The 71,151-nt window shown below is 45.5% G+C and overlaps 2 protein-coding genes across 2 annotated transcripts; both read left to right on the forward strand.

Moving 5' to 3' along the window:
• The first annotated feature begins 11,727 nt into the window (after nt 1-11,727).
• Nucleotides 11,728-30,616, forward strand: SLC35F6 (solute carrier family 35 member F6). The gene is made up of 6 exons (XM_063078590.1): nt 11,728-11,876; nt 20,161-20,233; nt 20,993-21,164; nt 21,761-21,973; nt 22,662-22,772; nt 24,259-30,616. Exons 1-6 carry the CDS (start codon nt 11,800-11,802, stop codon nt 24,726-24,728), a joined length of 1,116 nt encoding a protein of 371 aa, XP_062934660.1. The 5' UTR covers nt 11,728-11,799; the 3' UTR covers nt 24,729-30,616.
• Nucleotides 30,617-46,979: 16,363 nt separating this feature from the next.
• Nucleotides 46,980-58,499, forward strand: CENPA (centromere protein A). The gene is made up of 4 exons (XM_063077750.1): nt 46,980-47,366; nt 57,370-57,453; nt 57,972-58,049; nt 58,365-58,499. The coding sequence occupies exons 1-4, from the start codon at nt 46,980-46,982 to the stop codon at nt 58,497-58,499; spliced, it is 684 nt and encodes a 227-aa protein (XP_062933820.1).
• Nucleotides 58,500-71,151: the final 12,652 nt, after the last annotated feature.

Genomic DNA, 71,151 nt, shown 5'->3' on the forward strand with positions numbered 1-71,151 from the left:
CTCTCCTGAGCTCATGAGGACCGGGCCGAACGGCAGGAACCACACAAACCTTAATGTCACACTCCCTTAGTATTTCCCTTGTGGGCTGGCTTTTCCCTTCAGACGAGGCTGGTGCAAAATGACCCCTCAGGCCCTCAGTCCAGCCAGGTAGCTCTGCATTCCTGGATGAGTCCAACGTTGCCCTATGGGGACCCCACATTCTCCTCTGCTGGTAGGATCTGGGCCCCAGGGACAGACCTGGACAGGACCAACTCCTGCCTGCAGGCTAGGGCTGGCTGATCTTTGCAGAAAGAGATGAAGGTCAGGGTGAAGATGTGCAGGCTGAGTGCCAGCTGAGGTGAGGGGCTCCAAGGCTGGTGAGCGTGTGGACATGGAGCAGGGCTGGCCCTGAACGGAGCCTTGAGGGAATGGTTGGATCTAGCAACTGGCATTTCCGAGGCAAGAACTTAAGCAAAGGCCAGATGGGAATGTTCTCAGGGGGATCCAGAACAATGGGCCCCTGGCTCTCCTTGGCCTCACATTTGCACAGTAGACCCAGCCCACTAATCATAGTTCCAGTGGCCCCAGAGGTCCCAGTAGCCCCAGCAGCCCTGCCTCCAAGGCAGGGAGGAGGAGCAGAGACCTGCAGGAGTGTGCAGAGGCTGGGGAGGTGTAGTTACCACCTGTTCACATGGATCCCCCACCACTCAACAGCTAAGGAAGCCAGGAAGGCCCAGGTCCCACCCCCCGGGCACCAGCTCCTGTGGGGTCACCCCTGGCTGTGAGTGGTGGTGGGCATATGAGAGGTTCCCAGGACGCTGGGGCCAGATTTCTGCCAGGGCCACGCTGCTGTCAGGCTGTCCCCACTTCAAGCATCAAAAATGAACATTGGCAGTCTTCCCTCTCACTCCACCCTGCCCTGGGTGCTAAGATGGACCTCATAATGCACCATACCCGTCACCACACTTTACAGTGACTCTTTCATCCACTCCCTGGACCTGTGAAGCAGTCAGGGCAGTCAAAATTGTGCCCTCCCAACAAATGAGGTCTCCACACTTCAGATAGATCAGTGGGCTTGTCTGAAGTCCCACAGCTAAAACCCTTAGGAAGAGGAACTTGGGCTTCCTAGCCAGCCTCAAAAAGGGCCCAAAGAAGCACGAGGAATAGATCTTCAAGGGAAATTTACAGAGAGCTCACAGCAGGCCCAAGCTATCCCAGCCTCAGAAGGTCTGCCATTGCTGAAAGACCTGACAGGGACCATCTCATCCCGCCTGTCCATCTGCGCATGAGGAGACAAGGCTGAAAGCTGAAACACGTGTCCAAATCATGCAAGAAAAGTGAGAGCCAAGCTAGAGCCAAAAGGCCGCTCTGCTTTTGACAGTTGGGAAGAGGACTTCTCCCCTTCCCTCCTGCTGGTTCATGGTCAGAACTCCTACCCCCAAATGTAGACAAAGCCCCGTGTCAGCAAGGACGCCCTGAGAGACGTCAGGAAGTCAGCTGTGGGCCCCAGGTAACTTCTGCAGCAGGGCCGTGAAGGATGCGTGCCTCTCACCTTTCCCTGCCTCACTCAGCACAGGCAGAACTGATCACTGAACAAGACTTGGCCAGAGTTAGAAGGAAGCCCCAAGGCATCTCAGCCTGCCTCATGTCACTCATCAGGAAGCTGGGACCTGATAAGGACCAAGGAGGCCACCTTGAGAGTCTGTACTTTGAGCTGCTCTGAGCTAAGAATCAGGGAGAGGCCTGAACAGCCTGGCCAAGGGGGTCCTTAGCAGGGGGAGGGATGTGTATGGGCACTGCTATAAGGCGTTAGCCCACCCCATCCCCTGTTCTCACAGCATGAGAGACACTCTGAAGCCTGCCCCCCAGGGGGCCCATGGACCCAAATTAGAATGACCTAATACAGGGAAGAGAATCGATACTGAAATGGGACAGACCCCAATATTCCCTCTAGCTATCCCTTTAACCCCAGCCAGAGCAGGCCTCGGCTGGGGGGCAGGGGCACAGGGAACAGCTAAAGAAAATTCTGCTTGACCAGATAGGACGGGCTAAATTCCTAGAAGTACCAGAAAAGGTTGCATAGAGTTAGTTAAATATATACTTCCTTAGGCTAAGATGTTTGTTCCTTGACAGGTGGCTTAAGACAATATCTATGACTCCAATCTCGAGCGTCTGTCAGTGCACCATCAACCATAAACCTGCTTTGAAGTTTGTACACCTTCAGACTCAGAGGAGCCAAGGAGGACCTTAATCAGGATGCCAGAATAGTTGTGCAGTCTTCACCATAAACCAATCGGATTCCCACAGGACTCCCGGGATGCCCACTCATGATTTTGCTCTATAAATGCTTGTGATTTTGGCGCAGCTTTATAATACCAAAGTCATGGGTTCAGATCTCCATACTGGCCAGCTGCCAAAAAAAAAAAAAAAAAATGCTGTGATTGCAAACTATCTGGGAGTTTGAGGTCTTTAAACTCCTTTAGCTGCCTCCATCTCCTTTGACTGGCTATTCAAATAAGCGCTGTTCTCTATCCCTGCAAACTGTGATTTGAGCAACTGTCTAGTCATTTGGTGTGGCAGACAACGGCCCCCCTTTTGGTTCAGTAGCACTACCACTGTTGAGTGCCTATCAGGTGTCAGGCACTGTGCGAGGCAGGAATCCCTCCCCTATCTTACAGATGAGGGCCAAGACTCAAGGGGCTTGAGTGACCTGCCTAGGGACACTCAGGTGGGAAGGAATGGAGCACAGACTGAAAATGCAGTGCTCCCCACTCCACCTCCCTCCCCTCAAACCTAGGCTGCACGTTGCTATTTGCTTTGGGATGGAATTGCCCCATTTCATCTGCTTAGCACCCGAGATGGGGCCCCTATGGTCCCTCAGCTGGCTGTCTCCAACCCATGCTCTGGGATCATTCAGGGCTGTCCCCCAGCCCACACTGTGGGCCCCTCATACAGGATTCCCCACTCAGATAGTGCTGAGGCAGCAAGAACTGGTTCTCCCCCAGTGGCCTGCCAGGGCCAACTCACCAGACCCACCCCTCCAGAATCACTGGGTAATGGGCATTGGAAAGCCGCATTTTAACAGGAATGTTCTGGAATGTTCTATTTTGGAGAAATAAAGGCTAGGATCTGCTGCTCTCAAAAAAGGCTTTGGGTCAGTTTTCAAGAAAGGAAAACCAATTTCCACTCCACTAGGACCAAAGCAAGCTAGTACGGCCTCCTGGTGGAATTGAAAAGGAGTTCCTTCTGGAGGTACGACCTCATGTAGTGAACACACAACCACTCTGTGTGGGGGGCAAAAAGAGGGTAACCCTCCCTCCCAGCACATAGCTCCGGGACAGCTCAGTTGGGAAAGTAGGGATGCATTGCAGAAGCTTGGGCGATCCTCCTCCCACATGGTCACTTTCCATCTCCCCCCAATGCATTTACCCTGCGTGTCCCCCTCCCTGCTAAAGCCAATCTCTGCTGTAGAGAAAAGGTCATTTTGCCCAGAGTGGCTAAAAATTACACATTAACAGCCCCAGTGATTTCCAGCAGTTTCAAATACTAGCTTTGACCAAAAACTTCTTTAAAAGGCCATTCTTCCTTCTTATTCCATAGCGTTTACATTTTATAACATTTGCTTTTAAGCAAAGATATGCAGTACTTTCCTCACACATCCCCATAAAAAGGAAAATCTGGGAAACATCTACGTTAGATGGCTAGGGAATCCGTTCCTTCTACAAAACACTGTGGGATACTGCTATCTCAGACCAGGGAACTCCTTCCTCCGAGAAGCCCTCTGTCCTTTCTCCCATGTGGGCCCTGGTTATCAAGCCCCAGGAGAAGGCGTCTTCTGTAGAGGCAGTTTCCCAGTTACTCATAAGCATGACAACCACATTTACTGAGCTCACTAATATTTCAAGGACAAAGACTACATGCAATATTATATTTGACAGGTTAAACCTATACAGTAGCTATGACTATTATACCCATTTTACAGATGGGTAACAGAGGCTCAGGGAGGCCAACAGACCGGCCCACCCCTGATTCCACAGCCCATGCCCTTCCGGCTCTCTGCCCCAGCCAAGGAAGGCATCCCTGTGCTGATGGGGGTCTGAAATTTCCACCAGGCCTGGGGTCCCACCAGCCTCTTAAGCCAGACCACCCTGCCATACTGGTTGAGGGCAATTGACTGTGTATTTCACTGTCTGACCGTTGGAGAAGCTGAGCCTTAGGCACCTCTTTTCATCATTCTGCATCTTCCTGAATCGCTCACTCTACAATGCCCAACATATCACGACTATTGAGGGTTTGCTTTTTGATGTTAAAACTCCTTTAGGTAACCCACAATCATTTTTAAAACCTGGATGGGCCCTTGCAGCATTTCTCCTTTAGCATCAGGGTCAGCTCGCCATCTAGTGGCTGTCTAGTGAACCTCACATTGGCCAAACTGCGGGAGTAGAGCCTGGGATCTGGGAGGCCCTTCGGAGTCAGGTAATCCAGCTGTGGTTCAGAGAGGGGAAGTGACCAGACCAAAAGCACACAGCAAATTATAGGACAGTCTCCAGGACCATAACCTAGCTCTTGGGCAGCAAGACCACTTCCCAAACTCCCCTGGTGTCTGGGGAAGCTGCATATCTGGAACCAGTTCTCAATTCTGGTAGTTGTGAAGTGAAGGTAGGGTCCCACTCACAGGGTGCATATCTTGCTGGTTCTACATCCTTCACTCTGTTCATCATTTTGAATAGGTAAATCTACACAAGGTATATAATCCAAAAGGCATAAGAAGGGCATGCAGTGAAAGGAAAGCCCCTCTCACTCAGCCTTCCGCCACCCAGTTCCCGGCCACACAGGCACACATGGTTCTCAGTTCCTACATCTCCAGGAGATTTTCTATGTATATACAAATATATACACAGATTTTAACTTTCACACAAATAGTAGCACATCACACACAAGGCTCTTAACATCACATCTTGGAGATCATTATACATCAGCACATAAACAGTATCCTCATTCCTTTGAAAAGCAACACTGTATTCCTTGTGTGGCAGTATATGTGGGTGCTATAATCAACCTAACCCTTCCCCTTTTGATTGGCATTTAGGTGGTTGCCAATCCACTGCTATAACATGTGTGGGAAAATTTATTAGAGTAAATTCCTGGAAGTGGAATTGCTGGGATTATCAGTTAGGATTGATTTTGGTCTCATATACCAGAAAACCCAACATAGTAAGAGATTAAATATGTAAGGCCTCATCACCTCACATAAAACAAGTCTAGAGGCAGAAGGTCCAGGGGTATGTGGCAGCTCCATGCTGGGGCACAAGGTGTGCACGTGTAATTTTCATAGATGTTCCCAACTTGTTCTCTTCAGAGGATGTGCTATCTCGATTTCCACCATCACCATATAGTGTCTCTCTGCAGCCTAACCAACATCATTTATCATACTTGGTTTAAAATTTCCCAATTGAACAGGTGAAAATGGTATGCATTGTAGTTTTAATTTCAATTTCTCTTATTACAAGCAACGTCGAGCATCTTTTCATGGGCCTAAAAGGCACTTCCTTTTTTGTGAATTGTCTGGTTGCAGTCATCACTCGTTTTCTTTTGTGTTTATCATTTTGTTTGTATTGAATTTTTGTTAACAGCTTTATTCGGATACAATTCACATACCATAAAATTCACCCATGTAAAGTGTACAATTCAGGGTTTTAGTGTATGCACAGGGTTGTGCAACCATCACCACAATCTAATTTTAGGACATTTCATCTCCTTCTGAAAAGAAACCTAGTACCCATTAGCAGTCACTCCACACCCACCATCTACCTCCACCCGCCCAGGCCTAAGCAACCACTAATCTGTTTTCTGTCTCCATAGTTTTGCTTATTCTTGACATTTCATTTAAATACATATGTGGTCCTTTGGGGCTGGCATTTTCACTTAGCATAATGGTTTCTAGGTTCATTCATGTTATAGCAGTACTTCATTCCTTCTTATTGTTGAATAATATTTCTTTGTATGGATATACCATGTTTTGTTTATCCATTCATCAGCTGATGGACATTTGGGTTGTTTCCTCTTTGGGGATATTATGAATAATACTGCTATAAATATTCATGTATACATTTTTGAGCGAGTGTGCATGTTTTTATTTCTCTTGGGTAGATACCTCCTAATGGAATTTCTGGGTCTTATGGTAACTCCATGTTTTGCCTTTTGAGGAACTGGCAAACTGTTTTCCACAGTAACTGCATCATTTTACATTATAACCAGCAGTGTACAAGGGTTCCAATTTCTCTATATCCTTTCCAATATGTGTTATTTTCCTTTTAAAAAAAAATTATAGCCATTCTAGTAGATGTGAAGTGGTATATCACTGTGGTTTTGATTTGCATTTCCAGTAACTAAGCATGGTTGAGAACCTTTCCATCTGCTTGCTAGTAAATTGTGTATCTTCTTTGGAGAAATGTCTGTTAATTTTTAAGACCTCTTTATATGTCAAGTATATTAGCCTGTTATCTGTGACGAGTTGCAAATAGTTTTTACCGATTGTAATACACCTTTGATTCTATTTATGCTTTTTCACCATGCAAGGTTTTGTATCATACTCAGGAAGGCCTTTTCTACTCCAGAACTATTACAACTTTTTTTTTTTTTTAGACAGCTGGCCAGTACAGGGATCCAAACCCTTGACCTTGGTGTTATAACACTGCACTCTAACCAACTGAGCTAACCAGCCAGCCTACAACTTTTAAAAATGGCTCTTCCATGGTTTCTTCTAGTAATTTTACGGTTTAATTTTTTCTTCCAGTCAAATCTTTTATCCAACTGGGATATATTTTGGTTTAAGGTGAGAGGTAGTAATCCAAATTTATTTTCCCACATATCTTCCAAGTTGTCCAAATATCATTTAAATAATCACCACTGATTTGAAACGTCACATTTGTATTTACTAAATTTCTGCATCTATTTGGCTGCATTTCTGGACTTCTTATTCTTTTCCAGTTACTCGTTTATCCGTCCGTGCCTCAGAATCTCCTACAGATGCCCAGTCCCAGCCTACTGGAGTTCATTAACTCCCTCATTGTTGTCAGAAGTGTGTTTAACACAGGAGCCTGGAAGTCCCAGGGTGGGGCCCCCAGCCAAGGGGGCTGGTGTCAATTTAGAGACTTAGAGTCAGAGGAAAGAAAAGATCATGAGTTTAGTTAACAGCATATTTGAAGATAAATATTTGCCTGAGATACAGCAAATCAATTCAGCCACTGCAGTGGTTCACCCTCTCTGGGCCAGGGCCCTGAGCTGGGGCCAGGCCAGCGGGGTTCCCAGACTGAGCAAATGACATACAAGACGCCCAGAAAAATTTGAATTTCAGATAGATAGTGAACCATTTTTTACTATAAGGATATCCCAAGCAATATTAGGGGCATACTTATTCTATGAAGTATTCTTGCTTACCTGAAATCAAATTTAACTGGGGATGAGTCTTTCATCTGGGTCTGACTCAATCCTGCTCCCAGAGGACCAAGCCAAACGCTAGCTTCCAGGATCCAATAACCTCCCCAAGGCTAGTGATCAGCACTGATTGGGGGTAGAAGGAGCGTGGGTAGAGACAAAAGAAGATAAGAAAGAAAAGGAAAGAAAGAAGGTTTGAGAATGACTTTATGAGGGCCCAAAGCTGGAAGGAGCAGGTGACTGCTAATCTAATCATCTCCAGTCACCATAGAAACCAGCTGCACAGTCGGCTGATCAAGCTGATGAGCAAAATGATCTATGGCCTCTCTGCTGGTGTAGATGGTCCACATTGCCTCTCCCCAGGACCTACTGTCAGGCCCATTCCCGTTGTCTCAGTTTCTCCCCTAGGAGACAGCGGGACCTCCCCCAGCCCTCCTCCTCCCAAGGCCCTGCTCCTCTCGCCAGCCACAGCCTTAGATGGCTACCCTTCAATGCCCACCCTGCTGGGAGACCCCCAGTGCCTGCCCCTGAGGAGGTCCCATTCTAGCCGGGAATAGACTACACAGGAGGGAGATGGCCCAAGGATATACAGCAAAACCTTGTTTAAAAAAACTAGGTCTGACCTGGCCTGTCCACCCACGTATCACTGTCCTTCTGAGGGTAAAGTAACTCTCTCCTAATCCAGAATGTGATTAAATTGATTGGGAAAACATTCAATCTTTCAGACAAGCCACAGGCTGGCAGTAAGCTTTGAATACAAATGCATGGTTTGCAGTGGGCATTTTCTTTGAATCTGCAGTTTAGAGGCTCTTTGAAGGTAGCATGCAAATTTGTTCAAAATGACCCCAAATTTGGGAGAAAAGGCCAGAAGACTGAATCAAGCTCTTATGCAAATCGTGAGAGGGGCTTTTTAACACACGGCTTGAGATCTGTCTCTGTGGGTCTTGCTGGATGGGCTCTGATCTCAGGGCAGCTGTAGGCAGCTTTACTAACTCTCCCCCAGGGGCCTTGGATTGCACTTCCACATCTGTCCTCTCTATACAACAAGCTATAAATGTCGGTCCCATTTTCCAGATAGCAAAGTGGGGTTCTGAGTGATTAAGCGACCAAACATTGTCACTTTGCTCTAAGTGCTCCCTTCCCCTCACCCTTAGGGAAGGGACAACTTGTACAGATATCACTCCATGGCTGAAAATTCTGCACTCTTAGAGGTACACAAAGAAATTCCTATCTCCTTTCACTGCTGCATCCACACTTGAGGATTCTGTTGCAAGGCCACCCCTAACACTCAGTAAATTTCCTTCCTTTGTTGAAAATTTGCTCAATTTGCTCTCTTTTGTAATTTGGATCTTCTCATAAGCTTTTGTCTTTAATTAGGATGGTCAAGTCTGAGCAATTGGGAGACAATTGCTCCTCTGATGCCAAGATGACTATGCAAAGAAGGCTGGCCCACCTTTGACTTTCTAAAGGCTCAGAAAGGGAGGGAGGGAGACCCTGCCCCACCTCACCTTCTCCATTGTCTCCCCTGTCCCCAGCCACCAAAGTTCTCACTGGCTTCCCTGGGCAGTGTATTTAAGGATACCAGATGTTCTCAGGAATTTAGGAGGGTGGAGATCCAGGCCAAGTATTAAGTATTAAAAGCATTTGTGCTGGTTCACAGACATGTTATTTAATTCAGGAAATCAAGACTTCCAAAATTATGAGGCAAATTTGGATCCAACATACAAAGTGAGCTCTATCCCTGAATTTCATCAAATAATAATCTGACGGATTTTGTAAAGCCTATGTACAAACATACCCACCCTGATTCCTCTCTATTTTTCTCAGATTCCCATCGCCTGAGGCCCTGATGACTTAGCTCCGGGCTCACTGCTACCTGTGGGTACTAATGTCCATCCTAGTTTTCACCTGTAAAGCCCATTCTAGCCAGGTGGCAGAGACCTGGAGCCTCACTGTAGGCCACTCCCTGGCTTGAGGGCTGGTCAGCCACCCCCATGGTTCCATGTGATTATCTCTGCCCAGGATGACACCCCCGCCCCCCTTTTCCACCTGGAGCAATCCTGCTCCTCCTTCAAGTCCCTGCTCAAATCTAATCTCCACTGAATTCCAGTTTCACGAGGATGCTGTAAAAACCAAGGCACAGAGGTCAAGCTCCAGGCACAGGCCTGACACAGACTGGGCACCTGATCCAAGACAGCTCTGATTATCACTGTCATCCCCTTGCTCACTGCCCCCTTGAGGAATCTATCCCTTCGCCAGACTCCCACTGCCTCTTATACATTCTCACATCACTTGCATAGTTAAGCTCACCCCTCTCCTCTGTTGAATCCCAAACTCCTTCGGGGCAATGACCTTGTCTTGCTTCTCTTCGGGCCCTATACCTGGCTCTGGGCCTTACACTTAATGGGCTCCATGTGTATTTGCCAATAAATTCTCCTGTCTCCTGGGCTCCAGAGAAAGCAGTTTGATGAATGGTCAGAACACTGTGATAAATTAAAATTCACTTTATGATGTGGCTATAGAGACAGACAGAGACTGTACTGTCTAGTGACATCATGTCGGGCTGGTGACACCAATGATCATTAGTAATGTTTACTTTAGGATAGTGCCCTTGGCTTGGACACATGTGGAGAAAATAATCTAGAGCCCCAGGGTATGAATCACGGTGGCCTGTAGCAACTGCCTCCCATAGGGACGGTGCTATCAGCTGGTGTGGCCTGTCCCAGTCTGTCCTTTCAGACAGAGCTGGATTTCATTCATCCTACAGGCCCCAGAGTTTCAGTAAATATTTTTGAATAAATGAATTTCTTTCTTTCTTTTTTTGTTAAAGAAGATGACCGGCAGCCGGTAAGGGGATCTTAACCCTTGACTTGGTGTTGTCAGCACCAGGCTCTCCCAAGTGAACCACGGGCCGGCCCTGAATGAATTTCTTTGAAATCACATGAAACTAGAGGTGTTGTTAGAGACAAGAAGCTCAGAAGAAACTTCTTCTGGGTCTTCCATCTCCCTCTGACTGAAGAGAGCAAGCTCCAGCGGCAGAAAGTTCTGTGTGTCCCAGACACACTCCCCACTCACTCTCTCCTCTGGGCCATCACACAGCCATTCCCTTCTCCAGGAAAGTTCTTCGCCTGTTTATCTGGTGACCTCCTGCATTTTGTCCAGGACCCACTAGACACCTCCATTAGGGCTTCCTGCAATAGAGGAGTCTTGTGCATCCCCTTGAGAGTTTTTCTGAGTCTACACTGGCCATTTTCACAACTTCAAGACAGTCTTAGGAAAAGCAGGAGGAGTTGGCAGACAGGCCTATCTCTGCACCTCCAGCAACAAGAGCTGCAGCAACAGGAAACTGAGCCTGCTGGGGCTGAAGTTCCCCAGAGGGTCTGACAGGGCATGGGATGCAGGCTAGACCGCTGGGAGGAGGAAGGCTGACAGCTGGCGGCTGAGAACCAGGAATAGTATTTTAATTTTTTATTTTTATTTATTTATTTTTTTTAAAAGATGACCGGTAAGGGGATCTTAACCCTTGACTTGGTGTTGTCAGCACCACGCTCAGCCAGTGAGCGAACCGGCCATCCTTATATGGGATCCGAACCCGGGGCCTTGGTGTTATCAGCACCGCACTCTACCGAGTGAGCCACGGGCCGGCCCGGGAATAGTATTTTAAAAGCCAGAAATCACCTACAAACAAACCTAGGGACAGTCTTTCTCCCTGGACGTCTCCCTGGACGCCTCTGAGCAGCATCTAGAGAGTGCACGAAGGAGCGGTGGGGCAGGCTCGGTGCAGAGGCTGTGCAGAAGGCACGGATTTACGGAGGCTGAAGAATCTGAGCGCAAACCTCCACCACTCACTAGCATGATCTTAAGCAAATCACTCGGCTTCTCTCAATTTAGTGTCCTCAGCTATCAAATGGTCTCCAGGCAGCTGGAACTAGATTCCTTCGCCACTTTACTGGAAGCCGTGAGCAATTCAGCAGACTGGGATCCCTAGGGACACCTCCCAGGCCTGCTGAGTTCCCTGGGGACCCCGTAGAGATTCCCACGCTGGACGTTTCCACTTTGCAGCTTGCCTCTGACATCGTTCAGCTCAACCTCCCCAACAGGTCTACAAAACGCTCTAACATCCATGATGTGTCCTGTGATCAGTTCCTTTGACAAAGGGAGAGACCTGGACCGTGATCTGCCGCAGTCACTCTGTGGGTACCAGCGCGCCCTCCCGCCCGGGCACACAGTGTGGCCCGGCGCGCTCCCGGGGGCGGGGCCAGCAGGCGCGGGGCGGGGCCGGCGCGGGACACGTGACGCCCGGCCCGGAAGCGCTCGAGCCGGAGACCCCCGGGTGACCCGGTTGGGAGCTGCTGGCTGGAGTGCGCCCCCGCGTCCGCCGCCATGGCCTGGACCAGGTACCAGCTGTTCCTGGCCGGGCTCATGCTCGTCACCGGCTCCATCAACACGCTCTCAGCAAAGTGAGTCTGGGCCCGGCCCGGCGGGGGCTCTCTGGGCCTGTGGGCACTGGCGACCCCGGCGCACTTTCCCCGCCCTCCGCCTTCTCGGCTCAGCCTTCCTGGCGTCACCGGCTCTCCCAGGTGCTCCGGTCCGTTGCCGCTGTTTATGGCCTACCCAAGGGGTGCGAGGCCCGGGGACATGCCGGGGGAGCCGCGCCCCGGGGTAGGGGATCCAGCGCGGCTTTAATTCGCTGTCACTTTCCGTTTCTGCGCCCCAGTTTCCTCATCTTTAAATGGGAAGGTTGAACCAATTCCTCTCCGCGGCCCTTCCAGTGCTGGCGTCCGAGCCTGAGCCTCGCTCCCCAGGAGCTGGGGGCCTGTCGCACACAGCTACAGTAGTGGCCGTCCAGGCCAAGTGACCCGTGAGCGTGAAGAGGGTGCCCCATGAGCCCCCAGCCTCCTCCTGGTGGAGGAGGGGTTAGAGCTGCACCTTGAAGCTTAGGTGGGATTTCTGTGCGTGGCGGAGACTTTGAGGCAGGGAGCCGAAAGGCCAGCTCGAAGTCCATTGTAACCCGGACCAAATGCTCAGGCTGAGTTTTATCCCATAATCAGGAGGGGCTTTTGAGCTGTGGAGTTGACATGTTGAAAGTGATGTAATTAACCTGGTGGTGAACGTGAAGAGTCATTTGGTGCAGGAAAAATCACTCCAAGGCTGCTGCAAAGCAGGGGAGGGGAACTAGGAGGTGGCAGTGAGGAGGGAAAGGAAAGGACAGGTGGGAGAGACACAAGGCCCTGACCCTCAGAATCAGGAGACAAGGTTCATTTCAGGGTATCTTCCTGGGAAAAGAGAAGTGTCATTAGCCCAGACAGGAAGGCAGGTAGACAGTTCAGCTCTGATGCATGGGAGTGAGACAGTGAGGACAGTCCCCAGGAGGTTGTGGACTGAGGCCCCAGGGCAGTCATGAGGCTGGAGGACCAGGCATAGCCTCCTCTCTCATGGGCAGGGAGGCAGTCCCTTCGCTTGGCAACTCTTTGCCTCTTTCTCAGCCCCACCTCAGCACAGGGCCTTCCCGCCCCCTCTATTCACCATCTAAGAGCCCCTGCGCCCAGGTCCTGGCCTTTCTCTGAACTGATACCAAGGTGCACATGAAGAACAGTGGACAGTGGCCTTTTCCCTGGCAGACCGCACTTCCACCTGGGCCATGCCAGGCTTCAGAGCAAGGGAGAGTCGGTATGAGACTCCCAACAGAAGCTTTCCCACCCTCTGGGCAGTGTTCCAGGTCGCTGGGTTTTCTGTTGGGCTCCATACTTGGAGAAACTGACTAGCAGGCCTTTTGAGGGGAGCAGCCGTTTATTCATTTTTGAGGCATATGTATCTAGCACATTCCATCATGATGTGTGAGATGCTTCAGAAGAGAGAGAGGTCTGGGAGAGTATTCAGTTCACTTCATCAGGTATGTGTTAGGTACCTATAGTGTGTGAGGGAAGGAAATAGAAGTGACCAAGAGGAAGTCACTTTGAGGTGCTTAGAATCTGAACTGTTGGAGACAGATGTGTACACACATGGCAGTCACAATGTCCTCCCTTCCCCTAAGGGAGGGCACAGTTCATCAAGTGGCAGGGGGGGGCGGGGCGGGGGGGCGCCTGTCTGGTTCGCCTCTGGCCAGTTGTGTCTTGAGGAAAGCTGCTGGTCTCCTGGGCCCTGCTGCCTCCTGGAGGTCACTCCTTGTGCTGAGCCCTTAGCTATAAAGAAGCCCCAACCTGAGGGTTCCCAACTCAGTTAGGATCCAAACACAGCAGAACAAGTTTTCTGTCCATCCATCACACTAGACAAGGAAGGCCTCGGTCAAGTGCTTAGAGAGTGGCTGTAAATCTGCCGGTGTTGCTGTCCCCAACAAGAGTCCAGATTGCCATTTACTGCCCGGGTAACCTGTGCTGACTCAGCTCCTTCCTTAAAATGCTCCAAATAGGCCAGGTAGGAAGCCAAGAAATTTTAGTGCCAAGAGGCCTTGCCTTTGGAGGCCGCCTGAGAGTCAGGAAGGAGGCACCTAAGTGGGAGACCCAACCTTTTCTTCTGTTCCCTGCCCTATAACCTGGTGTCGGGCCTCTCAGAATCCTCTCACTCTGAGATAAGCTCCAGAATTGAACCCTAATCAGCGTTCTAAGGCCACACCACGAGAAGGATACTACTAGAGAGAGAGAATGTGGGGAACTAGCTATGGACACCCTGATGTGAATTATCAATTTGGAATCACATTTCTGACCTGTAGTTTCCAGCAGGTACAGACAGGCAAACTTGTGATTACAACCAGCATAACCAGCTAATACACAGAGAGCACCCACCTACCAAACGCCAGTCCCTTCTCCAGCTGCCTTTGATGTGTGAACTCAGTGGATTCTCATATCCACCCTATGAGGTAGATAAACTCATTATTCCTGTGTAAGGAAAATGAGGTATGGAAAGGTTGAATACTTACCCAAATTCAACTTAGCTGCTAAGTGGCAGAGTTTATAATTGAGCCAAAGTGGTCTGACTCTAGAATCATGCTCTTAACCACCAGTGGGGGTGAGGCTGGAGCTTCTCCAGTTATTTTGGGGGCATTGGAGTTTTTAGAAACATAGAAATCAAGTCTAATCCCACAATTTACAGGTGATACCCTAAGAGAAGTTTCTTTTTGTGACTCAACAGGCTGTTGTCAGAAACGGGACTAGAACCCAGGCCTCAGGACTTTAGTCCAGTCCTGTTTTACAGCTGTAGTACCCCAGCATCCCTGCTCCTTGGGGTTTCCTTTCACATCTCCCCAGACAGGACAGGCAAGGCTGTGTCCATGGAAGTTATACTCCTATAAATGGCGTCTGCCCTCCCAGCCCTCAGGGTGCCCCCCCTCAGGGGCTGGTCAGCAAGCCTCTGCACCAGCCCAGGAGACCCTGCTGTCATCCTGCTTGTCTTCCCTCGAGCTGGAGGCCACATAAAGTTCAGATTGAGAGCCTCTGGTAGCCTCTTGCAGCTTCTCAGCTGGCAAAAGGCGTGTGATGTTTCCTCTGGCAAAAGGCAGTGGGTGAGGAAGTGCATGTGAGCACTTGCTGCTTGCGTGCTGGGACCCCAGGATGGCTCTCCTCTCTGCCCACTCAGCAAGTTTTGGAAAGCTGCAGGGAGACGAGCGGTCCTGGATGGCGTGGGGGCAGAGATCACATGCCCATGGGAAGAAAAGCCACCAGTCTGGCCCTTTGGTCTTGGCAGAGGGCCTCTCCCTGTGAAGTGCCTGCTTCTCCTTTCTGTGGCTGCTTCTCTGCCTCTCACCAGCACCTTCTGCTGATTGTCTCCCTGAGACCAAACCACTTCTGTCTACCTGAACCAGTGCCATCCGGAGAGTCCCATTCTCCTGAGTTTGCCCCTAAAGAGCCAGGGTCAAGTAGAGGCTCACTAAGTAAGGCTCAGCTTCCCTCCTAAGCTCCCGCAGGCTGTAGGGCCCACCTAGTCAGGGAGAGGATTCAAGCCTGACTTCATTTTGTTCCTAGGCCAGGGATCCTGCGAGGAAAGTGTCAGGAAACCTGGGACCACTGGGCGTCTATTAGAAGCTCTCACATCTTTTCTGTGCCAGCTCCAACTTTTGCCCTTGGCAGCTGCCCCCACCCTTGGGTTTCATCAACTGGTAGGGGGATAAGTGCTTCAAAGGCATTCCTGGACCAACTTGAGGAAGTCCTAATTCAGGAGGGCAGTGTGGTTGAGTGGAAAGAGCATGAGGCTTGGAAGCTGTGGGAATAGATGAGTCACTGTGCCTGTCTGAGCCTCAGTTTCCTCATCTGTAAAGTGGACATGATAATGCCTGCCCTACTTCTTCCCAGACACTATAGGATCTACTGAGGAAGGTTTTCTAATCCATAGAGGTGAGAGATCTCATCATCATTTATCACCTCAGAAGCTAGGGCCACCTGCTGTGACACCCAGAGAGTGGAGAAGCCCTGGCCTGTCTGTAGATCCTACGGCAGGAGAAAGAAGCTGACTCACTGGGCTTGACAAGCTGGTGACATGAGAGGAAATGGCCGAGATTCTGTGGGAATGGACACACAGCTAATCAGCCTGAGCCAGCCACATCAACCGCTTCCTCAGTCTCTGCCTGCCACCCCCAGTCCACACAGGGTGCACATAATTCCCGAATGCTGAGCTTTGAGTTTGGCAGGGCAGTGCAGGGAGTGACTCACCTCCCAGTGGGGGGTGGGGGGTGGGAAGAGGGGGCGCACGCCCCAGCCTGCCTGCCTGCCTGCCTCTGCCAGCAGAGGGCGCTTCCTCATGGGCCCTCAGCCTGTCCCTGCTAGGGTCCACAGGCCTCCTGCCCTGGAGGTCAGGCCTTTCCCCCAGAATAGTGTCCACAGAGAATGGAGACCCATCTGCAGGACTGATCCTCCCCTCACCCCAACCAGGGGAGGGGGAAGAATCTGGAATAAGGTCTTAGGAGAAATTCAAAGTGTTGGGGAAGGGGCATAGACCTGGATGTCGAGATTCCCAGATACTGGCCCTGTCTCAGCACCTGAGCAGCCCTGTGTCCCACAAGCTCTCTCTGGGCCCTTGGTTCCTCATCTGTCAAAAAAGGAGTTTCGTGAGATGATGGCTGACTTCCTTCTATTTTGGCATTTTGTGGTTCTGTGCAACTGCAGGGGCAGTAGCCCAAGGTCCCCCAGCCGCCTCTGCCAGCAGGGCAGGTTCCAGAGAATGGATGCACTTCCAGAAGCTTTCAGGCTGGAGCAGAGCTGGGGCCAACACAAGGGGAAAGGATTCCTGCTCAGTGAGGGGAAGAAGGAGAAGGGGCAGAAAATGATTTTTGTTGAATACCTGCCACGTGCCAGGTCTTATGTATCTAATATCATGTATTACTTTTGACAGTTCGTCAGTGTTGGCATGATTATCCCTATAACTTGATCGGCCTGTGTGACTCAAATGTCTGAGCTTGCTCTGTGTTCTGCTGCCTCTTCTGTGTGTAAGTTCAGGCAGCCTGAGTTTGGCTCTAGGTCTCTCCGTCCTTAACTGTTGCTAACTGTATGAGCCTGAACAGCTGTCTCCACCCAGAGCCTTGGAGACCCCATCTGTAAAAAGAGAATCCTTATCATGAGGCTGAAATGCCACAGCCCACGTGAAGTGCTTGGCACAAAGTCAGTACTCAGTGAGTTGTGAATTTAAAAAAAAAAAAACATATTTGTAAAGCATTGACAAACAGCAGAGAGCTGTTCCACCTTAGGGTCGTTGCTATCATCCCCAGATAAGCTGGGGCTGGATTTTGGCTCTTGGGTTAACAGCAGTTAAGGACGGGCAGACCTGGGATGCTTCTGATCCTGCACAATAAGCCAAGACCAGTTTCCAGGCCAGGATGAGAAACCTGACTTCGTGCCCCAAGGTGCCTGCAGCCCTGAGCCTCCCTGGCCTGAAGAGACAGAGCTGGGCAGGGCAGCCTGTGCTGCTGACACCCAATCCCCTGGGCTGCAAGCCTTCCCCAGGCTCTGAGATACAAAGAGGTTCCATTTTCCCAGCAGGAACACTGCCAGCTGGACCTGTCCAGGCACCCAACAGACCTACCGGGTAGAGAAAGTAAAGACAACCCCTGAGGAGGGGAGGAAGCTTAGCACAGCCCTACCGCCACCTCCCCACAAAGTTCCCCAACCCTGGGAAGGACAGGCCCCAGAGGAGTTTCCCCTTTGGCCCAGCTTGTTCCACTGGCATGGGGTACTGCAGACCTGGGTGGGCTGTAGGTTTCCTGGAGACTGCAGTACCTTGCCTATGTACTAGATGGGATCTGGAGGTGTCATTCATTCAGCAAAAATGTTTGAGCTTCTGTATAGTGATGTTCCAGGATCAGGGCCTGAGCGGTGTGGAAGGAGCTGGATGCTGAGCTGACTCTCAGATGACAGTAAATGTGGAACCAGAATGTGAGTTGTCTTTACTATAAGCTGCGGGCAGTAGCCCAGAGTGAGTTCTGGGTGGTGGCAGCACTACTAGGTCTGGGGGTACTTCTTGAGCCTGCCAGTCTGTGGTTTGGGTGTGACACCAGGATAAGGAAGTGGCTTCCATACCTGCCACCCACCTCCAAAAATAGTCCTTGCCCTGCCCCCCAAGAGGAACCCTGGCTTCAGCCCTGGTAATTCCCATCTCTGACCTGCTCACTGGCTCCGGGGCAGTTGGCTCTGGGCCCATGGTGAAGCCTGACCTCTTCACTCTTCCTTCCTTCTCCTGTTTTGCTGAGTTGCTTCATTGAGGCCTTCCCGGAGGGCTGTTTCTGTAAGAGGCCTGGGTTCGAGAGCAGGTCTGCCTGAGTGAGCCAGAAAGTTGGTCGGTGGCACACCCACAGCCCATGTCCTGTCCTGCATGGGGATCCAAGAGCCAGAACCTGCAGCAGATCAGGCAGAAAGGAGACCCCAGAGAGCAGGCAGTTTCTTTTCTATAGTGGGGACTTTCCTTGTGCCATTGGCATTGGGACTGGTTACTGTGTGTTCCCCTGACCCGTGCAGGGCCCCAGGTTTCTCTGTGCCTCCTAACCAGTCATCAGAACTTCTGCCCTCCCATCAACTCTCCTTTGACTTCACCATTCCCTAGAACTACATGCCCTCCTAATGGCCCATCTTTCTTCACATCTCCAGGAATGGGGGTTCCCCCACTGGGAGACAGGTTTGCCATAGTCCTGTTTTCTTCACTTTCTCTGTGGTGTGTTCATATCTCTGAGTAGACATGGTCACTCCCTCAGAGGTGTGTGCTACCCTCACGGTTGGCCAGGAGCTGGTCCTCCCCACTGCCCATGTCCAAGCATCACGCCCTTGCCTGGGCTGTGGTAAAGAGCTCCCTGTTTCCTCCCCAAACTCAGGGGCACAGAAAGCCAAGGTTGGACAGGATCTTTGTGTCAAACCCAGACCATAAATGCAGCACCACCAGTGGCCCATGCTCGGTGACACTGTGGGGAAGTCATAGGAACCTTTTGAGACTCCTTTGGGAGCTGAGGCTTTTTACAGTTGAGCCAGTAGTCTAGGGCTATGTGCCACAATGTGGCCGCTCTGGAAATACATTTCAAGGAAAGACATTTAACAGAAACAAGTCCTGAGTCTTCCACTTTGGAGACATCCACTGCCTATGTGTGGGGTACTACTGTGGGAGCGGGTCAGTGGCCCACAGGAAACAGTTCTGGGTCCACATGGACTTGGGTCAGCATGTGATGTGGCTGGTGCAGTTGGAGGTGTGCCAACTAACCCAGGATGTCCAACATGAGGGAAGCGTCGCATCTTGCCAATATGAGTCTGGGCCAAATCACGTGCTCTTGGCTCTGGGCCTGGGCCCACCAGAGTGCTTCCAGGAGGCAGCAACCAAGGGAATGAAAGGTCAAGAAGGGCTGGGGCTGTTTAGCCAGGAGAAGAAAAGATTCAGAAGAAGGTCAGAAAGTCTCCAAAAATCTGAAGGGCTTTCAGATGAAAGATTACACTAGAATCCAGAGACATAAGTAAGCCCAGCAAAAGTGAAATTCAGGAGAAGGAGCTTTTGTGCACAAATGGCAGCCAATTCCTTGTGACTGGTGGTAGCTGCCCAGAGCACTATGCCGCAAAGGATTCTGGGCCTCTGGGCTCAGTGGGGCGGCATGCATCAGCAGTTAGTGCCATCTGCCAGGTGCCAACTGGGAGGTCACTCCACCAGTGCGATGTACGTGCCACCTGCTTTAGAGTCAGCATTAGAAAGATCTTCCAAACCATTCAGGTTGTATGAGGATGATCAGGTGATACTTTCCCAGGTTCTAAGTACCCCTGTAGACCACAGGCTCTTAATATTTTTTGTGCCATGGATCCCCTTGACAATCTAGTGTGGCCTATGAACCCCTTCTTAGGGTAGTGCTTTAAAATGTGCAAGTAAAAGACCAAGGATTGCAAAAGAAACCAATTAGATTGAAGTAAAGTTCTCAGATATTAAAAAAGCAAATGTGTAATGTAGTAATATATATATGCCTCAGTACATTAAATTGTAAGTGGGCCTAATTATTGTAATTTTGATGAGTGACGAGTATAAATGATGTATGCAGTGACTGATGTGGTGATGAGAATATCTGTGATTTCTATGTGTTACAAAGGCACAGTACTGCAATCCCATAATTTGAGGAAATGCCAGGTGAAAACCCCTTGCTGTGGAAACTGGCCTCTTTGAGAGTGAGCCCCACTCTGGGGCCGTGTCACCCAACCCTGGGCCTCCTGTCACGGAGGAGTGAGCCTCTCCGTGAGTACCAAGGCGGGGTAGAAAGCCCTGCCATGCTGCCAGGTCTGACCTTGCCTCTCTCTGCTGCAGGTGGGCGGACAACTTCACGGCCAAGGGCTGTGGAGGGAGCAAGGAGCACAGCTTCCAGCATCCCTTCCTCCAGGTATCTGGCCCTGTCCCTCCCTACCTCCTGTCTCCCAGGCTCCAAAACAGGTGCACCCATGAAGCTGGGCTATTTTCCTGACCTAGGAGGAGCCATCACCTGCTCCCAGAAGAGCCATCTGCTTCTGTCTGTCCCTCCCCAGAATAGAAGCCAGGATCTTCCTCCTCAAAAACGAAGTCAGGGTTTGGAGGGGGCAGAGGATACAGTCCTCTGCGAGAGGCCTGCATAAGTCCTGGCGAGCAGTCATGTCCTTACCATGTCCAAGTCAGGACAGGTGGAAAACATCAACCCCAGTGGCAAAAGTCTGCTCTCCATCCACTGGGAGCCCAGACCCCAACTGGAACAGGGCAGAAACCATAAATAGAAGACACTCTGTTGCTAGACTGGGAATTGGAAGACTGACTAAAACATTAGCCTCTGCCAGCAGCTTGCTCTGTTGCCTTACATAAGTCTTGGACCCTCTCTGGGCTTAGTTATTCCACCTGCAACTTGGCTAAGGGTTTGTCTGGATCAGCGGTTTTCAGACAGGGCTCTACACAGCCTTGGGGTTTCCACTGAGATGTTTTGGGGGCTTTGGGGCTAACCTAGGAGGCAGTCTCTGGCCTGCACCAGCAGTTCTACTTTTGTCTGTTTTGCAGATTGGCTTCTATCTAAGGTCTTATTTGAAGAGAGGTTTGTTAAAAAACAAACAAAAAATTGTTAAAAGTAATCCTCTAGGTCCCTTCCAGCTCTAAAGGCCTTGGGTTTTTGTCCCTGCAGGCTGTGGGCATGTTCCTGGGAGAGTTCTCCTGCCTGGCTGCCTTCTACCTCCTCCGGTGCAGAGCCACAGGGCAGTCAGACTCCAACATGGACCCCCAGCAGCCCTTCAACCCACTTCTTTTCCTGCCCCCAGCCCTCTGTGACATGACAGGGACAAGCCTTATGTATGTGGGTGAGTAGTCAGGTGTATTAGTCTGTTTTCTGTTGCTGACAACAGAGTACCTGAAACTGGGTAATTTAAGAAAATGAAACTTATTTCTTACAGTTTTGGAGCCTGGGAAGTCCAGGGTCCAGGGAACATATCTGGTGAGGGCTTCCTTGGTGGGAACTCTACAGAGTCCTGTGGCAACACAGTATATCACATAATGAGGGCTGGGCAAAAGGATTAATGTATTCATGAGGACAGAGTCCTCACGATCCAATCACCTCCCAAAGGCCCCACCTTTTAAATGCCATAGTTGGATTTCCCTCCCTCTTAACTCTGCTACGATGGGGTTCAAGCTCCAGCATGAGCTTGGGGGGACATTCATACCACAGCAGCAGGCCAGGATGAGAAGGGCTCAGTGAAGGCTATGGCCTGAGGGGGCCACTGGGGAAACAGCCACCACCACCCTTACCCTGCCACTCTCCCATAGGCTTCACACACACGCGCAAGCAAGATTTATTGTGCACTTGCTATGTGCTTGGCATGTCCCTAGCTGTGAGGACCCCTCAGTGACACACAAAGCCTTCTCACTTAGATGCTAACATGTGTCTCTTCTTTCCTAGCCCTGAACATGACCAGTGCGTCCAGTTTCCAGATGCTGCGGGGTGCAGTGATCATATTCACAGGCCTGTTCTCAGTGGCCTTCCTGGGCCGGAGGTTGGTGCTGAGCCAGTGGCTGGGCATCCTGGCTACCATTGCAGGGCTGGTAGTAGTGGGCCTGGCCGACCTCCTGAGCAAGCACGATGATCAGCACAAGCTCAGCGAAGTGATCACAGGTGCAGCTGGGGGTGGGGACCCAGGCTGCCTTCTCCTGTCCTGTCCTCCTGGGAGCCTAGCCCAGAATCATTCCACAGACTTGTGCCAGCTCTGCCGTATGCCAAGCCCCGGCGAGGGCATGCACCTGCTCTCAAGGAGACAGAGTGTAGGGAAGACCGGAGAGGGATGTGGCTGCCCCAAAGAAGAGAGTGGCAAGCAGTGTGAGAAAGGAAGTCAGAGGAGAGGCTGTCCTGGCCTGTGTGATGTATACTGTACATACATAAAACTGCTGGATTTGAGAGAGGAAAGGAACAAATGCTTATTGAGCACTTACCAAGTGCCCACCATCTTGGTAACTCTCACAGTCATCGAAGCCCAATTTACAATGGAGTGACCACCCTGGGTCACTCAGAGCCAGGATTAGATAGCCAGAAATGTCTGTCTTAAAGCCTGTTGCTTCTTAAAAGACCAGCTTACCCTGTGGTGCAGCTGTCAGGCTCACACAGGCCTCTGGACTTTCTGTATCCTTAGCCCTGCCCTGCTGGCCTGCCACTGAAGGGCCAGGGGATCAGGCACAGACAGTCGAGATTGTGCCTTATGAACCATATGAGGCCCTGCAAAGGTTAGGGGTTGGCGTGTTGTTCTGTACCATCCACCCCCCAGCCCCAGTGTAGCCCTGGCCTCACCTTGACCCCTCCTTTCCTACAGGGGACCTTTTGATCATCATGGCCCAGATCATCGTTGCCATCCAAATGGTGTTAGAAGAGAAGTTCGTCTACAAACACAATGTGCATCCACTACGGGCAGTTGGCACTGAAGGTGTGTAGGCCCTGGGACCTGGGAGGAGGGGGCTGGAGAGGAGGGGATGTGCTGGAGGATAGCATGTGAGGTGAACTGCACAAGTGGAGCATAGGGCAGGGTGCCAGGGACCACTGGGAGGGGTGAGCTCCTGCCCGCACACCCTTTTCTTCAGCAGGTATGTGTTGACAAATCTTCTGACATCTGCTGTGCCAGGAGTGGGGGGAGGGGCGGGGAGACAAAAATGAATGAGAAGCCCCACTATCAAGGAGGTGACTAGCAGGAAGAAAAGGCCGGACAGTGTATTTGAGCTTCGACCACCTGTGCCTAAGTGGTGTCTCATTCGCCAAGCACATCTGAGTTTCTCAGGGTAGGGAAGGTGGTATTCGAGCTGAAGATGTCAGCAGGTGAGAGTGGGGAGGAGGGACCACCAGACAGAGCAAAGGCATGGGGAGATGGACATGAATTTAGAAACCAGTGAGGAATAATTTGAGTACAATATCGTGTTGATGTTGGGGAAATAATCGGGAATTAAGTAGGTCAGGGTTATATCATCATGGAGAACCTTGACATTAGGCAAATAGATTTAGACTTTAAATGACAGGGAGGAACCTCTGAAGGTTTTTGAGCAGGGAAGTAACTTTCAAAATCATGCTTTAAAAGTACAAGATTAATAAACTGTGTATACCTGTACATATCAGAAGCAAAGCTCCACGTGCAGCCAAAAAAAAAAAAAAAAGTACAAGATTAGCAAGAGGGGTTAGAGCTGTGCTACCAAAGAGTGGCCTGTGGACTAGTGCCTGTCAGGGAGCTGTTTGTTCCTGGCCCGCAGTGAGAGCTAAGGAGCTTATGGCAGAATGTATATCAACGAAGTGCTGGTAACACCACAGTCCAGGGTTCAATCCCTGTACCAGCCAGCCGCCAAAATCAAAAAGAATCTAAATCAACTAAATCGGCTACATCACGAAGCACACTGTTTTGCTCGTTTTCACTTTCCAGCCAGACTTTGTGAATGAAGCAGCGCATTGCCTTACATGCTGGTGCAAGCTCCTTGTTGCAGACCAACAGCTCACTGAGTTAGAGAACTGTGTTTGTCCAGACCTGTGAAAGCAATATAATGAGTTGCAGCCAGCAGTTCTATTTTAAGTGAATAGAATTTTTAAATGTCAGAACCCTGTATGTAATAAGGGCAGCTATTTGTATGTGTGTGCACATGCCTCTGCACACGTATACTGGGTCATGATACAAAATGTATTTCTCATTCTCGGTCCAGTCAAAATACTGGGGTAAGGAGAAGGGGCAGCTAAGGCCCATGTAATAGGCCGTGAGTTCCTGATGAGAGGTGGAGGGACAGGTTCCAGGAGAGGGCCATGGGAACTGAAGGAAGGAGCTGGTGTGAGGGTAGCCAGGAAGGGGTGGCCCAGGGAGCAGAGGTAGCAGTGCTGGGGGCCGTGCTGGGAGTGTGGGGGCAGGTGGAGGACATGACGTGCCTCCTCCACACCCCCAGGCCTCTTTGGCTTCGTGATCCTCTCCCTTCTGCTGGTGCCCATGTACTACATCCCTGCCGGCTCCTTCAGTGGGAATCCTCGAGGGACACTGGAGGACGCGCTGGACGCCTTCTGCCAGGTGGGCTGGCAGCCGCTTATCGCCCTGGCGCTGCTGGGCAACATCAGCAGCATCGCCTTCTTCAACTTTGCGGGCATCAGCGTCACCAAGGAACTGAGCGCCACTACCCGCATGGTGCTGGACAGCTTGCGTACCGTAGTCATCTGGGCACTGAGCCTGGCGCTGGGCTGGGAGGCCTTCCACCCACTGCAGATCCTGGGCTTCCTCGTCCTCCTGATGGGTACCGCCCTGTACAACGGGCTGCACCGCCCACTGCTGACCTGCCTGTCCAGGCGACAGTCCCCAGGAGAGGAGGGCGAACGCCAGGGACTGCTGAGTGGCTCCCGGACTCCCATCAACGATACCAGCTGAGCCTCCCTTGGGGCCTCTGCTGCCACCCGGGTGCTCCTTCTCCACCCCTGGGCTGAGCCCACACAGGCTGGTGGGTCTTGAGTGCCCTGTCCTCTCCCTACAGACTCCCAGGGCAGCTGCTGCCACAGAAGATGACATGACACCCAAGTCCTCTTTCCTCACCACCACCTGCAGGGTGGTGTTGCCCAGCCCCCACAGGCCTGAGTGTAGTGTAGTGACCCAACCCTCTGATCCCCTCCTGCAACACTAGAGCTAAATCATGAAGTTGAATTGCAGAAATTTACAACCCTAGCATTTCTGAATCATAAACTAGATCATCACAATAGATTATCTGGCTTATGAGTCATATGCTAGATTTGGTTCTCCAAAGAAGGGAAGCAGTGAGCAAGTTCAAACCAGAACTAATCACTGTATTTTCTAAAACTTGTAAGATATTCCCTGACCCTGTCTGGAAACCTGGGTTTCAGCCCAGACTCTGCCATACACTCAATGTATGCTCCCCAGCACATTACCTAGTCACTCTGGGCCTTGATGCAGTGCTCTGGAAAGTAGGTGTCGCTGCCATGGCCTTTGGTGCCTTCTGGCCCCAGCATCCTGTGGTCCTGTGATTTTTGACCAACCCGAGGAAAGAGGAATAGCCCATTTATTGGAAATGCCCCTCCTCCCCATGCCTGTTTGTAGTGCCTTGGTCACACCCCCCCCAAGGCCTCCCTGCCTGGGAGAGATTCCAAGGGGAATTCTAGGCAGTCCTTGATAATTGCTTTATGAACTCTTTACCTTCTATTTTAAAGATGAGGAAACTGAGGCCCAGAGGGCCTCAGTTTTATAAATTGTTTGTCGAGAGGGGTCTCCAGCTGTCAGCTCTGGCCAAGGACATGGGGGAGCCCCAGGCCACGCAGCTACCTGATTCTGCAGCACAAGATGTTGCCTGGGGGTAGTCTAGAATGTTGGGATGGAAAAGCTCTAATGTACCAAAAGCACAGAAATTGCCTAGTCCTCATTCATTGTTCAAATGGAGAAGCTAAAGCCCAGAGAGGAGCTTCCCCAGGGTCACACAGCCAGTTACAGGCAAAGCTGGATTTTCTAGTTCTCAGTCCTCACCCATCCCATTCTGCCACAGACAGTGTAGCGAAGTTCAGGACTGCTCACCTGCTATGGGCTGCCCCACCTGTGTGCTAAACTGTGCAAACCGTCTAAGAGGGCATTAGGAAAGCATTTGACCCTTATTTGAGTGCTGCCTTGGGGGACTGTTGATTTTGGTGTTTGAAGGGTTGGGGGGAATTATAATGGGAGTTAGGTGGTGAGGGGTGGCAGAGCATGGGAAGGGGGATGCCCCATCAGACCTGCCACCAACTCAGGCCAATCACTTTACCTCTGGGAGCTTTGGGTCTTCACATCTCTACAATGGGAAAACCAGCCTCCGTCTCACAGAGTAGGCGTGAGAATTATATAACATGATAGATATGAAGGTGCTTGTAAACTGCCTATGCACTGTGGAGTGTCTGTAAGGCTGTGCTGTCTACCAGGGGTAGGACTGCAGTCCCAGCTAAGGCACGGCTCAAAGCATCAGTTTTGCTCAAAGGAGGAGAAATGAAATGTGTTGTTAAAACACAGCACCATGGAGTAAAATGTACAGTTCACGTTGATTATGTAACTGAACTGGGGTTCATTTGCCCACTGTGCAGTAAACGCTGAGACACGGGTTTTGCAGAAGAGAAAAGCTTTATTGCCAGCTGCCAACTATGGAGACAGAAGAAATCTTTCTCAAATCTGCCTCCCCAGTGGCAAGTGAAGGGATATTTATGGGAGATTGGTGAGGGGTGGTGTAGGGCGTGGGGGATGATTAGAAGTTTTGAGGAAGTCCTTTATCATCCGCACAGGCCCAAGCAAGCTCCGTGCCTGCCTCTTCACCAGTCACATATGCAGAAAAGGTGGTGGTAGCATGATCATGGGAGGAGTTTTTGGTCCTCTGATGTCAGAAGTTCACCTACTCCTCACTGGTGCAGGCACAGTCTCCAGGTGAGGGGGGTAGAGCTGGTTACAGCCAGTTTTGTCTGCTCCAAATGGAGGTCTCTTCACTTCCTGAGAAAACAACCTTAAGACTGAGTCATGCTTAAGTTGGGGGAGGTTAACTCTTCGGGGGTTGGTTTCAATTATAAATCAAAACAGGATACCTGGAGAAACTTCTGTGTTGACAGTAGATATCCTCCCAGGCCCCTTGAGATGGGTGTTCTTTGGAGAGTATTGGAGAGGCCTTTGCTGTGTAGTCTTGGTCATGTCTGAGGTAGGGAAGGATTTCCACTTTCTTTCTGAGTCTGCAGGGTTGTGGGAGATGTCTTAGCTGTGGCCTCCCATTCTAAGTAAGGGAGCCCTGATGGGTGGAAGTTTGGCCTACATGATATTAGAACTGACATAACAGACTTCTAAAGTACAGTCTAATTTAAACAGTCTGCATTTTAGTGAACTGATCAGTGCCTGCCCCACCGAGAGCAAGCCTGGGGGATCCCCGGGGCTGAGTTAGTCCTCAGGCACCTGTCCTGCCGGGAATTTGCCCTCAAGGTAGAGATTTAGGGCTTTGCCAAGTGGTCCTTCTTACTTTCATTTTGTCCTAAGGTCTCTGTGTAGTTTAACAAGCAAACAGCACCCAATGAGGCCAGAGCTCTGACCACTGATGAGGACCATAGGAGGAGTGGGGCCAATAGCCACCTAGTGTTCTCAGCTCTGCCGCTACCTTGACTGGGTGACCTTGGACAAGTCACGTTACCTCTCAGGACCTTGGCTGCCTATAAAAGGGAGAGATTCTTCCCATTGCTATATGTGTTCACCTCTCTGACCTGCTTGTAGATTGTTATTCTTTTGTTATTGCCTTGGTTAAGTGCCTCTCTGGCGGTTTGTTGACTGCATCCTTTCAAAACCCGAGGTCAGCAGGGTGTTCCCTGTGTAGCCGTACAAGTTTGTAAATCGCCCTTCTCCATTAAGAACATATGTCAAAAAAAATTTTGTTAAGGGATTGCTATCCAGCAACTGATATGCTCCAATACATACAATTGAATAAAACAGAATAGTAAGGAAATAATTCCAGTGCGGCATGATATGCAATAAGAGTCCTGTGTGTGAGTTACAGGGAGGCAGCACAGGAGAGAGCTGACTGCACAGAGGCATCAGAGAAAGCTACACTTGAGCTGGGTATTGAAGGATTAGCAGGAGTCTTCCAGACTGGGAAAGAGGAAGAAACAGTTTATAAAAACCACAGAAGCATGTGAATGTGTAACAAGGTGATGTGTTCTAAACTGCGGGTTGGTAGACTGCTATGACTGGCAATAAGCCTGCAACCCAGAAAGTGGCAAGAGGCAAAGCCAGGGAGATGGGCAAGAGCCAGGTGGTGCCGTACCTCATAGACCTTGCCAGGGTATTAGAACTTTATCCTGTAGACAGTAGAGTGCATGGAGAGTTTTAGGCAAGGGAGTGACATGGTCCAAACTATTTAGAAAGCCCCCAATTGTTATGTGAAGACAGGTCTGGTTAGCATGAGGAGGTACTAAAGGCAGAGACCCGTTAAACAACCTTTGATTAGGGTCTGAACTAGAGACATGATGGAGAGAATGAATATAAGAGCCTTTCAAGGAGTAGACTCTTGCCTTTTAGAACCTTTAGCTGTGGGATCTTCTAATGTGTCAGTCTCCACCAAAGATTGGATGTTTTGGACAAGAATGCTCACCCGCCCCTCTGTTGCCAGTGGGCCCAGTGAGTTTCCCCAAGCTCAGCTTCAGCTTTTGCCTTGGTTAAGTGCCTCTCTGGCTTTTTGTTGACTACACCCAGATTCTGCCTTAGACAGGACCGTAGGCCCAGTTCCATTCGTCTGCCTGTTGTTGAGAGGTAGTCATTTCCCTCCCAAGCTAAGCAGAGACTGCCACCAGAATTCTAGAACCTAGGGGGATGTCACCACAGGCATCACAAAAACACCCAAAAGTCATCAGTACAGTGTTAGTCTACTTTTATTTATAATATAAATGTCAAGAGAGGAAAGAGCCACAGAAATCAAGATACAGGGTATTGTACTGGGGTGCTGATCCCCAATCCAAGGTAGAGACTTGGGTTAGACCATTTGAATTCTGTGGCAGCTTGACACAGAGGAAAAAGTTCTTGCTGTGTATCCAGAGCCCTGGATCTGGCTGAACTGGTGGTTTAAGTCCCTCCCCGTCCCAGGTACAGTCTCCTCATCCCATGGATAAAGGAGATGGACCAGATATCTTTGCAGAGGTCTCCAGGAATCTGTGGTCTGTCTTTACTAATGGTCTAGAGACCCTTCCATAGCTGGTCAGCAAGAGATCCCAGGGAGAATGGGTGGGGCTCATGATCAACCTTAATACCCAAAGAAAATGAGGCCATTTTGGCTGAGTTCACTCATGGCAATCCAGTCACTTCCTGCAGTTCTGGAAGAGTGAGACCTGGCAGGATGCCAGCCCCCAGCCCACCCTGAGTAGGTGCTGTAGGTACAGGCCCAGGACTGCTTCTCCAGGCCTCTCCAGAAACCAGAACTCGCTCTCCCCCTTGGGCCAGCCTCTTGCTCTCCCAGAAGTGCCAAGTCCTGCTCTCAGGAGAAGGTCCTGGTGCTCCTTTAGATGCTGGATTTGGTCACCTCACAACTAGGTAACTTACCTCTTTCCTAGTTAGTTTTCTCCCTGGGATCAGTCCAAATGTTCATCTAGTTTAGAAAATAAATTAAGATTAGGACTATTAGGGGGTTAAAAAAGAAAAAAGCCTTTTCTCTGCATTTTCTGCTGCTCTCTTTGGTCTGATCTGCTCCCACAGCCACTAAAATAGTCTTCCCAGGCCCTGTGCCCTGAGATCCTTCAGTTCCCTCTCCACCAAGAGGCCACTTTAGCACCCCTGTGTTCCTGGCCACCTCCCCAGGAGAGACCAGGAGCTATCAGGGCACAGTCTTTGCTCCCGACACTGGGAGGCCACCAGTCTTGGGCTCCTTTATTAGACTAACAGAAGCTTCTTGTCCTCCCATATCAACTAGTTTCCATCTCACCCTGCCCCCAGATCTTGGTGGGGGGACTGTCTGTCTTCTCTTCATTAAGTCACTCTTCACTTCCTCTCCTGCTTTAGCAATGAATTACATTTGATCAGAGAGCTATATGATAATTCCAGAGTTACCAGGACCCCTGGGAAACTGTTTTATAAATGGGAAATTGATTCAGGAAAAAACAAAAAAAAAAGATAAGGATAAAAGATCACTTTAACAGAGAGACATGTCCAAAGTAGTATTCTCCAGGCACTGGTTCTGAGCTACGTGACACACAATATGTTTGTAAACATTTGGGTTTGTCCAAGAGAAACTGAGTTCACTTGTGAGGTTGGTTGGGACACAGAGAGCAAACTACTAAGGGCATGTGAGGACAGGATGGTAGCCAGTGAGGGTGAGGAGGAGCCTGAGTAAGTGCTAACAGGGCACCCAAACAGAAACCTAGATGTTTTTTGTGGGGGGTGTGCGGGGTCTGAACCCTTGCCCTTGGTGTTATAAGGCTGTGCTCTAACCAGCCAGCCCTCAAATGATTTTTAATGGAAGGACAGGCGGTGGCAATTGGTATGTGACTCCAAATCCCACAGCAACAAGTGGGGCCCATTCTGAGGCATCTGAGTTGTTCCTAGTTCTCCGGGCATTTATAAACAATCACTCATGCATTCAACTTCCACTGGCACCCCAGACTGCCTTGTGTGTGCTGCATCTAGGCTCTCTGACCTCAGCTGATGAAAAACATTTCCACTGTCACCCAGTGGGGGCTTCTGCCACCTAAACCTTTAATTTTGGCATTATCTAGATACTTTAATGCATTTTACCTTAATTTATTTATTTAATAAAAGTGAGTATAAGATGGAAAGATGAAGGTGCTGTTATTGATGATAAACACCAACCTCATTAACAATACAAGTGACTGCGATGGCGGTTGTTAGACTAGTAGAGACAGGGGACTTCCTGAATGTCAGTCAAAAAACTCACTGAAGCCAGTCACTGTGCCTTCAGTTATGGAGGAAAAGAACAAAATCGAAGAGTGTTCATGCGGTGGGGAATTTATCCACAAATAGTGTCTAAAAGGCAAGAGGTCATTAGAAGTTTGATATCTTTTAGCTCCCTAGAAATGACACTCAGCCCTAAGTCTATCATTTAACTTAGTACATTTGACATTTGCTTTGTGTTAAGAATGCATCCTTTACTAAAATACTGGTCTGAGTAGACCAAAAACTCTCTAAGGGCAAAGACTGAATCTTACTTATCTGTGTCTCCCCTCCTTGCCTGCTCAACAGTTATGAGTAGAGTTAATGATTAAAGCAATTCATAATAATCTGTGAATAGTTTGGGGGTTTCAAAATAATCAATTTTCACTTTAAAAAGGACTTTTTCATTGGTAAAGTTGCTGTGTGAAATGGATAGAGAGAGTGAAGATGGAAAAACTTGTCCACTACAAGGACGTTTTTTATTGTTGTTGTTTTGGTGGCTGGCCAGTACAGGGATTGAACCCTGGACCTTGGGGCTAGCAGTACCACACTCTAACCAACTGAGCTACCCAGCCAGTTCTGTTGTTTTTATTGAAAGGACAGTTTGATTAGCCAACTGAAAATCATCACTGTGCGTTGTGGCCTTCTTTCTAAAACTTCCCCAGGCATACAGTACAGCTGGGTGCTTTTTAAGATGCCAATTTTCTGGGTCTCACCCAGACCTCCTCAATCAGATTCTCCAGAAACATGGGTGTTTAACCAACACCCAGATGATTGTTACCACCAGGGAAGTTCGGGGAACATGCATTTCGGAGACCCTAAGAGAAATCACTGTTTCTACCAAGAGATTTGTTGCTTTAGACAAACTGAGCTCCTAGAGGACCCAGCTCTTGTAGCTCTCTCCCTGGAGTGTCCCATGGAGCTGAGCACAGAGTAGGCAGCCATGTGTTTGCTGCCGGGGAGGGTCTAGCAGGGAAAAAAGCATAATAAAACCCCCAAGAGGTTTGGTGCAAGGCAAATGTTAATGACAACGTATATTATAACCAAGAAGTTAGGAGCTGGCCGGTTAGCTCAGTCGGTTAGAGCATAGTGCTGATAACACCAAGGTCCAGGGTTTGATCCTTGTACCAGCCATCCGCCAAAAAAATAAAGAAACTAGGCCTGCTTCCAACCAGTTCTTGATGTTTGTGGCCATTGGCCATTGGATCCCGATCTGCTGTTCTGTTGGCTTATCCTCATCACCCAGAGGTTGGAGGAGAAAATCTTAAACAGCTGGTCCCCTTCCAAACACGCTAAGGACGGTTCCCATAGCTAGTCCTCTTAGCGAAGCCAAGCAGCAGAGATGAGCAGCCAAGACTGCAGGGCCACGTGTCTTGCCCTCATTGAAATCCATGATTTGATTCCAGGCCCCTTGTCATTTTAGATGTGGGGAAACTGAGTCCCACATTGGGGCAGTGCTTCTCAGTCTTCCCCGCTGAAGTAGCCCTAACCCTAGATGAAAACAACTGGGAACCTGATTTGGAATGGCTGGTCTGGAAGAGCTGTGTAGCCCAAAATTAATTTTTTAAATATTTTAAAAGTGAATGTGAATTTTGTATTGTGCTTTATAATATATTTATATCTCATTCAGTATATACACGATTTTACATTATTTGCCATGTGATGACACAATCAGGACATGTTCATTCTGTAGTTTCATGTCCTCCTTGCTCCCTGTGGGGTGCCCCAGGGGTGCACTGCTCTCCTGGGTTTGAGAAAGGCTGTCCCAGGTTCCACAAGCCTGTGCTGGATTGGTGCTCACAAGGTCCAACTACCTCATAGCCTTCTTGGAAGTCGGAAGAAAGTACTACAGCCTCAGCCTCAACCGGAAGCTCCGCAATTGCTTTTCCTCTTTACCCAAGGACCACAAGGAGCTGGGCACAGGCTCTGATGTAACAATTCTTCTTTTTTCTTGGTGCATTCTCCCTTCATGCCACCAACAGAATCTTTTCTTAATTGTTCTTTCCATGCTCTCCCCAGATGCAAAGCAGACACGTCTCCTTCAGCCTACTACCATTAAGGGGAAACACTGTAAAAGTCAAGTTTAATGCAGTTTCCTACAAAGGCAGTGGGGGAAGGAAGAAGAAACTGTTGCAGGGGAGGAGAAGGGGCTAAGGAGTTCCCAGCGTGGCTTGGTTCCACAACCCTCAGCAGGAGGCAGGAGAAGTGTCCTGCAGGAACAGTCCATCCTCCTGTTCCATCCTCATCATGATTGTCCTTAAGTATGTCACAGCTTTGGGATCTGTTTGAGCCACAAAGGCAGAAAGGGACAAGATCAGCTTTAGTGAACCTTATCTATTTTCTCATATAATTGCTTGCGAGGATGACCTATAACCCTCATACCTAAAAATAGGGACACGGAGGCTCAGAGATGCTGCACAATTTGTGACGGCCTGGACCACACAGGTGGCAGAGGCAGCTGCAGGCCCCGTGTGCTGCCATGACCCCTGCCCCACCCCCCATGGGCCTCCAGTCCCACTCTCCAGGCCAAACTCATGATCTGTTCTAGGACTCCTGCCCCTCACCGAGCTGCGACTCACACGAAGCACGCTGTCACAACAGCCAGGATGGACGACTTAGGTGGCAAACCCCTTTGCTCCCTTCCCTATGGAGAAGGATGGTTGGTGTGTGTGTCTGTCTCTTTGTTTTGATTAAGTAACTGACTCTGCGGATGGATTATTCCCCAGTGTCTGCCAATGGCTCTGGCTCCTTCGCAGGGCTTCCTTCCTAAATACCATCCTCCCCACATTCGTTTCATCTCCCTGGAAATCATTCAACCCCAGAAGGCGGAGGTGGGGACTAGGAGCAAGAGGGCATTGCAGGGCAGGTGCTAGATATCCAGAATGGTGAGGGAAGGACGAGGGGAGCCTGGCATCTACTGAGTGCCTGCCAGGTGCTAAGGACTTTCCTTGTTCTTAGTGATTGGTTTTCCAGTTCCGCAAGTAGCACACAATAAGGAAACTGAGGCTTTGAGAGGTCACACAGCAAGGGAGTTACCGAGCTGAGATTCGCCGAGATCTGCCAGGGAAGCTACGCTCTCTCCCCTCTGCTGTGCTAACATGTGGCCTGGTGTGCTTTATGGTGGGCTCTGTGCATGGCCTTTGTCCACTGTAACAAGGCCTTGCCCCACCCCAACTGCCTCGATCCGCAGGCCAGAAGCACACAAGGAGACAGCACAAGCCTGCGGCAATCCCAGCTCAAGACAGCTGTCTTGTCCCTGTGCACCTCTGCTAGGACCTGCCAGCCAGTGCTGGCCCTCAGAGCTGCTGTGGGTGGGACGGGCACTTGTTCTTGGAGTTCCACTCCCTCTCCCCACCTCAGCCTGCCTCAGACACCTGTGCCACACCTCCAGGGATCCCTAAACAGAGCAGGCAACTGCTCGTGATAACCAATGACTCACACTCCAGTACTGTTTACCACTTACACAGCACTATCCACATTTCAACTGGTCCCCCACAGCAGCCCTGTGAGGAAATACTGTCCCCAGTTTACACCTGAGGTACCAGAGGCTCAGAAATAACAAATGTGATCATTAGCCAGAAAAGAAACCCATAGTTCAAAATACAGAGGAGATGCAACTACCTGGCAGACATTTAACCCTCTCCATTTTACAGAAGAGAAACTGAGACTTAGAGCAGTCAAGTGAATTGATAAAGTCACAGAACTAGAAAATAGGGATTCCGTGTGACACTAAAGCCCACACTCAGTAGCACACTCCTGAGCTGACCACAGTCAAGGCAGGGACTTGTAGAGAGCCAGGATAAGCCTCTGATCCTGAAGGTGGTCTTGAAATTCTAATTGATTTTTCGTAAACCCAGATATCTCTTAAGTAATGGAGAAAACACAAAACAAAGTAAAAAAACACAAAACACAAAACAAAGTAAAAAAACACAAAACACAAAACAAAGTAAAAAAACAAAATCCATACCTACTGAACCTTTGATTCACTGGGATTTTAAAGTCAGTCTGCTTTTTTCAGTAAGAGTAATAATGGAAAAATACTGTAGTATAGTGATCAATACTATAGACAGTAGAGCCAGGTGCCTGAGTTCAAATCCTGACTCAATTACTGACTCACTGTATGATCCCTCTGGCCATTAGTTTCCTTATCTGCAAAACATAGAAATAAAAAATGTCTTACTTCATAAAGTCATTATGAGGATTAAATGAAATTTTTAAAAATTATTCCATCTAAAGTACTTTGAAGAGTACCTGGCACAGAGCAAACACTGAATACATGTTAGCTATTACTAGCTCTGCAATCTATGCTGGAGTTAAATGTGTGTGTGACATGTTTTCCCAGTAGATTACAGACTGATGAGGACAGGAACAATGTTTAGGCACCCATGCACCCCTAGTACTTAGTACAATGCTTTGCTCATAACAGTTGCTCGATGAACCTAATGGATCAAATATACAGGTTTTCATAGATTATCCCTTAAATTAGCAAGCAGTATGATTCCTTACTTTAAATGCAGGGGTTTTGGTTTTTGGCTTTGCTGTAGTCACAAAAGATAAAACAGGAAGAAAGAGGGTAGATGATAAAGCAAAAATTTGGTTTAGCAGGCCCTATCCCAGGTGTAGGAGTGGATGGAAGTTAGTACCAAGCAACAGACTAACCTGGACTTCCCTCTCTGTGCTGGGATCTAGGGCCTCGTCCTGTTCTCCCCTGCTGTGCCAGTGTGTTATCATCCACAAGTCGGAGGTGAGAACTGCTGTTGTTGGGATCTTTTCTATGCCCCTTCCTTTCTCACTATCAACCTGCTTTGTAGGAAGGCATTACCACCAGAGCCCTGGCCAGGCTCCTTCAGAATCCCCTCCTCTACCCTCTGTAAGCTGTGCCATATACATGATGCCACTAAGACACACCTGCTGGCTCCCTAGTACCCCTTTGCCAGCCACACTGTGTGTCCCCATCCCTACACACACACACACACACCACATTGTGTGCCCCCTCCCTGTACACTGCACACACCGGCATCTCTATCTACCATGGCGACATCACCACCACCCTCCATTTATCCAGATAAAAACTGTCACAGAAGGATGAGGAAGCCCAAACTGTAATGACCTCTTGCTCCATCACTGAAGATGGGAGATCCAAGACAAGACAACCCGCATGAGGGCACCTTCCACACTGCAAAGCAATTCCAGTTTCAATCTGTTATCCATCCACCATGTCATGGTCAAGTACAAAGTACTTAGGGACAAACAAGAATTATTAGACCAGAATTGTTCTGCCAGTAACTTCTGGTCTGCTACTGTCTGTCCTGCCTGTGTTCCTCAGTCAGAAAGTCCTGTTTGTTAATCCCTTGTGGGGCACAGGCATTATCCTGGCCCCTCTGCTGCCAAGGTCTGGAGCACTGAGGAGCCCTGATCCCAGACATGGTGACAGAATGGTAGTTCTGAAAGTTAATACACAAGCAGAACAACCATGAGGACTGAAGGCCCTGAAACAATATATACAAGCCTGCATCTAGGGGTGGCTACGAGCTCAGACAGACCCTCGCCTCAGCTCCAAGAAAAAGATCTTACTGGAGTTTTTGGAATAGTAAGTTGACTAAAACTTCAAGTTCTACTCCACCTTTGGAACTCGGGGCTGCCACAGTCTCCCTCCATGGCCACGGAAGTGAGAAATGTGAATTGATCCAACTTGATCCCACGTTCCTTACTTCTTCCTCTATGTGGCATGTTCTTGTATACCAATTACTGTGAATTTTAATTTTTAGAAATAATTTTACACATTGGTTCCCTCTTGAGCACCATAACTATTATAAATTGACCTTAAATACATCATAAACACACACCTATCATGAATTCTTTCCTCAGATTCCTTAATTGCAGAGACACCAAGATTTAGGTGGGGCCCCGAGTGCTACATTTGACCCAAGAACTGAGAGAACTGTTTGTTTGTTCATCTGTTCATTGAACACACCTTGATGGAGGGTCCTCTGGTGCCAGAGCCTGTGGTGAGCACTACAAGGACAAAGATTTACGTGACATAGCATAGCACAGCCTTTCAAGACTAGACTTTTCTCCAGACATGAGATACAAGGTGGTAATTTCCACTAACCCACAATATGTAAAACAGGCGTGACAATTTGCATCTGGGGCTTCCAACTCATCTCCTTGACAAGTATCTGTTTCCCTACCTTCATAAAATTGTATTCTCTACGAGGCCCTCATTACCAAAATATCAAATACCAATATGAAATCTGGGAAAATAAAATACAAAATATCATTAATAGTAAAAAAAAAAAAAAAAAAGTATTCAAAATATAAAAGAAGATCACTCATTGATGTATAAGGTATGAATATATGAATATAAAAACACCTTTTTATAAGATAAATATTTTACATAAGATAATGCATGTATTTATATATATATATATATATATACATTTATTTTATTTATTTATTTTTTTTTTATCCATGGGTAGGTCAGGGTCTTTCAATTTAAGAAGTAATAAATCATTTATTGATATGAGAAGTGACACTAAGATAACCTTTTTGTCAATTATGTCTTAAATCTCTTAATATAATCTCTTAAGAAAACTTGGAGTTCATTGGAGCAAAATCCTCAACTAACCACAGTTTTTTCCTCTCTCTCTGTTTCTCTTTCTCCCCTCTTCTCAGATGTCTGGGACCCAGTGAAAACAGGTGGTCCTCTGCTAAGATTCACTGCCTAAGACTAGACACTTGCACACAGAGACAGAGAGAAAGTTAAGACCTAACCTAGAATGAGATTACACACAGTTGCAACGGGGGAGAGACAGTGCCAGACACACTGGGAATCCTGAAGAGAACAGTGGGCCTAGGCTTTGCCTTTAGACAGTTTTCAGACTAACACCTAGCAGGCCCTGGAATATACTAAGCTTTCAAAAGATGTGTCACGTCTGAACGGCATTCCACTTACATCTAGCTGCTGTTTTCTGGTCGATTGACTCCTAGGATCTTCCCAGTGTCTGCAGCCATCAGAGTAAGCTGGGCCAACTCTACAACCCAGTGTACGTTTCAAATTAAGACATTGTGTTTGGCCCCTTGCCTTCCACTCTGAGTTGCTGAGGAGCCTTCTGGACCTCATTCCGATATCAGCAGCATTGAGTGCAGGATCCTTTTCAAAGGGAAACTGCAGTTCAGGGGCCCTGTCTTCTGGGACAGTGAAAACCTAAACTGGAAGAGGGAGAAGACAATTCTACTCAGCCTAGCTATGTGGGCTCAAAAAAGACTTAAAAGGTTTTCTCATTCAAAAATGAAAGTGTAACATCTCTAAAGCATTTCCCAATTCTATAAAGTGCTTTCAAACTTTTTCATTTACTTTTATAACCTTCCTGTGAGGCAGGAATTATTATCACTATTGTACAGATAAAGGATGGAGACGTAGGGGAGTGAAGAGTCTGATTCATAATTCCATTAGTAACCAGCTAGTAAAATCTCCATTTACCTTTTACCTGTCAAAAGCCAGTCCTTCCTTGGATTCCACATCTCCCATTTCTCTGCTTTTCTCAGAAAAAAAAAATTTTGGAAGAATTGTCTGGGCCGGCCCGTGGCTCACTCGGTAGAGTGCGGTGCTGATAACACCAAGGCCACGGGTTCGGATCCTATATAGGGACGGCCGGTTTGCTCACTGGCTGAGCGCGGCTGACAACACCAAGCCGAGGGTTGAGATCCCCTTACCGGTCATCTTTTAAAAAAAAAAAAAAAAAAAAAAAAGAATTGTCTACACTATGTCTATTTCCGCATCTCCAGCCTCTCTCTTTAATCCACTACACTCTGATTTCCATCTGCGCTGCTCAATTTAACCTGCTCTTGGCAAGGTCTCCAGCACCCTCTGTGAAGACAGTACAAAGGTTGCTGCGCTGAGTTCCTCCCTCCTGACCTCAGCGGCAGCATTTGACGCCTTGTCCACACCCTTGTTCTTACAACACTTGCCTCGACTTTGATGACAGGACCCACTTAAATGTTGAACGTCCCTTTACCCCTAGATAATCTCATTCAGTCCCATGATTTTAAATACCATTATATACTAACAACTCCCCCAAACTATTCCCCTGGGCTCCAGGTTCATATCCAACTGTGGAGTATGCATGTGGAGTATGCATAAAGCAAATGTACTTCACAGGGTCTGGTTTTCCAAAGCCTTGTAGTTTCAAATATTGACCTTGCAAAGGACAGGAAATTTTCCCCAGGCTATAGTATCTATTGTAAGATAAAGAATTGTAAGACAGCAAGGTCGCAGGCTCAAAGACAGACAGGTTACCGACTGATATGTAAAGATACTGGGAAATTGCTACAAGAAGAGGATGTTTGCTAAAATCAAGTTTTTGTTAGTGGATCAACTTAATTGCACTATAGAATGTCACCTTGCTTGTCTTACTGATTGTTATTGTTAAACAGCTTCTATTGTTAAACCTGTTAAACTATACTTAGCAAAAACCCCACCTATGTTCTCATCCTGTAACTTCCTGGTCTGGAGAATAAATACGGGAAGAGAACCTGGATTCAAGGTTAATTTCCCAAATGGAAGGAATGCCTCTATCTTGAGGGTTCTGGGAGATTAACCCATTTTCGGGGTTTCTCACTGCTCAGAAGAGATGGGCTTTGAGTAATCTTTGGTGGCTCCATCACCCAGGGGAAAAGGGGTGACAAATCCATGGGAGGCAAAGCAACATCCAACTACCTGACATCTCCACTTAGATGTCTAAGTAGTGGGCATTATGTTAAATAATAAACGACATATTCTGAAGCAGAATTCTTGGTTTCCCCCCACAATAGTTCCTCTCCCAGCTTCTCCTACCTCAGTAAATGGATATGTAAGAATAAAATATAACTTTAACACGCGCAATTTGCTTCTGACGAGAAAACATAACTAATGCCATTTTAAGTAAGGCAGCGTCTAAGGGGATATGCAGAGGCCAGGCAAGTCAAGGCAGGCCCAGGCACGCTAAATTCCAGGAAGGGAGTAATCACCACCCGGTTCCAGGAACTGACCAGTTCCTTATCTAGAGGCCACCTGGCCACAAGGAAGATAAACGATTGGGAAATACACTATTCCTTATTGGTGTGCCAGCCCGCTAAAGCCCACCAATAAATCCAAAGGTCACCTCTGATAACCTGTAAACAGTAAACAACTCATCTTATTGCCAAAGTCTGTCTAAAAAACTGTATAAAAAGTGCATGTGTTAAAAGCTCGGGGTTGCTCCTGTCCAGGAGACTGAGTGACCCCAGTATGCTGGAATAAACGCCTCTTGCTTGATTGCAGCGGTCTCTGTCTCATGGTCTTTGTGAGGTGAGCCATCCCGACGTGTGGGATTTGTGCACGGTGCACAAGTCTTACAGATACACAACATCTAGTTATTCCAAACACCAAGGTGACATCCTTGCATCCTCCCACATCCCCCACATCCAATCCATTGGCAAGGGCTGTGGGCTCACCCCCAGGATGCATCTCAAGCCCATCCTTGGCCCTCCTTCCCCACTGCTGTCACCCTGGTTCCAGTCTCCAATGTCTCTGGCCTGGACAACTCCCACCTAGCATCTCTCCTCCAACACCTCCACAATCAGCCTTCCGCCCAGCAGCCTGAATAATCTTTTCAGTGATAACGAGGTCAGGGGCTGGCTGGGGTTCAGATCCCCATACCAGCTAGCCACCAAAAACAAAACAAAACAAGAGATTATATCACTCACTGCTTAAAATCACTTAGTGGCATCTCAGGGGCCATTAGAATAAAATTCATCCTCCTTTCCCTGACCTTAAGTCCCTCTCTCCTCTCACTGGCCGCCTTTCCTGAAACATGCTAAGAAGCTCATCCCTGCTTTGGGAATCTTCATGCTTATTAGTTCTTCCGCCTGGAGCATCCCTCCCCTTACCCTGAAACTTGCCCTTCTGGCTTCTTTGAATACCTTAGGCTTCAGCTCGAATCTTACTTTTGTAGGCTTTCCCTGACCATCTATTTATAAAGTAGTCCACTGCACCTATCCCAAGTAATGCTATCAAACCACTGTTTATTTCCATAATAGAACTTACCATAATCTGAATTATTTCACTATTAGTTATTTGTTTACTGTGTTCGTTCTCCCTCTCACCAAAACATAAGCAAGACAAGGGCAAGTATTGTGTCTGTCTAATTAGCTACTTTATCCCCAGCCTCTGTAACAGTGCCTGGCACGTAACAGATGATCACGTATTTCTTAAATAAGTAATGAAAATCTGAATTCAGATCAAATCAGGATGTTCTGTCAATGCTGTCTAGTAGAAATATAATGCGAGTGATAATGGGTATGCCCCCAGTACGAATCTGGCCCTCACATCACGGGCAGGAAGGGAGACAATCAGCTTTGTATCTCATGAATATTAGTAATAAATAAATAATAATAAAAATATATATATATAATGCGAGCCATTTCTGTCATTTTAAGTTTTTTAGTAGCCACATTAAAAAAGTAAAAAAAAATCAAAATTTATTTTAATAATATATTTTATTTAACCCATATTTCCAAGATATTATCTTAACATGTAGGCAATATAAGGAATTAATAATGTGATATTTTATGTTAATTTTTTTCATCTAAGTCTTCAAAATCTAGTATGTATTCCACACTTACAGTGCATCTCAATTCAGACTAGCCACATTTCAAGTGCTCGGTAGCCACATGTGGCTAGTGACTACTGTATTGGACAGTTCAGCTCTATGCAGCAATTTTTCTAGGACTAATAAAAATCTGCTTCTCTTAGTCAAGGAAATTGAAGCAGCTGTGAGTGGTGGCTCCTATGATTTACAAAAGCACATTACCAGTCCCTGGTCTTTCTCTCCAGTGGCTTGAGTCTCCTCCTCCTCACTCCAGCTGCAGGGAAAGGGGTGAGAATGAGTGGGTATCTAAGCTAATTAAGGCTCCTGAGAAATATTCCACCCCACTTCATTAGTGGACAGTTGTGCTCTAGCCAAAGCAAACAGATTTAAATATCTGAGTTTTAGATATTGTCCCTGAATGTCCTTTCCCTTCTTCCTCACTCCCCCTGCCAGAGAAATTGTGTAGTTAGAGAATCAAGGATTTTTAGATCTGGCCTAACAGCCTTATTAAAAACATACATTTAATGAATTGGTGGCTTGGCCAAGTGCAGTGACTTTCCTGCGATCTCACAGGCCCCATCAAACCCCACCCCTGACCCTGCTTTCACAGACCCACCTTCTCATGAGGTCACCGATCCCCATCGCCTACATCTAGCTAAATAGGCTAAGCTCTGTTTGCCAAGGGACCTGCCCCATCTTGCCTCCTCTCGGCCTGTGATCTCTGCTTGGCACGATACACCTCCCTCCCCTCACCTCCACCTTTCCAAATCTCTCCCAATCGCCGGGATTCTGCCACACCTTCTCTTATTTTTTGGCAGCTAGCCAATATAAGGAACTGAACACCTTGGTGTTACAAGGCTGTGCTCTAACCAGCTGAGCTAACTGGCCAGCCCTGGCCCTACCTTCTTGAGAAAGATTCCCAAACACCCACAACCTCAACTCCCCCCAACCCCCCAAGGAGTTTCCAACTCCTCCTTCATGGCATTGTGTGTTATCCATAATCATTTTCATAGCAAAGGCTTTCACAACTGCTTCCTGTCCTTGTCAACACTTCCATTACAATTCAAACCTGCACCAAAGGTTTGCATAACCTCCTCAGCCTATGGCCAAGTGCTTTCAGTTTTTTCTCATGCATGTTCTATTTTCATACTCTTAAAACAATGTCGGAGGTAGGGTCTGGGGGGCCCCAACAGTCAGCTTCAACTCACCCAGTCCTCTTGATTCCAGTCCTTTTGACCAGGTTCTTGACTTCGCCACAGGAAAGAATTCAAGGGCAGAGTCACAGTAGAAAGTGATGACAAGTTTAATATGATAGATAAGAAATAAAGGTTCCACAGAGAGTGCGGCATAGCTCCAGAGACTGAGCAGGGCTCACACCAAGTTTTTTTTTTTTTTTTTTTTAAAAGATGACCGGTAAGGGGATCTTAACCCTTGACTTGGTGTTGTGAGCACCACGCTCAGCCAGTGAGCGAACCGGCCATCCGTATATGGGATCCGAACCCGGGGCCTTGGTGTTCCCAGCACCACACTCTCCCGAGTGAGCCACGGGCCGGCCCCACACCAAGTTTAACACAAAACTAAGTTCAGCACAGACATCAAGTCTAGCACAAAAGCAAGAAAAACATACTTAAAGTTCAGTACAAAGTCCAGGCTCGTTCAAGAGAATGAGCAGCTGCTTGCTGAAAGTAAGTTAGATACCAAGTAAAATATACACACCTCACCCAGCAAAGTGCAGCTGCCTCCAGGAAAGTGACCAACAACCCCATCTTCACCAGGGATTCGGCTTTTATAGTGTCTCTATAATGAATATTCAATTAAGGGGGTGGTTCCCAGTTATATGCACCAGAATGTTCTGTGCTCTCTATTGAGCATGCCCAGCCACTGCATTGCATAAGCCAGCCCCCTGTGGTCCCATTTTCCCCGTGTTGGTGCTAAAAATAGGTCTAATTGGCAATAGCAACTTTCCTCCAGGGGAGAGCTCAGAGGAGAGGGCCTGAGACCTCAGGGAGTGGCTGGAAACCCAGAGGCATGTCCTGACACCCAAGCCCAGGGAAACTGAGCACATCCTGTATCAAAAATACCGTTAGGTGACATTATTATCCCCATTTTATAAATGAGAAAACTGAGTAACCTGTCCTCACACCTAGTGGCCAAGCTGTGTGGGAACCCAACCTGGACTGACTCACCCAACTTCAAAAGATCATGCACTTAAAACACTAAGTGCCTCCCACAGAGTAAACCTGCATACAAGTTAAATTAAAATTATTGGTTTTTAAAATTTTAAGGTATCACCATAAGGTGGGTGTTATTATAACTATTTTATACACTGCCATGAGCCATCCTGCTATAGGGAATGGCATGGGAGCCTGAGTGATTCCCCTTGTTCTGCAGGCTACAAGGGGGTCCTATGCGTGTGGCACGGCTCCGTGGAATTTCTTGTTTGTTCACCTTTGGTTGCTTGACAAGGCTTCCCAGAATTAAACAGCCTAACTTTTTGGCTTAGTATGGCTTTGGGAAATTCCTTGGAGTTTCTCAAAGTACATGTTAAAATACATCAAAATTAACTGGTTTATTTAAAGAGCATTGTGAGTACCAAAGGTGTTTTTGATGCATGTTCCCAGTATGGGTTGGCTCAATTTAATTTTGTCATTAATCTTCCTTGTTAGTGATGTGTGCATGGACCCATTGTGGCTGTGGTCATGCTCTTGTATGTGTGGAATGAAGTTATTATGATAGATTTCTATCCACATTCCCCCAAGGAGACAGTGGGTCTGGGTGCAGTAATGTTTATAACTAATTGATCATCAACCAGTTACAGATTTCTTTGTTTCTCCCACTCCCACAGTTTCACTTGATTTACCAAGAACATGTTCTTTCTTTAGTAATAATAAGAATGATATGGTGTGTTTTTGTTAGTCTGAGTAGGATTATTTAACTTTTCACTTTGTCCCCTGAGCTGTTCCCAGAGTCTATTGGCAGGTAAATAAAAGGTATAAACATTGTGATTTTGATTATAAATTAAAACGATCAATATAGGGTATAAGCAATATTAAATTGTTCACCATAACTAATCAATGTTATTAAAATTAAGTGTAGTATAAGTAAGATTTAAAAAGGGTTAAATTGTAAGTTAAGAAGGTTAAGAATTATAGTTTAAACTAAAAGTCTGACGCTCCTTAAAGCCAAGCATGCTGCTATTGTATAGTTTCCTGGCAACAGGCCACAGGCTTTGGGGTGAACTATTAATGCATGAGTGGGTGCTTTTATCACAACATAATTGCTTTGGAACATTCTATTTTTTCTTTTTCTATAGAGATGAAATAATAAATGTTTTGATTAAAAAGTAAATCATCATGTAAAAGGTTAAGTAAAAAATATAAATAAAGCATGATTTTTGTGGTTGTCGTCCACACTTGCACTAGACATCTGTGGTCCGTCTCTTTCTTTCCTCGCCGACGCCACACCACGTATTCAGGTCCAACGAATCCTGTGGAGCTGGTCTCCGGCAATACGCAAGAAAATTATGGCTCAAAAGGTAAATAAGTTGTCTTAGTTCACACATTTAATACAAAGCAAGTTTGGATTTATACAAATTTTTTCCTGAACTCAAGATTCTCTATTTTCTACCTGTAATTGGACAATAAAGGAATAGATGTCTAAAGTAGAATTAATGAGTAAAAATTTGGTTTGTCTGATTAATGGGTGTTAAGGACTGGTGTATCCTGGGCCGGCCCGTGGCTCACTCGGGAGAGTGCGGTGCTGATAAGGACTGGTGTATCCTTATTTCTCGCCCTGTGTTGACCCGGATTATGGAAAAACAATCATCTTTCTGTGATTTCTTTACAACTTAATGGATTTAATGAAAACATTCCTTACCTCCTTTCCTCTTTCCCTCCCTTCACTGGAGAGGAGGACCCCGGACTGGTAACATGCTTTCCTTCCTTCCTTCATTCCTCTGCTCCTTTCTTTTATGGTAAAATATACATAACATAAAACTTACCATCTTAACCATTTTTAAGTGTATACGTCAGTGGCAGTAAGTATATTCACGTTGTTGTGCAACCATCACCCACCATCTATCTCCAGAACTTTTTCATCTTCCCAAACTGAAACTCCATACCCAGTAAACAACATCTTCCCCACAGTCCCATGTAGCACTGTTCTACTTCTGTCTTTATGAATTGACTACTCTAAGTACTTCATATAAGTGGAATCATGCAATATTTGTCCTTTGATAACTGGTTTATTTCACTCAGCATAACGTCTTCAAGCTTCATCCATGTTGCAGCATGTGTCAGGATTTCCTTCCTTTTTAAGGCTGAATAATATTCCATATGTATATAACACATTTTGTTTAGCCATTCATCCATCAGTTGGACATTGATGTTGTTTCCACCTTTTGGCTATTGCAGATAATGCTGCTGTGAACAGGGGAGTACAAATATCTGTTCCAGTCCCTGCTTTGAATTGTTTTGGATATATAGCCAGAAGTGGAGTTGCTGGATCATATAGCAATTTTTTTTTTTTTTTTTTGACTGGCCAGTATGGGGATCGTAACCCTTGACCTTGGCGTTATAACACTGTGCTCTAACCAACTGGCCAGCCCTCTATTTTTATTTTTTGAGGAGCTGCTGCACCATTTTACATTTCCACCAGCAATGCACCAGGGTTCCATGAAGTCACTGACTTTATAACTAACATTTTTTCCTGATTACAGTATATGTTCACCGTAAAACATTTAGAAAATGCAAGAAAGCAAAATGTACAAAATTAAAATTCCCTTCATTCTAATTACCGAGGCAGGACCTGAATTCATATTATACCCAACAGAAAGGTAAGAGATCTTTCTGGCGACGACTCTGTCGCCAAGATGGAGAGTACGATCCAAAAATAGCACTGAGGTCTGCCCTGCCTGGACCTCATCCTCAGGGCCTCATCATCTGGCTGTCCCAAGACCCTAATCATCAGTAAAGCTCATGCAGTTAACTGGCTTCTGAGTGATATTTGTGGGATGTTACCGGGAGGGTCACAGGCACGACACGGGGTTGTCACATTCTCTGTGGGCCTGTTTCCCCATCTTTAAAAGCCACCTCAGAGTTGATAAGGCAAAACATAAAATGTTTGAGGAAAGTTATCTGTCTAGAGCAACACGCTCTACAAACTCGCCATCCGTATCTTCAGAATTGAGCTTTCCTTTTTCGACCAGAGGCACCCGAGGACGTTGGTCCCATCCCTTAAGGGCCAGCCTCCGCACCAACAAAGAAAGGCCAGGAGAAATCCCCGCCTCCCTTTACTCTCCCAAGCACCCATTGGCTGGTTCTGTTGTCAACCCGCCACGTCCCCGCTCTCTTCCTATCACCGCCGCCGTTCGTTTCTCGGCCCGCGCTCTCATTGGTCCTCACCTCAGTCGCTCTACGCCAGGGGCGTTCCAGAGTCAGCCACGAGGAGTCGCTGGATTGGGTTTGAAAGAAGCCGGCGGTGAGGTACGCGGAGCGGGAGATTTGAAACGGGGGCGGTGCCGACCTCTGCCAAGCAGCGACTCCTCCAAGGCCTCCAAAGACGCCAGCCTTTCGCCCCCGGCCCCGGAAGTCCGAGAAGGAGCTGTGGGGCCGGGCGCCGGGACCTTCCGCGACCTGCCATGGGTCCGCGTCGCCGGAAACGCAAGCCCGAAACCCCGAAGAGGCGCAATGCGAGCCCGAGCCCCGGCCCCTCACGGCGGGGTCCCTCCTTAGGTAACTCGCTACGGGCTTCCCCTCCGAGCCGGCCTCCTGCCGCCAGCCCCGCGTCCGATTCCACAGACCAGAAAACCGAGGCCGCCGGCTCGCGGTCCCCTCCTGTGCCGGGGACCGGGCAGTTCTCCCGCAGCATGCGCTCAGGGCACGGCCAAGTGCAGAGCCAGCGAGGGGCTGGAGGAGGCAGTTCCGAAACGGGGGAAGGACTGGCTCCTAACGCCAATTCTTGTCACTGCTTGCGTTTATCGAGCGCGGACCGCCAACGAGGCATTGTGTTACACTGTTGTGCAAAGGTCGGCCTCGTAGTGTGCCCGTTTTACAGCCGATGAGAAAACCGGGGCGCAGACAGGCCGGGTGACTTGAGCAAAGTCACACAACTTATTCTGGCAGACGCAGGAGTTTTAGATATCTGTGAGTGTGTGTGTGTGTGTGTATGTGTGTTTACTTTTTTAAATCGCAAAAGTATTAGCTGATTTTTGTGACGATGTCAAACAACAACCCTACATTTGGGAGGTGTCTTTGCAGGTTTTTTTTTCCTTCAGTGAGTGGCTGTGTTGGGACTCACACCAAGGCTCTCTGTGCGCTCACCCTGTTCCCTTCTTGTTTTTAATTTTTTAAAATTTATTTATTTTAATTTTTAATTTTATGATGTCTGTTTTATTTATTTATTTATTTTAAATTTTATTTTATTTTGTCAGTATACAATGTGGCTGGTTATTGTGGCCCATTACCGAAACCTCCCTCCCAACAATCTCCTTTCTGTTTGCTTGTTGTATCAACTTCAAGGAACTGTAATTGTTGTGTCTTCTTCCCTCCGCCCTCCCCCAGGTTGTTTGTGTATTTATTTATTTTTAGCTCCCACAAATAAGTGAGAACATGTGGTATTTCTCTTTCTGTGCCTGACTTGTTTCACTTAATATAATTCTCTCGAGGTCCATCCATGTTGTTGCAAATAGCAGTATTTCATTCTTTTTTATAGCAGAGTAGTATTCCATTGTGTAGATATACCACATTTTCCATATCCACTCATCTGATGATGGACATTTGGGCTGGTTCCAACTCTTAGCTATTGTAAAGAGTGCTGCAGTGAACATTGGAGAACAAGTATACCTTCAACTTGATGATTTCCATTCCTCTGGGTATATTCCCAACAGTGGGATAGCTGGGTCATATGGTAGATCTATCTGCAATTGTTTGAGAACCTCCATACCATTTTCCATAGAGGCTGCACCATTTTGCAGTCCCACCAACAATGTATGAGAGTTCCTTTTTCTCCGCAACCTCGCCAGCATTTATCATTCACAATCTTTTGGATATTAGCCAGCCTAACTGGGGTGAGATGGTATCTCAGTGTGGCTTTGATTTGCATTTCCCAAATACTGAGTGATGTTGAGCATTTTTTCATGTCTGTTGTCTATTCGTATATCTTCCTTTGAGAAGTGCCTATTTAGTTCTTTTGCCCATTTTTTACTTGGGTAACTTGTTTTTTTGTTGTAAAATTGTTTCAGTTCCTTGTATATTTTGGTTATTAATCCTTTGTCAGATGTATATTTTGCAAATATTTTCTCCCACTCTGCTGTTTGTCTTTTAGCTCTGTTAGTTGTTTCTTTTGCTGTGCAGAAGATTTTCAGTTTCGTATAATCCCATTTGTTTATTTTTCCTTTAGTTGCCTGTGCTTTGGGGGTCATATTCTTGAAGTCTGTGTCCAGTCCTACTTCCTAAAGTGTTTCTCCTATGTTTTCTTTAAGAAGTTTTATTGTTTCAGGATGTATATTTAATTCTTTAATCCATTTTGAGTTGCTTTTAGTATATGGTGAGAGGTATGGGTCTAATTTCATTCTCCTGCATATTGATTCAATCCAGTTATCCCAGCACCTTTTGCTGAAGAGGCAGTCTCTTCCCCAGTGTATAGGCTTGGTGCCTTTGTCAAAGATCAGATGGCTGTAGGTGTGTCGGTTAATTTCTGGATTCTCTATTCTATTCCATTGATCACTGTGTCTGTTTTTATGTCAGTACCATGCTGTTTTGGTTATTATAGCTTTGTACTATAGTTTAAAGTCAGATAGTGTTATACCTCCAGCTTTATTATTATTATTATTATTATTATTATTATTATTATTATTATTATTATTATTATTATTATTTTGCTCAGCACTGCTTAGGCTATGCGTGGTCTTTTGTTATTCCATATAAATGTCTGCATATTTTTTTCCATTTTTGAGAAAAATGTCATTGGAATTTTGATGGGGATTGCATTGAATTTTATATCACTTTGGGTAGTATGGACATTTTCACAATGTTGGTTCTTCCAATCCAAGAGCATGGGATATCTTTCTATCTTCTTGTATCCTCTCTAATTTCTCTCAGCAGTTGTTTGTAGTTCTCATTATAGAGATTTTTCTCATCCTTGGTTAACTCAATTCCTAAGTATTTTATTTTTTGGGTGGCTATTGTAAATGGGCAAGCTTTCTTGATTTATCTTTCTGCATGTTCACTATTGGAGAATAGAAATGCTACTGATTTTTTGTGTGTTGATTTTGCATCCTGCTACTTTGCTGAAATCCTTTATCAACTCCAAGAGCTTTTTGTAGAGGCTTTAGGCTGTTCAATATATAGGATCATGTCATCTGCAAAGAGGGATAGTTTGACTTCATCTTTCCCAATCTGAATGCCCTTTATTTCCTTCTCTTCTCTGATTGCTCTGGCTAGTACTTGCAACACTGTGTTGAATAGAAGTGGTAAGAGTGGGCATCCTTGTCTAGTCCCTGTTCTTAAAAGAAAGGCTTTCAGCTTTTCCCCATTCAAGATGATATTGGCAGTAGGTTTATCATATATGGCTTTAGTTATGTTGAGATACTTTCCATCTATACCTAACCTTTTTTTTTTTTTTTTTTTTTTGAAGATGACTGGTAAGGGGATCTTAACCCTAGACTTGGTGTTGTCAGCACCACACTCAGCCAGTGAGCGAACCGGCCATCCCTATATGGGATCCGAACCCATGGCCTTGGTGTTATCAGCACCGCACTCTCCCGAGTGAGCCACAGGCCGGCCCCATCTATACCTAAGTTATAGAGAGTCTTTATCATGAATGAGTGTTGAATTTTATCAAATGCTTTTTCAGCATCTATAGAGATGAACGTATAGTTCTTGTGTTTGATTTTTTGGATATGATGTATCACATTTATTGATTTGCGTATGTTGAACCAACCTTGCATCCCTGGCACGAAGCCCACTTGATCATGGTGTATAATTTTGTGTATGTGTTGCTCTATTCTGTTAGCTATTATTTTTATTGAGGATTTTTGCATCTATATTCATCAAGGATATTGGCCTATAGTTTTCTTTTTTAGTTGTATCTTTACCTGGTTTTGGTATCAGGGTGATGTTTGCTTCATAGAATGAGTTTGGGAGAATTGCCTCTGTTTCAATCTTTTAGAATAGTTTGTAGAGAATCGGTGTCAATTCCTCTTTGAATGTTTGGTAGAATTCTGCTGTAAATCCATCTGGCCGTGGGCTTTTCCTTGTTGGGAGCCTTCTGATAACAGCTTCAATCTCTTTTATTGTTATTCGTCTGTTCAGATTTTCTACATCTTCTTGGCTCAGTTTTGGTAGTTTGTGTATGTCCAGAAATTTATCCATTTCCTCCAGATTTTCAAATTTGTTGGCATATAGTTGTTTATAGTAGTCTCGAATGATTCCTTGTATTTCAGATATATCAGTTGTAATATCACCTTTTTCATTTCTAATTTTTGTTATTTGGATCTTCTCTCTTCTTTTTTTAGTTAGTTGTGCTAATGGTTTGTCAATTTTATTTACCTTTTCAAAAAACCAACTTTTTGATTCATTGATGTTTTGTATCGTTTCTTGGGTTTCAATTGCATTAAGTTCTGCTCTGATCTTAATGATTTCTTTCCATCTGCTAACTTTGGGTTTGGATTGTTCTTGATTTTTTAGTTCTTTAAGGTGAAGTCTTAGGTTGTTCACTTGCCATCTTTCCATTCTTCTGAAGTAAGCATTTAATGCGATAAATTTCCCCCTTAGTACTGCTTTTGCAGTATCCCACAGGTTTTGGTATGATGTATCATTGTTTTCATTAGTTTCAATAAATTCTTTGATTTCCTGTTTGATTTCTTCTTGGACCCATATGTCATTAAGTAGAATGCTGTTTAGTTTCCATGTGTTTGTATAGTTTCCAGAATTTCATTTGTTATTGATTTCTAATTTTAGTCCATTGTGGTCTGAAAAAATACATGGGATAATTCCAATTTTTTTGAATTTGTTGAGACTTGATTTGTGACCTAACATGTGATCTATCTTGGAGAATGATCAATTTGCTGATGAGAAGAATGAATATTCTGAGGTTGTTGGATGGAATGTTCTGTAGATATCTGCCAAGTCCAATTAGTCTAGAGTGTTGTTTAGATCTTGTGTTTCTCTGCTGATTCTTTGCCTAGATGATCTGTTCCATATTGATAGTGGCGTGTTCAGGTCCCCTGCTTTTATGGTATTAGTGTCTATTTCCTTCTTTTGGTCTAATAGAGTTTGCTTTATAAATCTGGCTGCTCCGACATTGGGTGCATATATATTTTTGATTGTTATGTCTTCTTGATGGATGAATCCTTTTATCATTATGTAGTGGCCCTCATTATCTCCTTTTATGGTTTTTAGTTTAAAGTCTATTTTATCAGATATAAGAATAGCTACTCCAGCTCGTTTTTCATTTCTGTTTGCATGGTAAATCTTTTTCCATCCTTTCACTCTTAGTCAATGTGAATCTTTATAGTTGAGGTGGGTCTCTTGAAGGCAGCATATAGTTGGGTCCTCCTTTTTAATCCAGTCAGCCAGTCTGTGTCTTTTGATTGGGGAATTTAATCCTCTTACGTTGAGTTGTTATTGAAAAATGTTGATTTATTCCTAGCATTTTATTGATTTTTTTTTGGATGTCTTAAGTGTCTTTTCTTCCTTTCTTTCTGATTTACTGTTTGTTTTCTGTATTCGTCGGTTCCTTGGGTTGTAGATAAACTTTATTTTTCTTTCTCTTCATTGTTAGCATTTTACTAGTGGGTTTTGATTTTTCTTGAGTTTTTATGGCAGTGGTAGTTATTTTTCAGGTACCAAACCCAGTACTCCCTTGAGAATTTCTTGTAAAGCTGCTCGTGTGGTAGTGAACTCCCACAGTTTTTGTTTGTCTGAGAAATATACTATTTGCCCTTCATTTCGGAAGGATAGCCTTGCAGGGTAGAGTATTCTTGGCTGGCAATCTCTTTCTTTTAGTATTTTGAATATATCATCCCATTCCTTTCTGGCTTTTAGGGTTTGTGATGAAAAGTCTGATGTTAGTCTGATTGGGGCTTCCTTATAGGTGATCTGACACTTCTCTCTTGCAGCTTTTAAGATTCTCTTTGTCTTTGAGTTTTGCCAATTTGACTATAACATGTCTTGGAGAAGACCTTTTTGGGTTGAATGCATTTGGGGATCTTTGAGCTTCCTGAATCAGAAGCTCTGTGTCTTTTCCTATACCTGGGAAGTTTTCTGCCACTATTTTGTTGAATATGTTTTCAATGCAATCTCCTTTTTCCTCCCCTTCTGGAATACCCGTGACTTGGATATTTGAGCCCTTAAGGTTGTCTGGTATCTCTCTTAGATTTTCTTCAATGTTTTTAATTCTTTTTTTTTTTTTTTTGGTCGGCCTATGTTATTTTAAACAGCCCATCTTCAAGGTCAGAAGTTCTCTCTTCTGCTTCTGCAAGCCTGCTGGTTAAACTCTCTGTCATGTTTTTTATTCCATTGAAGGAATTCTTCAGCTCGGCAAGCTCTGCTACATTCTTTTTCAGGGCATTGATTTCCTTGTACATTTCTTCTTTCAGGTCCTGTATACTTTTCCTCATTTCATCATGTTGTCTAGCTGAGTTTTCTTGTATCTCATTTAGTTTTCTTAGAATTATCACTCAAAATTCCTTGTCAGACATTTCAAGGGCTTCTTGTTCTGTAGGATCTAGAGCTTGAGAGTTATTATCCTTTGGTGGTGTACTTTCTTGATTTTCATATTTCTGGTATCTTTCCTTTGATGTTTAGTCATTGTGGCAGGGGATTTCATGGTCCACTGGTTCGACACTATTGTCTGGCTAGGATGCTGCTGGGGCTGCCAATTTGGTACAGCTGCCTCAGTGTCTGCTTGGTTGCCTACTAGTGCCTCGGGTGCATGGTTGCCTTGGGTCTTGGGCCTCTCCGGGGAGGCGCCTCTCTGGTCAGCACGCACTCGGCCGGGCTGGGGATGGAGTCAGGCAGTGGTGGTGAGGCCTACCTGCTGGGTCTCACACTGGCACCACAGAGCACATGGTCTCCACGGATCTTGGGCTTCTCCGGCTGGGTGCCTCTCTGATTGGCACGTACTCGGCCAGACTGGGGATGGAGTTGGGTGGCGGCGGTGGCAAGGCCTACCTGCTGGGTTGTGCACTGGCACTGCAGGGTGCATGGTCTCTGCGGATCTTGGGCTTCTCTGGCTGAGCATCTCTCTGATTGGCGCGCACTCAGCCAGGCTGGGGATGGAGTTGGGCGGCGGTGGCAAGGCCTACCTCCACCCTGTTCCCTTCTGCAGGTTGTGTCTCTGGAAAGATGGATCAAGTCTGTGATCCTGTTTCTGTATTATGGGCTGGATATGGGAGACCCATGGGCCGGAAGTGCAAATGCTTGTACATGGTGGCAACAGCTGCTTTACTGTCTTCTAACTCTTGCTACATATTTAAGAGCAGGGTGAAAAGGTGTATTATAGATTATTTTTAGATGTTGCTCTTGTGAATGGGATTTTTTTCTTTCCTACCACATAACCTTTGCATCCAGCCAACTTGCTGAATTCTCATTAATTCTAGTAGCCTGTCATTTGCTTGAAGTGGAATTTTTAAGTTGACTATTATAGCGTTTGCAAATAATGACTTTTGAATCATCCCTTTTCATTTTTACACATTTTATTTATTGTATGGTATTAGTGAGGCCCTGGGACTAGTGTTGTAAGAGCAGTGTTCTGGCCATCTTTTTCTTGTTCATGATTTTAACAGGAAGAAGAAGTGTGATGTTTGCTGTTGTTTCTGATGTAGAAGCATCCTTCTACTCCTGGTTAAATGAAGTTTTCTCTCTAATGGGCACTCTGTACTGCTGGCAGTCCTACTGCCCTTGCCTGGTGATCTTGCTTTTCCATTCTCCCCATGACTAATCCATACCTTTTTCTCCCTCTCCAACTTCCTATAGCTCCTGTCCCCCATGCACTCATAGCTGATGATGTCCTTGCTAGGTGCCCCCTTCCTATCAAAAGCCACTCCTCCTTCTACATGGGCTCTGGGTCATGTCCTTCTTTCACCTTTAGAGGCAATTTCTTTTGTCCTCTCTACCTGCACTTGGAATTAAATCCAAACTCCTTACACTGGCATTGGCAAACATGCCCTCGCATTTATGATCTTAAGAAAAAGGGCAAGGTTGTTTCCTTGAACCCACATTTCCATCTCTCTATGCTCCCCATTTCCCTCTACTTCTCTTCATATCTACCCTTTTTAAATACCAGACTTGTTAAGTCTACTCACGTTGTGTCTGTTTCCTCACTTCCCAGCCACCCTCCAACCCATTCCAATATGACTCCCCACAGTCACTACCCATACTTCCAGTTCACTGGAACTGCTCCTGTCAGGGTCACCAGCAGCTTTTGTGTTCCCAGATCCAATAGACAGTTATTATCTTTTTCTTAATCTGTCTCTCAGAAGCATTTGACACAGTGAGCCACTTTCTCCTTGAAATATTCTGTTCCCTTGTCACAGGGCTCCCATGACACTACACATTCTGGCAGTTCCTGCTGAGTGTTCTTGACTTCCTGTGCTGCTTCTCTTCGGTCATTGATGTTGGGCTTCCTTGGCCTTTCTACCCTTTCCCCATGTGATTTCATGTATCCCTATGGTGCTAAATATTACTCATTCACTGACAGCCCTCACACTTACATCTACCCACATCTCTCCTCTGACTCCATATACCTATAGCCAATTGCCTACCTTTCTACCTGACCACCCTTGGGTTTGTCAAACTTAACACATCCGAAACTGAATTTGTGATTACTCCCCTGCAACCCTGTCATCCCCAATTTTCTCCATTTCAGTAAATGGCACAGCCATCTACCCACTGTTCAAGCCAGAAACCTGGGAGACATTCTTTTCTCTTACCCCCATATTCAATCCAAATGCAAGTTCAAGCAATTCTACCTCCAAATTGCATCCTTAATCATTCTGCCTGGTCCCATCTCTACTCCCCCAGCCTAGTTCACACCACCAGCATCCCTCTTGAGAGTGACTGAGGGAGCCTCCTAGCCTGCCACCACTCCACTTTCACTCTTGTTCCTCTCCATTTCCTTCAGTACACAGCAGCTGGAATGATCTCCAACATGTAAATGGATCACCTCTCTGTCTTGCTTAAAACTCTTCCCTGGCTTCTCATTACTTTAGGATTAAATCCCAACTCTTTATGTTGGCATTTCAAGACCCAGCTATTGAATTTTTAATCTCAGTTCTTTTCCGGGATCTCTCTAATTGGTTACTTTTCCTAACTGCTGTTCTTAGGTCATGGATTTCATATCTCTCTTACTTCTCTGAGGTTATTATCTATTTTTCTCTCAAAGTCTCTCTTTTCTTGTGCTGGTTGGTTGTTAGCTCAGTTAGAGTGTAGCCTTATAACACCAAGGTCATGGGTTCGGATCCCAGTACGGGCCAACTGTAGGAGGGAAAAAAAAGTCTCTCTTTTCTCTATTAACTCAAATTCTTCTGGTGTTGGTTATTTTGTTTATTGAGTTTGGTTCCTTTCATGGCGCTGGCCTTCTTAAATTGTTTGGTGGTCTTTTGTTCTGTTTATCTTTACATTTTTTATGACTGCTATGTCTGTTTGTTAAAGTATGGGGATCCTAACCCTTGACCTTGATGTTCTCAGCACCAGGCTGTAACCGAGTGAGCTAACTGGCCAGCCCCTCCCTCCCTCTTTCTCTTAAATGACATCAGTCCCCTGGACACATTCCCTAACCTCATTCAGGGATAAAGTCTCCACTGCCAGCTGCCTGGCACAAGCATCTCTGGATTGCCTCACCTCTTATTTGCTCCTGTAGCTCTTCTGACACTTTGTAATTAGTTCACTGTACTAAAGCCCTTCTATTGAACTACTTGGAATAGAGTCTCTTTTTTTGGCTGGGCCTTAAATAACATGTGTGAAGCTAATTTTATCCTTCAAAATGTTATTTTCGTATGTTTTTTTTTTTTTTCTTTGTTCAGTTTTTCAGAGGTGCATTCATTTTTGTTCTTAGTTGCATTTATTGAGCAACTGTACTGTTTTTTAACTTTAATTTTCACTAATTTATCTTATCTTTAGTATTTCTTTTGCTCTGTCTTGTTTTGGTTTGTTTTAATAACTCTAATGCTTGAGTTCAATGCTTAGCTCAGCTATCTTTTAATGTTCTTGTTTTCTAATGCATACACTTTATTGTTACTCATTTCTAAGTAGTCTAATTTCAACTTAGGTTCCTTTCAACACAGAGGTTAGAAGAAAAAAATTTTTTTTATTCTTATTTTAATTTCTGATTAGAAAATTTGGCTTTTTTTATTTCTACTTTTGGAAATGTTTTTAAGATTTTTTTCTTTTCTATTGTTGGAACCAGGATTTGAGCCAAAGGCCAAAATTCCAAAACTCCATTGCCCAACTTCCTGACACTGGCACTGAGTTATGCCACTTCCGAAGTCCCAACTTGGTCAGTAATGAGCTCTGGCCAACTCATCACCTCTCTGGACGTCAGGATGATCAAGACAAGAGAGTTATACTAGATAATCTCTCAGATTTCTTCCAACCGTGGGGGGAAAAAAGACCTAAAAGCAAAATAGCTGAGTTTCCAATGTAGGTGGGAAAGACAGAAGAGATGTACAAAGTAATGTGGGGCCCAGAGGAAGGAGGTGACCTGTCCATTTGGAAGGGATCGGGATCCTAGAAAGTGTTCATGGAAGTTTGCATTTAAAATAAACCTCAAAGGATCATTCATCATCCATTTAACAAATATTTATTTAGTATCTGTCTGTTTTCTATTTGCTGTAGGTAACAGCAGTGAATGAAATAGACAGAAGTCCCTGCTCTTGTGGAATGTAGTTATGCATAGTTAAAGTAGTCTAGTGACTTGACAGTTTGCCTGTCTCAGCCAAGCTGCGAGACACCATCTGTTTTCCACTGCACTTTCCATTTATGACCCAAATCTTTTGCTCAGGCACTTCCTCCCGTCCGTATGGTCAGCGGAGACATAAATGGTTAAAGGAGATCCGAACGCTTCAGAAGAACACAAACCTCTTGATAAGGAGGCTACCCTTTGGCCGCCTGGTGAGCTTCAGTGAGCTTCTTACCAAACCCCTGCCACCCTCCTTTCTTTAAATTTGCCAGGTATTGGAGAACTTACTATCTCTTACCTAAATGTCTGGGGGAACTCTTCTCCAACCTGGTAGGATACTCTTCAAGATGAAGAGTCTTGAAAACTTGGGGACTCTTGAAAACATGAGCCCTCCAAAGGCACCTTTCAATTCTTTATAGAATTAATTTCTAACCTCCACTACTTTTGAAAATGTGTTCTTTGACTATAGAAGTAGGAACCCTCTTGTTCATCCACCCTTTGATCCCTTGTCCTACTCTGACAGATTGCCTCATCTCTCTACCACCAATAAGAGATATGCCAAATTCTAAGCTCCCAGCATTGACACCTCCTCCTAGTTAGGTCCTAAGATTAAGGGCTAGGAAGGGATAATGGGAAGGAGGATTCATTGGAGACACCTGGAAAGAGCCAGTCCATCTTCCCTTGAATCTCGTTTCTGTTACTGTCTACTCCCCATCCCTACTTTTCATAGGCAAGAGAAATATGTTCTAAATTCACTCGTGGTGTGGACTTCAATTGGCAAGCCCAGGCCCTGTTGGCCCTACAAGAGGTAAGAAGGGACCAAGGCACAATTGGGTGAGGGCTGAGTTTGGGAGAAACAGGCTTTCTAGAATTCCACATGGCTGACTGGAGTGTCACAAGCCGAATCTGGCCTCCTTGAGAAGAACAACAAGGAACACCTGTGGGTTTGGAGGCTGGTTCTGTGTGGTGGTAGCAGAACTCCCAGGCAAAGTTCGGTCTCATTCTGTGAATAATCTTTCCTGCAGTCCTTTTGAGCCCTCAGAGATTAAGTTTAGCAGGTCTCCTAGAAAAAGCAGCTCATGCCCCTTCATCTGTGTTAGTCTTTTTCTCTTTCTGCCCCCAGGCAGCAGAAGCATTTCTAGTTCATCTCTTTGAGGATGCCTATCTCCTCTCCTTACATGCTGGCCGAGTTACTCTTTTCCCGAAGGATGTGCAACTGGCCAGGAGGATCCGAGGCATTGAGGAAGGACTTGGCTGAGCTCCCGCACCCAGTGTCTGTCTTTCCTGCTCACCCAGAGAGTAAGTGTACTTTGCGGGGAAAATGCTCAGCTTCTCATCACTGGGGTTTGAGTTTCTCTGAAGGAATTTCCCTTCCCCATCCTCGTTCCCTGCCCTCTCTTTCCCTTTATCTAGTACAGGTTTCACCTACTTTTAATTTGACTGCTTGGGACTCTATGGCTCATCCCCTTTTGTACAATGTTAAATAAAGATATTTTTCTATTAAGTAATGACCAGATGACCCAAATCTCTGACAGAGTTAAGCCTCCATTTTATAAAGGACCTCATTTTTATTAAGAAAAAGTTTTCTTACTTTTGAAAATGCCTTGTTAGTAAATATGATTCCTAAATTTCAGGGATGATGCCAGTGACTCTCTCCACAGCCACGATTAGATCCAGTGGAGTCTGAGGTGCTGCCTGAACTTTGCTGTCCCTGCGCAGCGTGTGCATGTTACTTTTTAAATTTTTCCTTTTTTTGAACAAAGAGAAGACTACGTGGCTTTCCTCTATGGCAGAGGTAATAACAAGAGGCAATCAACACAGTTCCAAAGGCTTGAAGATAATTTTCAGATAAAGAGACCACAGGTTGACTTCAGTTTGTGAATTACTTATATGACTGTTTAAGGATTTTGAAGACGTCAGATGTGTTGTGTTATAGGAGAAAAGGATATTTACTTATTATTTTAGATCTTTCTGCACTATTTACATTTTTTTACCATGTGTATATTTGTACTTCTAAATATAAGGGGAAAACTAAGAGAAGACCACTTCAATCAGTTGTATGGAAGGGCCCAGCACGTCTAGCATGCAAATCTCTGCCCTTTTCATCAAGTTACTGAGAGTATGTGCTTGTCAACGAATGTGTAGCTTCTCAAAAACTTAATTAGGGTCGAAATAGAAAATATTTAAGGTTTGCTGTTCTGGTTTCTTCTAGTAAATTTCTATCAAAATCATTCAGAAATTCTAACTTGTACGATTTAATATTTTATTCTTATAAATCATAGATGTATCTTATCAGCCTAAGATTTTAAAGTACCTTTTTAATGTTTATACAGGTATTTTTATAACTTCCTTGTGGAGAGATAATAAAAATAATTATTGAAAAAATTAAAACGAAGCTACTGTTACAGCATACAGAGATTATACTGTATTTTTTGTATGTTAACATTAAGTTCTACGTTTATATGCTGTGTGCAAACAGCCACAATTTAAACAAGAGATTTGTGGGATGTGGTTTTGCCTTTGATGGAGTAAAGTATGAATAGATAAAAACCTTGCCGTTCTGTTGTAACTGAAAGCAATTTAAGAGACTTCCAGAGAAGTGGGAATTGCCACCCAAATATTTGAGATCTGTGTGTAGTGAAAATGGCTAGTGAGGACAGCCTATTAATGACTTGTCAATCAACTGAATTCAGAGACAGACTAAAGGGAAGCACCAAGTTCTATTGTTTAATAAATTTTAACCCTTTGGAAAAACCTCTTCCTGTTTGACATCAATTAATATGTACGTGGACATTCAAATGAAACCTATCTATTCATGAATATATTTAATGTTCTTGTCAGAGTGTCATTAAATAGAATATTATAGTCTTCCTCTAGTTTTCTTTAAATGGACACTTCTCTGCTCTGTTGAAATTATAGTAACCATGCTGGTAACACCAAGGTCATGGATTCAGGTCCCCATACAGGCCAACCACCAAAAAAAGAAATTGTAGTAACCAGTACATCACTACAATACATGTATGTCACACTCAGATGCAAGGCAGGATGCATGCTCTCAGCACTGCGTAGTGTTTGTACAATAGCATGAGAATAATTTGTATCATGATAAGGTTATATAATGATGTTACAATTTACTGTAAATTTTGAACTCTTAGGTTGGATTTTTGTTTTATTTTTTTTCTCTACTTTCTGAATGATTTTATCAACATTCTCTTCTAACCTTTCCACTGAATTTTTTTATTTCCGCTTTTACATTTTTAATATCCAAGAACTCTTTATTACTTTTTGAATGTTTCTTTTTTATAGCATCCCAATCAGTCAGTGTTCATTCAAAGAAACAGAAGCCACTCTAGATATTTTAAGCAGAGAGGGATTTGATGGAACGGATTGGCTATGATGTCAGGAGGGTTGGAGAAGCAAAAGGGAAGAAATGACGCTACCCAAAGATCAGGAAGCTGCCGGTGCCCAAAGCATACACTCACTGCTGCTCTGCTGGAAGCTCAGCTCCTGTCACTGTTGCATTGAACTGTACCGTTGCTGCTAAGCAGGAAGTCAGGAGTTCCCACTCCCACTGATGCTACTGAAACCACCGCTGTCACTGCTGCCATTTCTGCTGCCAGAGGCACTACCAAAATAGGAAAGAAATGTCTCCTTTTTTCCTCCTACCTTCCAGTCCCCACCAGCATCTCCCATTGGTAGAACCCAACCAGAAGCAGCTGCATAGGAGTCTGGAAATGTAATTAGCCAGCTTCTAACTATGCTGTGTTACAGAGAAGACCTCAAAAGAGTGGGAATGGAGCTTAGAGCCAATAGAACTGGCACACATCCCAATGGTGTTTCATGGATGCAATACTATTTTAAGGGTATTTATTATAATTTTTGTTACTAGTTTTTATTTTGCTCTATTTTCTCCAAATTTTTTTCTCCCGCTTGTTCTGGTCTCTTTTTTATTTGTGAGGTTTTCCTTTGATGTTTAACAATCCTTATGTTTAAGAGTGACAGACAAAAAAGCTAATTGGAAGTGCTGAGCGTGTTGATGGGACTTGTTGGCACTGAACTTTCCTGTAGAATGGTCAGGTGGGCCTTTTTTTGAGGAGCCCCTGATCTCTTTGGCTAGTCAAATACTCCAGAGAAGTAGTCTGACCTCCTTCTTGGAGGGTAAAGAGCATAACTGTTCTAGGAGCTGAGTGGAGAAGGAAAGCTGAGGATATTTCATATTCAAAATTCATTATGCATAAGCTTTCTTAATCTCCCTGGCTTTGGCCTCTCCAAGTCCAGAGACCCTCTATTGTATCTTCTCTTGAGAAGAGAGAGACTTCTGGGATCAGAGAAAGGCGCTCCTCCAGTGATTTCGTGGTAGGAGAGAATCATCTAGGGATGTAATTGTTTCCTAAACAGTTTGCAACCAATCCTCTTTATTTTAACCAACACTCATTCACTCCCAATTGCGGAAGTATGTAATGCTCTCAATTTCTGAAGCTGGTGAAGATTTTGCAGTGTAGATTGTGTTAGTTCTCAGTTTTTCCCTCTGCTGGCTTAGGATTCTACTCTCTTAGGTCTGTGAAGTCAGTTTCGACTTGTCCATCTGCTTTCTAACTTTCAAAAATTTGTTGCTGTTTTCTCTTCTGTTCTCCCCATCTTTGTGAATTTATGTTGATTTTCTTACTGTGTATAGAATTGTATACTGGCAGTTTACTTTCTTCATATGAGAAAGCTGATTCCACTATTTTCTGGTTCTTTTTTTGCTGCTGAGAAGTCAGCTGTCAATCCAAAAATTGCTCCTTTAAACTAACATTGTTTCTCTCTCTTTTCTTTTTCTTTTTTTTTTTTCCTTTTGTGACCGGGAAGGGGATCATAACCCTTGGTGTGGTGTTGCCCGCACTGCGCTCAGCCAGTGAGCGCACGGGCCATTCCTATATAGGATCCAAACCCGCGGCCTCGGCACTCCGAGCGCCATACTCTCCCGAGTGAGCCACAGGGTCGGCCCTCTCTCTCTTTTCTTAAAAGATTTTTCTTTGTTTTTGGTATTCTGCAATGTTATTATGACATGTCTAAGTGTAGATTTCTTTTATCTTTCTTGCTTTGGATTCATTGGGATTTTTGAATATTGATTGATGTCTTTTTATCAGTTCTGGAAAATTCTCAATTATTGTCACTTCAAATATTGCCTCTCCATTCTCTCTTCTGGGACTCCAATTATCTGTTTGCTAGGCCTTCTCACTGTAACCTGTACATTTCTTTCTACTCTTTTCCGTCTTTTTGTCTGTCAGTACTGCATACTTGTTTCTTCTGCCCTACCTTGTAATTCATTGATTTTCTCCAGCTATATCTACTTTTAAATATACCTGTTTTCTTAATTTCAATTATTGCATTTTTTAGTTCTAGAATTTCTATTTGGGCTGGCCGATTAGCTCAGATAAATAGAGCATGGTGCTAATAACACCAAGGTCCAGGGTTCTACCCCTGTACTGGCCAGGTGCAAAAAATATATGTAGAGAGAGAGAATTTCTATTTGATTCTTTTCAAATTTTTCATGTTACTTTTTAATAGTTTTCAGTTCCCTGCTGAGAACTCCAAGTTTGGCTTTTATCTCCTTTAACAGAGTAGGCATAGTTGCTTTATTGACTATGTCTGATGATTCTAATATTTAGAGTCCCTATGGATCTGTTTCTGTTTATGCTTTCTGTTCGTTCTTGTTCATGAGCTCTTCCTTCCTCTTTGGTGCTTGATTGCATTTGATAGTATCCCTGACACATCAATATGAGGAAACAATTTGAGGCATAGGATGATATCTTCCTCTAAAGAGGATTTTTTTTTTCCTTTACCAGGTGCATGGATGCACTAAACATTCAGAACCATTTTAATTCAATTTCAAAGTTTGAGATTTTCTGATCTACCCAGATGATTCAAAGCCAAGATGCAGTCTCTGTAAGGTCTAAATTGCTTCTTATTCTCCTTACTCCCAGGGATCAACCACCCTTCCAAGGTCAGCTTACCATGCCTACCCTGGAGGGCCTGTACTCCAACCTTTGTCTTCCTAACCCCACAAGGCTGCCAAATGCATAGCTAATTTCTCAGCTACCCTTTTAGGACTGGCAAACACCCCTATGAGAAAATGTTGAGCCTAATCTGCTATTAAACCCATCTCTAGATCTCCATCCTTTCTTTGATCTCAGATCAGCAATTACTAACAAATAATCACTACTTTGTTAGCAATTTTATGCTTTTAAGAAAAATATATTTGTCCAACTTTTTCAGTTTTCTTAAGTTGGAGAGAGGTCTGAATGACTTAGTCCACCATTATTGGAAGTTGAAGTCTGATGTGTCTCTTGATTTTCATATACTCATCATTACTTTAGTATGTTCTTATTACCAGTAAAATAAAACAAAAATAATTAAAATGTGTTCACTATCAAATATAACACATGCTGTCATATGTAACAGTCAAGACTCAGTTGCAAGTTTGGAAAGCCCAACTCAAACTGACTTAAGAGGAGAAGGCTCACATCACTGAAGAGTCCCGAGGTATTTCTGGTTTAACCACAGCCAAATCCCAGGGGTTTAACAATGACATAAAGATTTGGTCTTTCTCTCCACCCTTGGCTTTGCTGCTTCTGTTAGTGTCACTCTTAGGCAGGCCTTCGGAAACTGTGACTATGTTATGTTACATTGCAAAAAGGTGTTAAGGGTGCTAATCAGCTGACATTAAAATAGATTACCCTAGACTATTTGGGTGGACCCAATGTAATCACAAGGGCCATTAAAAGTGGAAGAGGGAAACAGAAGAGAGTCAGAGAGAGATGGCTACAGAACAGTCAGAGAGATGCAACATCTTTGAAGATGGAGGGAGGAGATCACAAACCAAGGAATCTAGGTAGCCTCTAGAAGCTAAAAAAGGCAAGGAAACAGATTTACCCCTACAGCCTCCAGAAAGGAATACGGGCTTGTTGACACTTTGATTTTTAACCCAGTGAAACTTGTGTCTTCTAACCTCCAGAACTGTAAGAATAAATTTGTGTTGTACTGGGGCCGGCCTGCGGCTCACTCGGGAGAGTGCGGTGCTGATAACACCAAGGCCATGGGTTCGGATCCCATATAGGGATGGCCAGTTTGCTCACTGGGTGAGCGTGGTGCTGACAACACCAAGTCAAGGGTTAAGATCCCCTTACCGGTCATCTTTAAAAAAAAAAAAAAAAAAATTGTGTTGTACTTAAGCCACGAAGTTTTTGGTAACTTGTTACAGCAGCAATAGAAAACTACAAGTGGTTTCCCAGGGAAATGTGAAGCATTCTCAACAGGTAAGAGAATGTACATTGGGCAGGCAAACACGTCTACTGTACCATGTTTTTTTTTTACTATACCATGTTAAGCACTGTATCACAAAAATTTTTTAAAGCCAAATGACAACTACATTTTCATTGTGATAGACTTTTGAGCAACATTAATGTTTTCTTTTTTTCTTACACACTTTGAATTTATTTCTATGTTGTTTCCAGGAATTGAAAAAACTCCTTCATTTAAAAAAAATTTCCCAGTATAACATACATACCAAAAAGTACACAAATCACAATTTTATAGCTCAGTTCATTACAAAGTAAAACCAATGTAACTAGTACCCAGCAAGAATCAGACATCCCCAGCATCCCGTAAGCCTGCCTTGTGTCTACTTCTCGTCAATACGTACCTTGCCAAGGATAATTGTTATACTGACTTTTGATACCACAGGTTAGTTTTGACTGTTGTGTTAAATGGAATCATATATATTCTTTTGTGTCTTTCACTCAACATGTTGATGAAATTTATATTTTCTCATGTGTTTATAGGTGTTAATTCTCACTGCAGTATAGGGTTCCATTGTGTGGATATACCTAAATTTATGTATTTCTATTTTATTGGACAGGTGAGTAGTTTAAGTCTGGGGATAATACAAATATTGGCCATTAATCTTTGCCTAAAAGAAAATATGAAATTTGGAGATGCAATTCGTTGTAAAGTTTTTGTAAATGTTCCAACTATGTGAAGGAAACCAACTTCCAATGAAAGTTTTTTTAATTGTGTAATCCCATGAATATGTATTTTGCGCACTTTTCTGAGAAGGGCCATGACTTTCATGAAATCCTAAGGTCCACCACCCATAGACAATTATGACCCGCATTCCAGAATTATATGAATTATTTTGGCTCCTGTCTCACATTAGTATCCTTAGTAAGTATATTGCAATTTTTTTGCATAGATTTTTTTTTTAAATTTTATTTTGTCGATATACATTGTGGCTGATTATTGCTCCCCATCACCAAAACCTTCCTCCCTTCTCCCCCCCCAACAATGTCCTTTCTGTTTGCTTGTTGTATCAACTTCAAGTAATTGTGGTTGTTATATCTTCTCCCCCCCCCCCCCGGTTTATTATTTGTGTGTGTGTGTGTGTGTGTGTGTGTGTGTGTGTGTGTGTGTGTGTGTGTGTGTGTGAATTTATATTTTAATTTTTAGCTCCCACCAATAAGTCAGAACATGTGGTATTTCTCTTTCTGTGCCTGACTTGTTTCACTTAATATAATTCTCTCAAGGAACATCCATGTTGTTGCAAATGGCAGTATTTCATTCGTTTTTATAGCTGAGTAGTATTCCATTGTGTAGATGTACCACATTTTCCATATCCACTCATCTGATGATGGACATTTGGGCTGGTTCCAACTCTTGGCTATTGTAAAGAGTGCTGCGATAAACATTGGGAAACAGGTATACCTTCGACTTGATGATTTCCATTCCTCTGGGTATATTCCCAACAGTGGGATAGCTGGGTCGTATGGTAGATCTATCTGCAATTGTTTGAGGAACCTCCATACCATTTTCCATAGAGGCTGCACCATTTTGCAGTCCCACCAACAATGTATGAGAGTTCCTTTTTCTCCGCAACCTCGCCAGCATTTATCATTCAGGGTCTTTCGGATTTTAGCCATCCTAACTGGGGTTAGATGGTATCTCAGTGTGGTTTTGATTTGCATTTCCCGGATGCTGAGTGATGTTGAGCATTTTTTCATATGTCTGTTGGCCATTTGAATATCTTCCTTAGAGAAATGCCTACTTAGCTCTTTTGCCCATTTTTTAATTGGGTTGCTTGTTTTCTTCTTGTAAAGTTGTTTGAGTTCCTTATATATTCTGGATATTAATCCTTTGTATAGATTTTTTTTTTTAAATGTTTAACAAAGTCAATTTGACACATTATTTATGGAATATTTGCCTCTGTTACTGCAGTTCTTCGTCTCACAGAACATCCTTCCACCTGCGTAAGAGAGTAATAATAACACCTTACATTACTACAGCTTTTAATGCTCTTTCAGCATCTGATTTGGTGCTCACAACTGCAGACAACACATCATTTATATAAGACAGATGTGGAACTCAGAGACAATGACTGGATTGAAAAATCAACTTCCTCTTGAAGGAGCAGCCAAAGGATTTTGATTGAGGATTTGTCCCCTCCCCTCCTCACACTGGGCCAATATTTCTACCCCAACTGACACCAAAAGGGGAGAAGTAGATTCCTAATTGTTTCTAGGATCAATTTAAGTTCCTTCCTTTTCTGCAAACTCAGTATTGCAAACCCTTAAATCCATGCCCCCTACATGCTGTCTACTCTGCATTTACCAGTGTCCTGCCTGACTCACTTCTATTTGGTTTGACCCACCAAATCCAGTTGGTACATTAAAAAAAAATCTTTATCCATCCATCCCAGAGAGCCACAGAGTCCTCAGCTGGGCTGGAGCCCCTGGTGTCTCTGGCCCTGGGCTTTGGCACAGGCCGTGGGCAGGGCTGTCTTTAGTTGTGCATGGTCATTGGAACTCTTCCCATGCCTGTGGTGCTGGGGAGCAAGGTTGGGTTTCCCTCCATTCTCAAGGCAGGAGGTTCCTGGAGAGAGGAGGAGGAGCCCAAGTCTCATCCAGCTGTGGACGGTTTGTGAGGCAGAGGCAGAGAGGCTCAAGTGGGGAGAGGAAAGGGCCTGTGGCACTTTCCAGGATGATACAGATCTAAGGTAATAGGTCTAAAAGTGTTTCATGGGTCATTATTTTGGATAAAAGAGCCCTCAGGTGGTTCCTCATCTGTCCCATCTTGCACAGCGTCTTTATTAAAAATGAAGAAACTGAGCCCCAGAGAGAGGAAAGGGCTTTCTTACAGTCACAGAGCTGGCTAGCGAGCAGCCCTGCTGGACTCAGCTCCTGGAGAATGGAGCTGTCATACTTGTCTCTGTGTTCAAACTTCCTAACCCAGTTCCCAGCTTAAAATAAACACTTATTGAATGAGCCAATGAATGAGTTGTGGCTGGAATGCACATTATCCTATAGACACTGGAGATTTTGAGGTACCATGTCTGGTCATCTATCAGCCTCTGGAAACCCTTCTTAGTCCCAGAGGTTTGAATTAGGCAGGCTTGTTTCAAAATCAGAATATCTAGAACCCAAAGTAACCAAGAGGGTACTGAGGAGATGGGAGCCAGCAGCAATACCTACTTCTTGCTTGCTTGGTCAAGCAAGTCATTCATTACAGAAAACCATATACAGAAGGTCCCAGACCATAGCATGGAAGAAAATAAGAAATACTGTCGAGTGTTCCTTGTTGGGTAAAATGTTAACAGAGAGGGAAGACTGGACACCCAAAGGGAAGCCCACAGCCACTTCTCCTCCCCTCCCCACTCAGTGCCTCCCTAAAGTTTTCTTGAATCCTCGCACACTGTCCCCAGGTGCAACCCCATGGAGTTCTGTGCATTTGCCCGTGCTTGCAGATCTAGTTTGGTACTTTTTGAGTAGTCTTAGAGATGTCTCTCATCTCCTCCACTGGCTTGGAAGGTATCCTGTCCCGCACTTCACTCATGACCTCTCTCCCAGCATGCATTCAGCCACTTCTAATGTCTACCTGGACCATAAACCAGCTCATGGAGAGTCCAGTGTAAACCCTGGCTTGGCAGCTTTGGGTGTGGGACCCTGAGGCTTCCCAACTGGGAGGGGAAGATACCTGGGCCCACAGGTAGGACCTACTCTGCTGATCCCATCAAGTGAGACCAACTAACACCAAGCGAAACAATCAGAAACAACATCAATTCTTACCCAGGACTGTTACAGACGCAGAAATGTTCATCAAAGTACAGATTTCAAAAGCAGCAGAGAGAAGAACCACAGTTGGTCCTCTCTCAGGGAAACCTGCTTCCTGTGATTTGTGTGACTCCCCAGGGACCCAGGCCTGGGTTAGTCCTCCTTCCCACTCCGCAAAAAAATAAAAATAAGAAAACATTTCAATGTATTTAGCATTGAACTCTTAAAAGAAAAACTGAAGACATCCTGAGCACTCCCCTTGCTCTGAAAAGCCACCAAGATTGCACCTCCCGTTGCCACTCAACTCTGACCTCCCTGAGAAGTCGGCTGCACCCACCCTTCTGGGAAGGCCTGAGCCTCTGGGGCCTGCTGGGCATCCCCGGCTCTGCACTTTCTGATCCAGCTTGTGCGGAGTCTGGTGTGTTCTGCAAGTACAAGCAGGGAAGAGTCTTGAGGAAATGCACAGTTCACCTTAAAGTCATCATTCCCAGCTGGTACAGGCTTGGGAGAGTGGGTGGGGGACAGTCTCCCTGGTTCAAGGATACCCAGGAGAAAAACCCTTCAGTGAGGAGGCAGGGACACAAGGGCTGGATAACAGCAGGGTGATGTTCACCATGGCTTTCATGTGAATGACCCAGAACAATAGAGCACAGAGGACATAACATTCCACCGCAGGGCATCCAGGTGAGCCAGGAAGCAAATCCCTGTGACGCAGAGGTCCTGAGCCAGCGCATGTCGATCCTTCCCTCGACAAAGGCTCACAGGGTTCAGGCACATCTCCAACCTGAAGGCTCATGCGAGAAGAACTGGCCCAAGGCTGGGGCCAAGTGGAATTACACTGTCTCTGCCTGGTCCATGGCTTGCTTGCTTTGCTTTACGCTGTACAACTAAACATTCTGAAGTTCTTTAATGAGATAAACTCAGTCACCCTTGGAGAAGTCCTGGGCAGTGTGAGCACAGAAATAAACCCCTAAGTGGAAATGGGATAGGAAGAAAGTACTGATCAGTACTGAGGGAGGAGGCCCTCATTTAGACAAGGTAGGCAAAGGGGTGGCAGAGGCTGAGTTGTGAAGAGTACAGGGTGCTTGTCATGTGGCAAGTCCAAAGTTCGGGGGTCAGAAACAGCTGCTGAAGGTTTCCTGCCCGTAAAGTCTGGAGAGGAGAGAGTACTGGTTTCCTTGGAGAAGTCTACTCACTAGCCAAAGGCATGGGGGGAGACCTAGGCACTTGCTGATATACCTGAGGACCAGAGGAAGCCCATTCCCACGCAGCCACCAACGAGGGCTAAAGGCCATCTGGCACTCACTTCTGGAGAATGGGAATAGCAAGTCGAACCAGAAGAACTGGCCTGGAAGGGGCCTGTGGGCCAAAGGGGACTGGGCAATTTGCCTCTAGGTCCTGAGAGCTTGGTAGCCAGGCTGCCCAGGACAGGGTTCAGAGGGGAGCTCTCGGGTAGAGGCCCTGCTGAAAGGGGATGGTTGGGGAGCAGAGCAAATGTGGGGTACTTACTGAAGTGACCCTGCCTTGCTCTGCCCTTGGTCTAAGGCAGAAAAGAGATCCTGAGTTGTACCCCCCCCCCGGTGGAGTACTGAACACTATAAACTTAGTCCTCCACCAGAAAACTTTAGGTTACAATCTGAGCTCCTCAGACCAAATAGAAATGTAAAAGAATGATATACTGTTAAGTTTAAAAAATGCAAATTGTATGTATTCTATCCTTCAAAAGATGTAAAGATACCCATGCATGCTGACAGACTGAATGAAACATGAAAAATTAAAAGAACTGTGTTAGGCTGAGTATTTCATTTGTTTTCAATTGTAACTTGCTCATACATACGTCTTTACATATTGGAGCCATTATTTCTGTGGACAGATCCCCCAAAGTGGAATTACTAGGCCAGATGAAGTAAAATGTTCTAAAATTTAATAAATATTGCTAGATTATCTTCTCAAAGGCTGTCATGACTCACACTCCTACCAGCGATGCAGGAGAGGAACCTTTCCTTTCAACCTTACCAGCACTAGATGTTATCAGCCTTGTAAATTTTGACCAGCCTAAAGGATAAAAAAAAATGTCTCACTGTTTTATATTTTCCTAACTAGCAGAAGAGTTGCACCTGTGCTTTTTGGCCATTTATATTCCTCCTTTATAAACCCTACATATCCTTTGTCTATTTTGCTATTGAGTCATTACCTTATCTTAATTTATAGAAACTTCTATATATTAGGGATATTAACCTTTATTAAATCAATTAATTTTGGCGGGGAAAATACTTTTTACTTCTGGGAGGAATTTATCTTTATATATGGTATGAGATAGGGATCTAATTTCATTTTCTTCTAGATAGCCAGCAAATTATGCCTGCATCACTTATTAAATAGTGTATTGAGTTTTCTTCTCTCAAATTGAAAGGCCTCCTTTATTATATATTAAGTTCCCATAAATACTTATCTCTGTTTCTGTACACTATCCTTCTATTCGATTTAGCAAAAAACTGGAAACTATCTGAATGGATAACAAATTACGGTATATCCATCTAACAGAATATGGTATATCCATATTATAGGATATAGCTAGTGAAAGCAGCAAGTAAAATTATTCATCTGGAGGGACTTTCATGACACAGTAAGTGGAAAGGGCAAATTGAGAAGCAGTATGGTCATATGTGTGACACGTGGTATTGTTTTTTTAAAAGAGAGAGTAGAACCATCATATGTGGAAGCACAACTCTGTGACTATCCTAAAAACCACTGAACTGTGCACTTTGAGTGAACTGCATAGAATGTGAATTATATCTCAATAAAGCTGTTATTTAAAAAATCCTC

The sequence above is a fragment of the Cynocephalus volans genome, chromosome 14 (assembly GCF_027409185.1).
Source record: "Cynocephalus volans isolate mCynVol1 chromosome 14, mCynVol1.pri, whole genome shotgun sequence".
Classification (NCBI taxonomy): Eukaryota; Metazoa; Chordata; class Mammalia; order Dermoptera; family Cynocephalidae; genus Cynocephalus; species Cynocephalus volans.

What these genes read in the sequence shown, in the direction of transcription:
- SLC35F6 (XM_063078590.1), top strand. Translation starts at nt 11,800, where the DNA reads ATGGCCTGGACCAGGTACCAGCTGTTCCTGGCCGGGCTCATGCTCGTC. An exon ending in ATCAACACGCTCTCAGCAAA is followed by an intron (nt 11,877 to 20,160) that starts GTGAGTCTGGGC and finishes TCTCTGCTGCAG; the next exon opens with GTGGGCGGACAACTTCACGG. An exon ending in ACGGGCAGTTGGCACTGAAG is followed by an intron (nt 22,773 to 24,258) that starts GTGTGTAGGCCC and finishes CCACACCCCCAG; the next exon opens with GCCTCTTTGGCTTCGTGATC.
- CENPA (XM_063077750.1), top strand. Translation starts at nt 46,980, where the DNA reads ATGGGTCCGCGTCGCCGGAAACGCAAGCCCGAAACCCCGAAGAGGCGC. An exon ending in GGCTACCCTTTGGCCGCCTG is followed by an intron (nt 57,454 to 57,971) that starts GTGAGCTTCAGT and finishes TACTTTTCATAG; the next exon opens with GCAAGAGAAATATGTTCTAA. An exon ending in CCCTGTTGGCCCTACAAGAG is followed by an intron (nt 58,050 to 58,364) that starts GTAAGAAGGGAC and finishes TTCTGCCCCCAG; the next exon opens with GCAGCAGAAGCATTTCTAGT.